The sequence below is a fragment of the Carex rostrata genome, chromosome 1 (genome assembly GCF_964058835.1).
Source record: "Carex rostrata chromosome 1, lpCarRost1.2, whole genome shotgun sequence".
In the NCBI taxonomy this organism is placed as follows: domain Eukaryota; kingdom Viridiplantae; phylum Streptophyta; class Magnoliopsida; order Poales; family Cyperaceae; genus Carex; species Carex rostrata.
The window spans coordinates 8,363,363-8,435,451 of NC_135918.1; the positions used below are offsets into that span (position 1 = coordinate 8,363,363).

Here is a 72,089-nt window from a genome sequence, read left to right on the forward strand (position 1 = left end):
TAGCAAAGCAAGGGAAAGTAAAACCGGTACAGTCCCAACTGTAAATATTACCTAATTTTGCTAGCCTATCAGTTAGATCATTCAATTGCCTTTTGATATGCACACACTGTATCCCCTCATTTACTATGAATTCTTCCCATAGCTTGAGAATTACAGTAAACGCCCTTCAATCAACATCAGCTGGTGAATTTTTGTGTGAAACTGCATCCACTAGAGTCTGACAATCTGAAAATAATGTACACTCAGTAATGCCTAGACCCCTTATTGCATCTAGTGCTGCTCTCAGTGCTAAAGCCTCTACAGCAAGGGGACTGTTAACCATTGCCTTTGATGATTTATAAAGCACCAGCTCCTCTTTATGAAAGATTGCGAAGCCGATGCCTCTGTGCCAGTTATGAATCCAGGATCCGTCAAGGTAACATGTGAAATCTGTCAGGCGCACTTAAGGCAAATGGTTTTTTGAGAGCACCCTGGATTGCTTATTGATGCTCACCGTCCCCATTGCTGATTTCCATTGGATAGTAGAGAAGTAATCTTTGAATTTTTGAAGGCCTGGAATGATCCCACCATAAGTTGCATCGTTATGACATCGCCAAATCGCCCAAATGGAATTTGTCAGAAGTGACCATTGGTCATCATCCACCTGTGAGCCCAACTGCATAAAAGAACCTGTTAGAGCTTCCGATCTGAGTGCCAGAGGCCCCATATAATGGCACAGCTTTGCGAATTGATAGTGGAATACATGATGAATAACCATATCTTCCCCTTCATCACATAACTGACAATCCGAATTTGCCCTTGTGATTCTTCTATGAATAATCGCTCTAGTCCTAGTGGTACTGCTCCATTGAGCAATTTCCACATGTGTAATATGACTCTTAGAGTGATATTCCCCCTCTTCCAGATCATTTCCAATAGACCTTTGAATTACGGGTCTAATTGTTGTTCCCAGTTCTCAAGCAAGCCATATGTTTTTTTAACAGTAAACTGTCCATTGGTAGCATGTAAAAATTAGCCTATCCTGGCCCTCATCTGGATTTGGCTGCCTGATATTTTGAACAATCAACATAGTTTGAGAATAACCAAAACAGTTCCACCAGTGCCTCTACATCCCATACCCCAGATTGCTGAACTACCAAGTCCCGCACTTTTAACTTTCTTTGAACTTCCCCCTGCAGCCTATATCCCAACGCCCCTTCAAACCACGGCTGTGTCAATGTCCCACATAATTCTTTATTTCCCAGATGCCATGTCAGCCAAGGTATCATTTGTTCCCTACTCATTAACATTGCACGCCAAAAAGAGGTACAATTATAAATCCTTGCTGAGTGCCAGAGATCGCTTCTCAGCAAGTACTTAGCTTTGACCATCTCTGCCCAGGGAGCCTTCGAACCCGATGCCAGTCTCCATAGAAATTTCATGAGAAAAGCTTGAGTATTCCATGTAGCTAGGCATCCCACAATACAATCTCCTTTGATAATATTATCTATTGTTTATATTCATATCGTTGTCGTTATTATATTATGTGGAGGTTTAATGCCTTGTGTTTTTCATACCTCATTATATCTAATATTTTATATCTTCATTTTCAAAGTCCAAATTTTTTATTTGAAGTTTCGAACAGCTCAACATGTTATTTATACTAAAATATGCTTGGGGATGAAATTTTATACATTTTGAAAAATTTTTACTATTTTTTAAGATAGGTACAAAATCATTGTTTTTGGACCGTTCAAAAAACAGTGATTTTCTACCTATCTTAAAAAATAGTAAAAAAATTTGTCCATATTTTACATGCTTGGAGACCAAATATGAAGGTATTGGAACCCTCCTCTTATATTATATTATGATAATAATATATTATTACAATTTATGTTTATTATAATATACATCACGAATTAAAGCTCATGTTTTAATTCATATTAATAGTTTGAAATAATAGTTTAGATTTCAAACAGTTGATCTGAATGTTCAACATTATCTTTGTATTAAAATGTACTGGGAGACTAAATTTTACATTTGTGTGGAACCTTTTACTATCATTTTAGATATATGGAAAATCTTTGTTTTCAGAAAAATTTGTACTATAAAATACAACGATTTTGTACCTATCTAAAAGAATATTAATTTTTTTTTCAAAAAATATAAAATTTAGTCTTTAAGTACAATTTAATATGAATATTATGTTGAACGGTTCAAATATGTTGTTGCTACGGTGAGTTGCGAAGTAAAACGCGTCTCTACTTCACGCAATATCTTCATTTTCAAAGTTCAAAACGTCGATTTGAACCGTTAGATGTGATTTCCATATTGAAATGTGCTTGGAAACCAAATTTTACATTTTTTGGAATTTTTTTACTATTTATTAAGCCACTTTGAAAATCTGAAAATCCGGATGAACAGTAAAACAGTAAAAATTTATGGGCCACCGGATCGGCGATTTTCAAAGTGACTTAATAAATAGTAAAAAAATTCCAAAAAATGTAAAATTTGGTCTCCAAGCACATTTCAATATAGGTGTGAAGTAAAATAGTCGCTTTACTTCGCAACTCACCGTAGCTCATCTCCCTTAAAATTGTAAAATATGGGCACACATTGAGGGCCTGTTCGGCAGGACTTGTTCCTATAGGGTTTAACAGGGTTTTGGGCAATTCTCATTTTATTTCCCAAAGACCGTTCGGAATGCCAAAATAATTTCAATGGGTTCCCATATTCTCTTTCCAAAAACGTCCCCAACAGGTCAAAAGCAAGGGAAAACTAAAATGAGATCGAAGTGAATTAATTTCTTCCCACCACTCTCTCTCTTCTCTCTATTCCTCCACGTGGATGGATTTTTATTTTTTATGTTTTCTCTTCTCTCTCCACATATGCTTCATACACATGCATGAAATGTTATATATAAACACAACTCCCTCTTTGTTTAATTTCTGTTGTGGGACTAATCAAAATTGGGATCCGGAATTTTCTTTTAATTTTTGTTTTAGTTTAGTAGGACTTTCAGTTTTTTCACTATAATAATTAATAAATTATTTGATTATAAAATACAGTAAGTAATCATGATGCGAGGTTTATATTAAGCTAACTTTAACTTAATTGGTTAAAATCAATACAGAACATAACACTATACTATTCAAAAAAGATAATTAAATAAAATATCATTTATAACTAAACTAAATTAAAACAATTAAATAAATATACATATTTCAAAATAAATAAAGATTTTTCACAATTAATCCCATGATACAAACGAACACTTATTTTCTCATATTCCCATAATTAATCTCATGCATTCTGCACCCGTGGGTTCCCACTTTTTCAAAAGTGAATTCCCATTCCCATTCCTATTCCCATTCCGTAATCCCGTGACATCCGAACACGCCCTGAAATAGAAGCATTAACTCGCAAATCACAATGTACATAAAGGCATTTCTTTATACAGTAATAATAAACAATGTTTAGATTATTATTACAATCATCACCGTAGTCATTGGCGGATCCACATAGGCCCAGGGGTAGGCACTTGCCTACCCCTGGATTTGAATTTTTTTTTAGGCCCAGTACGTTTTTACTCTTGTGCCTAACCCTGGTTCAGATACAGTGCCTAACCCTGGCCCAGATAAAATTATAACAAGGCCCGCTCCACTTGATTGAATTAAAATTATAACAAGGCCCAGATAAAATTATAACTGCTTCGCTGGAGCCAGAGAGCAAAACCAAAAGATAAATAACAGGCTTTAAATAACAAGGCCCGCTCCAGATAAATTTAGATATTCTGATGAGCAAAACCAAAAGAAAAAAACAAAGACCTATGCGTGATGCATCTCTGGAGCCAGAGAGCAAACGAAAAAAAAAGACCATTGAGAAAAAAAAGACCTCCGCTAGGTCATCGCTAAGTCACGCCAGGCAGCATCACCACTAGTCAGCGCCTCCGCGGCTCCGTCCTTTGCCTTACGTTGTCACGCGCCAGCCCACTAGAGAGAAGAATCGTGCCTCTTCCTTCTCCACCCGCTCTCTTCACGCATCAGCACACCCTTCTCCTTCTCTTTCATTTTTTTTGTAAGATCTCAATTGCTAGTTTGAATTGACTAATTGAATTAATATCTTGCATAATTCATGTAGAAAATTCATAACCTTCTCAATTTCAAACCTTTCTTGCACAATTGCACATCCTTTCTCAATTTCACACATTTCTCAAATGAATTGTTGAAGACCTTGAATTGTGAAATTAAAGTGTGCTTGAATTAAGAATTGAAATGTTGAAAATCGTGAATTGTGAATTGTATATAGTTTGGTGAAAGGGTATAGTTTGCTTGATCTAATTAATGACATTGAATTCTACATTTTAGGGTATTAAAAATGAACAAGTTCTATAAGCCTGTGCCTAAGTCTCCAATTGGTTCAACTTCACAAGAACCAAGACAAATTGAGCCTAATAGTGCCGAACAAGAACCTCCTCCTGATCCTGGTTTAAGGCCACCTATATCTCAATACAACCCCAATGAGCAAGACAGTGTACGTCGTTCTTATCTAATAAAAAAACCATTTCAACCTTACAACCATAATTTTCCCCAAAGAGATATAGGTGGTAAGATGAGAAGATTTAACAAAGATTGGTTTAATCAATACAACACTTGGTTGGAATATAGTGTTGAAAAAGATGCGGCATTTTGCCTTTGTTGTTATCTATTTAGACCGAATTATGTTGGTTCAGGTGGAAGGACCGTTTTTGTTGGAGAGGGTTATAGAAATTGGAAATCAAAGAAAGGGTTTGACGAACATGTCGGTGATTCAAATAGTTTGCACAACCAAGCATATAGGATGTGTATGAATTTGATGAATCAAAATCAAAGCATTCAAACTATGTTAGATAGACATAGTGTTAAAGAAGATATGGATTATCGAATACAACTAAATGCTACTGTAGATACAATTCAACTTCTTTTGAGGCAAGGTTTGGCATTTCGCGGGCATGACGAGTCCGAAAGCTCTAATAATCAAGGAAATTTTCTTGAGTTTATGAGATTTTTAGGAGATCATAATAAAGAAATAGATAAGGTGATTTTGGACAAGTGTCCTCAAAACCTAAAGTTGATCGCACCATCAATCCAAAAGGAGATTGTGAATGCTTGTGCAGAGGAGACAATTAAGGAGGTAATTGCAGAATTGGGAGATGAATAGTTCTCTGTTTTGGTTGACGAGTCAAGGGATGTCTCAGTGAAAGAGCAAATGGCAGTTGTGATTCGATTTGTGAATAAAGGAGGTTATGTTGTCGAACGGTTTCTAGGTATTGTTCATGTTCCCAACACTACATCTCTCCAATTGAAAACGGCACTTGAGAGTTTATTTGGTAAGTACGGTCTAACATTTTCTAGATTACGTGGCCAAGGGTATGATGGAGCTAGTAATATGCGAGGGGAGTTCAATGGGCTCAAAACATTAATCATGCGGGAAAACGGGTCCGCATACTATGTGCATTGCTTTGCACATCAACTTCAACTAACTCTTGTTGCGATGGCCAAGAAACATAATAAGGTTTGGTGTTTATTTCAAATTGTTTCTACTATTCTTAATGTTGTTTGTGCATCTTGTAAAAGACGTGATCAATTACGTGAGAAACAATTAGAGAAAATTGTGGAAGCTCTTTCAAATGATGAGATTGTAACTGGAAAAGGTTTGAATCAAGAAATGAGTCTTGCACGTCCATGTGACACTCGATGGAGTTCTCATTACAAAACTTTAAATAGTTTGATTATATTATTTTCAGCCACAATAGATGCAATTGAGGAAGTAGAATTGGAGGGGGTAAAAGATGAACATCGAGGAGAGGCAATTGGACTATTGGAAACGATGCGCTCTTTTGATTTTGTGTTTAATTGTCATCTCATGAGAAATTTATTAGGCATCACCAATGATTTATCCCAAGCCTTGCAACGTAAAAATCAAGATGTGGTTAATGCTATGTGTTTGGTGAGAACCGCTAAATTTCGGTTGCAACAAATGAGGGATAGGGAATGGGGATTGTTATTCCAAGAAGTGTGTGCATTTTGTGAGAAACACGGTATTGAAATTCCAGACATGGAGGGTATCCGTCCCGGTATATCACAGCGTCAGCCAACAGGATTTAATAATTTGCATTACTATCGTGTTGAAATGTTTAACACGGTTATTGATATGCAATTACTAGAGCTTAATGATAGATTCAAGGAAACAACTACCGAACTTCTTATGTGTATGTCATGTTTAGACCCAAATGATTCTTTTTCTTCATTTAAAAAAGACAAGTTGCTTAAACTTGCTCAATTCTATCCCTCAGATTTCAACCAATGGGAGCTTGGTACTCTAGAAAATCAATTGGAGAATTATCATTTGGATTTGAAAAACAATAGTGATTTTTTGGAGTTAAGGGGATTAGTTGAACTTTCTCTAAAACTTGTGGAAAAAAAAAACATATTGTTTATCCCTTGGTTTATAAATTATTGAAATTGACATTGATATTGCCGGTGGCTACCGCTAGTGTCGAAAGGGTATTTTCGGCAATGAATGTGGTGAAAAACGACTCAAGAAATAGCATGGGAGATCAATGGTTGAATGATTGTTTTATTACTTATATTGAGAGGGATTTGTTCAAGGGTGTTAATAATGAAAGAATTATGCAAAGATTTCAACATATGAAGAACCGCAGAGGCAACCTTGGTTCATCGTCATCGACTTTATTTGACTAGATAGGTATTATTATATATATATTTTTTTTATATGTAAAACAATACCATTTTTTTATTTTATAGTCTTGTTAGCATTTTGTACTTTAGCTCATGAGATTATATGATAAAAAAAATTTTGAGCTCTTATTAGTGTTTTGTGCCTACCCCTGACTAAAATCCTGGATCCGCCCCTGACCGTAGTTATCATCTTCATTATCTTCAATTCTTCATTATAGTAATATATAATATATATTGCTATTATATTATTATTATTATTATTATTATTATTATTATTATTATTATTATTATTATTATTATTATTATTATTATTATTATTATTATTATTATTATTATTATTATTATTATTATTATTATTATTATTATTATTATTATTATTATTATTATTATTATTATTATTATTATTATTATTATTATTATTATTATTATTATTATTATTATTATTATTATTATTATTATTATTATTATTATTATTATTATTATTATTATTATTATTATTATTATTATTATTATTATTATTATTATTATTATTATTATTATTATTATTATTATTATTATTATTATTATTATTATTATTATTATTATTATTATTATTATTATTATTATTATTATTATTATTATTATTATTATTATTATTATTATTATTATTATTATTATTATTATTATTATTATTATTATTATTATTATTATTATTATTATTATTATTATTATTATTATTATTATTATTATTATTATTATTATTATTATTATTATTATTATTATTATTATTATTATTATTATTATTATTATTATTATTATTATTATTATTATTATTATTATTATTATTATTATTATTATTATTATTATTATTATTATTATTATTATTATTATTATTATTATTATTATTATTATTATTATTATTATTATTATTATTATTATTATTATTATTATTATTATTATTATTATTATTATTATTATTATTATTATTATTATTATTATTATTATTATTATTATTATTATTATTATTATTATTATTATTATTATTATTATTATTATTATTATTATTATTATTATTATTATTATTATTATTATTATTATTATTATTATTATTATTATTATTATTATTATTATTATTATTATTATTATTATTATTATTATTATTATAGTAACACTATAGGAAAAAGTTAGCTCCTTAATTGTTGCCTTCTTTGATTGTAGTCCAGTAGTCCATCGCTTTTCTTTTCTCTTTCATTATCTTGTCCGATTGTTTACAAGTAGGGTTGCAAAAAAAAATTTGTAGTTTGTGATTCGAGTTTGATTCGAAATAGTTTAAAATTAATTCAAAACAAATTCAAACTGAACATGGTTCGTTCGAAATAGGTTTGCGAACTATTCTAGTTCGAATCTCAAAGTAACGTGAACCGTTGATTTCCGTTTATGACTTATGTTCACTGATGACTTAAAAGTTAAAACATAAGGCCTTTCAGCCATAAGTCATAACTCGTAAGTCGTAATCCTCGCTCTCAGTTCTAAAACCCTAGACGACTTTCACCTCTCGCTTTCAGCGACTACGATCACTCTTCTTTATCGTAAAAAAATTCGTAAAAGATTCGAAATTGAGTTCGTAAAAAATTCGATTTGAAATTATTTCAATTCAAATTTAGTTCGAAATTAATTCAAATCAAAATCAAACTGAAATAAGTTCGGTTGAATTCGTTTGCAGCCTTATAAGTATTAAGTTATTTCTTATTAAAAAGAAAAGGAATTAGATAAGGGGCTTTCCGCTTCCAAGTCTGTTTGCCCGAGGAATCTAAGTGGATACAGAGTATGGCTAATATAACATCAGTGTCATTTCAGTCTATATAACACCAACTCCAAAATCTATCAAATCGAGTTCAAATGGTGAATCCAAACCGTTCAACTCCAAAATCTATAAAATTTATAAGTTTTTGAGTTTATTTGATATCAAGTCAAGCGGTCAAACGTTTGAGTTTTTAAGTTAATTTTAATACATTCATTTTTCAATTTTTTTGCTGCTTGATTTGATACTAAAATAACTTGAAAATATAAAAAGTTTGCATGTAAACGCATCACTTATAAAGTAAATTAGTTTGAACGGTTTGGATTCACCATTTGAACTTGATTTAATAGGTTTTGGAGTTGATGTTATATAGACTGAAATGACACTAATATTATATTAGCTATACTCGTGGATATATTGTATGAATTGGTTCCCAATTCATTAATGCTCTAAGCCTTATTTTTGTACTGTCAGTTAAATAATTACTTGGGCACTTTCTCAGTGCAATTCTCTTGGGTCAGAAGGCCCAGAACCAAAAAGAAAGGAGTCCGTATCCTCTGATATATCTCATATTTTGCGTGACCGACGTGTCCGGTTTCTATTCGGGGATTGCGCAGGAGGGCGAGTATCATTTGAGTTTTGAGATTCGTGCAGAACGTATTTGAACAGTTGAGATTTTTCAATGAGTCACGCAAAATAACGCAAAATATGAGATATATCAGAGGATGAGAATTCAAAAAGGAAGGCTCTCCGCCTTTCCGTCGTTTCTCTCTCCGCATTGCCTCGGCCTCCCTCCGCTCCGTCGTTTCTCGATAGTTGTTTTCGGGTAAGACATTTCACACGAACCTCGTTTTTCTTTGACTGAATCTCTTTAGATCTCGTTTTTCTGAAAGGAAAATACGATTGATGCTTGTAGGGTTTGAGGTTTACATTTCTTATTGGATATTGAGGGTACTGGTACAAGGAGGTTTAGGCTTTTAGGAGAAATAACCAAACAAATTAGATTTTGTGATCTTTTGAAGAAGTATGTGAAAACTTGCTGTGTTGGATAATTCATGAATTACTTTGGTTTTCTGATTTGATCATATTAACAGAAGCTCATATTCTCAATACTTTACATATGGCCTGGTTATACAATTGAGGTCTAATTGTGGCAATAAAAATTCTAAGATAAATGCATGAAAGCTTAAAATCATACAATTTAAATAGAGCTGGGCTTGTTATTAATTACTAGAATTAGACAAGAACAGCAAATAGAGACTGTTATACAGTCAAGCTTGATAAACCATCAGATATGAGATACAAAACCCAAATTTGACAGGAACCATCTAATGAAATTTGTGCAATTATCTCACTGGTGGCTTGTACTCTGATACTTTATATATGTACACTGTATTAGTACTGGTTTTGACAATAATTTCTGGTTTATAGTCTGATTCTTCATACATGTGTTATAATGTAATACTGGTATCTATCTGATATGATGCCACAACAACAATTTTAGTTTAATCTCCTAAATAGATAGACCAAGAAGAAAATATTTTTTAAGTAGCGGACTTTCTGATAGCTTATTCCATTTAAAAAAGAAACAAACTGTCACCAAGATTTGGGACAGGATATTTTTGAGGATATCTTCCACAACCAGCTAATTGTTGGATATCTTCCACAATTAGTTCTGATAGCTTATCCCATTAAAAAGTTCTCCTTTGATTCAGCAGGTTAATTTAAGACGGTTTTATGTAGTTTTTAATAAAATAATGATCTCCCATCTGTTTCTAATTGTGGAAGATATCTGACAACCCACTAGGAAGCTGTGACATAATACAGGACAGGTAACCTAATTAAGAAATGGATTTAGGGACTGATTGAGAGGATTTAATTTGTAGTCCATTTACTCAATTTCTTGTGTTCTCTGTGTTTTTTGCCTAGGCTTTATTTGTCACAGCACAAAATTTTAACGCGATAACAAAAATGGAAGAAGGGAACAAAAATCCTGCCACCGGTGCAGCTGGAGCGGCGGCTCAGCAGCAGCAGCATCTACTCTTACAGCAACAGCTGTTTCTGATGCAACAACAGCAACAACAGCAGCAACAGCAGCAACAGCGCCCGAGACCGCACATACAGCAGCCCAATTTACAGCAATCGCATTTGCAGCAAGCCATGGCCCGCTTCCCTTCCAACATCGATGCTCACCTTCGCGCCCCAGGGTTCCGATCCCTCCAGTTCGCACAAGCGCAATTGCAGCAAGGACAGCTGTCACAAGCGCAATTACAGCAAGGACAGCTGTCACAAGCGCAATTACAGCAAGGACAGCTGTCGCAAGCACAGTTGCAACAGCAAATGGCGAGATCTTCTGCACCTCAGGTTAGGAATCCCGAAATAGAGATGGCACTTCAGGATGCAACCAAGGTGTGCAACCCTGATGTCAAAACCCCATTCGCTTCAATTGAGGATGCCGTTAACAGGTTAGTTCTTTTTCTTTCCTAATTTGTTGCATTTTTATGGTTATTGGTTATGTGTTGCTGGGAGATAGGCTAATAGCAAAGAGGAGATCATTTGGAAGGCGTTTGCTTGACTAATTGTAGAATTCAAGCAGAGTTTAATTCAATTCAGGAAATCCCTTTTTATAATTAAAGAGTACAATTTCAGAGTTTAGATTGAATTATCATCTGTTGATCCTATGTAATGGCTTGGGCTGTTACTGTCAATTTAAAGAATTCAAGAAATTAGGGGATAATGTTCGATTTGAGCTGTCATATATGCCTGCTGTTATCTGCCAACTTTTCAATTAATCTGTTGCAGTTCTCTGACTTGGTCCATATCGAGTGGCCCTTACTCAGGGTCTTCTCTGACAATTGGAAGTTTGCCATAATTGAAGCCAGTGCTAAGCTTCTCAGTGCAAAATATGAAATGTGTTTGCCTGAGACCCACTATTCGAACAATGATCTGACCAAATGCTTGTCAATTTGCGGTACCAAATCTGTATCATCCAAGCTGAACTGGTTCCTTAAGGCCGTTGTTCTAAAGAATGAGTTATGTAAGCAGGTTGTTGCCATATCATGTGGTGTCGGATTATGAGGCTGAGGAGGATGACAAGATGGTAGAAAGCGACAAGACGGGGCAGTCCCCATCCAGGTTGCAGCAGTGGGACCACAACATCCTGGTGAAGATATCCGAGTTCACGTCGACCTTTGAGAAGCAGGTGTTAGCGTTCAACATTATGACGCGCAAGCGCTCCCTCGGGGAGTTCCGCTCTGAGGAGCGCCTCCACCTCGAGCAGTCGCTGGTCCAAAATGAGAAGCGCCTTGCTTTGGAGACTCGTGCAGATATTGAGGCTCGACAGAAGGCAGCTGCCCAGATGGCTGCTTCAGCAGCACAGGCTGACATGATGGTCCCCCCTCATATGTCTGTACCCATGCATGGCCGTGCAGCCACTATACGGGGGGAGGATGCACAGGATCAGGAGTTGATGCGTCAGGGTAGCTGGGCAGGGAATGCTAGTCACAGTGGGATAAATGCTGCTAATGCTAATGAGAATGAGAATGGGGAGGAGGAAGAGGAGGGGGAGGAGGATTTCTTGAACAATGATGAAAATGAGGAGGATGATGACGGGGATGATTCGGGAGGAGAGCTGGATTTGAATGTTAGGTGAGTGCATAATTTGTCTTTTCCTTTTTAAGCAAAATTATGTAGATTTCAATAACTTTAATTGTGATCATAGTATTGCTGCTGCTGCTGTTAGATTAATTTTATAAGTTTAACTTTGTGGTTGCCATAGATCTTTTAGGTGTCTTGTACCTGTAACACGGTTAAGAGTATTTTTATGCTATTCTGCATCTATGTTGTATACTATTTAGTATTTACACACTCTCTCTCTCTTTGGATGAGTTTTGGATAACCAGACAGTTCCAGCAGTTAACTAAAAGAAGTCTTTTTTTAGTAAATCCCATTAATGTACAACTTAGAATTGTGATAAGCTGAAGTCTGACAAATATCAGAATAGTATAGGTGGACGAAATCTGACAAGTGAGCTTGACGCAATGGTGAAGCTCGACCAGTGCTTCCTCAATAATAAATTTAGGTTTAACCTAATCCTTCACCTTTAGAAACTGAAGTTAATGCGTACACAAATAGCAAGTTATAGAGATATTAGAGTCATGTTAGGTCTGTTTTTTCTTGTCATGTTTATGCATTTGGAAAAAAAATAAAATAAAATACGACTTAGTTCTTTCCTCTTGGTAGTAAAGGCCCATTGAGAAAAGATTTAGCTTAAGTCCTTTATTAATAGCCAGATCCAAAACCCACAGAATATACACTGGGGCCGGCAGAAGGGAGAAAAAATGGATCCTAATTGGATCTAGAATCAAGAGTCAGATAAAACATCAAGCTGCTTCTGAGTCAGGCCCACCAGGCAACCTCATTTGACAAGCTTAGCAAAGTTTTATTTTTATTTTTATATATCCTACCTAAGCTGAACTCTTTTGAATCCAGTCCTAGCTAGAGAAATGAGTTCGCATCCGCTGCCATAGGCGATATGATAGCTGGTTACATTTGGGCTGTAACCAGTTGGTCCCACTGAAATAGCCCCCCTCCCACCTAAGCATAATCTGGGTCATTTAAACTTGATCAGGCTGCTCAAACCGGCTATGGAAGCCAGTTGCCGTCACTTGAATGGCAGCGATGTGGACCCTAGGGATTTGTGTTCCCAGGACTGCCATTATAAAGCAGACACTTATCTTTGCAATTAATGATCTCCAATTCATTAGATTATTTGTGTAAGGATGTTCTTATTCAAATAAAGTAAAAGGAAAACTGAATTTTTAGGGATGTTTATATAGACCTGGTTGAGAATTGTCAGGTGTCAGTGGGAGAGAAGGGCAATAGGTTTCTGTAGCTAAAATGTATGGCTTCTTGCAAAGATGGAGTGGTGAAGGCCTCGTAAAACTATCAGAACTGTATGTAGTGAATGGTTTATGAATTTACATTCAAATGATACAAATGTTGGAAATTCATTTAGAGATAGTCCGGTATAATAATATATTATGTTTGTGCCTCTGTGGCTTACTGGTTTGTACATTCTCAGCATTTCATCTGGTATTGTAAGCTGATATCTTTATCTAAATGAATCGCGAGTGGTGTTGTCTGCAACATATATATGCTTTATTGAATAGTGTAGTTGCTATACCAAATGATACCATTCAAATCGGCATTTGACATCCTGTGGAGTATTATATTGGACTTTACAAATTGGTACCAGTACGAGAAACGGGTTGGTACTCGGAGCATTTGCTTCTCTTTTCTGATACCAGAAATACTTCCTGTGTTTTGCCTATTTATCTCTTCATGTGGAACCTACATAGATGTGACGCTAAATGGCGAAATTAATAATAAAGGTAATGGCATAAAAATCAAGAAAGCAACAAGTGTTATGTTCTATCTATTGTTTATTTTAAACCACGAGTTGTAAGTGATTGTGGGGGGTTAAATAATAGTTCCAAAAAGACCCTGAAGTCCAGCTTTGGTTGTTAACTTAGCAACAAAGAAATGGAAGTTCAGAATTGATTGCTTCCCTTTTTCCAGGATAGATCTGCTTCTTTTTGTTGTTAGCACATTGGTTAGGGATTCGTAGGAGTCTGGGACTCTGGGGAGTGGTGGCGACTGGCCAGTATAATATTATTATTTATATTGCTAAAGCGGGGCGATATTTTGGCTCTAAAATTGTATATCGGTTTTAGTTTTAAACGGGCAGAGCACTGGTTATTTGAAGCAATATATCACATAATTATATCCAAAATTCACATGACTACATGCCTTAAAATCTAAAATTAAAAATTAGTTAAAACTTTAAAGTCTTACACAGGCGTGCCAAAAATTACTAGACTTGAAACTCAAATAATATCAAACCTTAGTCCAGAATGCGCTACAACATTATCTGAAGCAATTAATCAACAAAAAAATGTTATCATATAATTAAAAATGCAGGACATAAATGCAATTTTGAAAGGCAGCACACAGAAATTTATTATGGTTGCATGCATGTTTAGATACCTAAAAAGATTTAAAGGTCGCCACTCACGCGCAAGTACCTTTCTCTCTTTTCAGAAATATGAAAGCTATCATGTGAACCATATGCTATATATAGACATGTTGAATTGTTGACTAAAAATATCATACAAAGTGATGGCCTGATGGGTGAAGAACCTCAACAATTTCAAATAGTATTTTGCTTCATACACAGGAAAGCATAGAAAAGCTCTAACTTTTTTTTTTTGGTACCATTAATTTCTATAGATTTTCAAATTAAAAAAAAACTTTTGAAAAAGGGATGTATTGATTTTTTAAAATAGATGAAATCACACCAATAGTGCAGTTCTACCGGGTGGAGGGTTATGTACAGAGGCCAACTGGGGGTCAATTAACACATGCATTTTTAAAGATTAATTATTATATATGCTCTAGTTTATAGTAAAATGTTATGGGTACCTTAAAAATTACCCCCATTCATTTTGTGAAAATAATGTATGGTTGACCTCTATTTATTTTCAGAGAAAAAAAACAAACTATTACACAATGTGTACATGTTTTTGAGCAACTAACCACTCTCTATATTTTTGACCCCCATTACTTCAAATTCTGTCTCTGCCCCTGCTACCAGGTACATGTTTCTGGTATTGCATCAATGATACAACTCAATTTTTTTTCCAGACCTTAAACCCTATTATGGTCACATATTTGTTCGGAAAATGGTGCGACCGCACCAACCTATCAATGCGGTTTTATTGTCTATTCCATCTATTTTTTGAATTAAAAAAAAATCAATCCATTTCCTGAAGATTTTAATTTTAATTTATAAATTAAAAAGAAAATCATTTCTATGCCCCTGTAATTGTGCAGTAATAAATTTACAAAATGGTTCCAGCTGGCCTTTTCTTCCGGCACAGGAGCCTTTATTTGTGTAACTTGGCACTCAAGGCTTTCCATCCAAATTAGGAATAGTACATTTACTTTGTCCATATTCTCAGAATTCGAACTATACATTTGTCATTTTTAGTTGTAAAATATATATATTACCATACTGATGAACATTGAGTGCTCTCTACTCTCTAGCTAGTTCTTTTCTGGCTTTCAGTGCTTACAAGCTAGATGCTACTTCATTCGAACTCCTTTACATATCCAATTACTAATTACAACTGTATAATATCATCCAATTCAAAAAAAGAAAAAGAAAAATAAAAGAAATATAAGAAGGCTAGACATGCCTCAAAAAGGAAAGCATGCAATCATCGTCCGATCATGAAAGTTCTTTAAATTTAGTGTATATAGTGTAATTTTTAAATTTTATATTACCCTATATTAATTTCTACTTATTGATATATAGTACAGGTATAGAGAAATGTTTTTTTTTTTCGAATTAGTAGAAGAAATCGTAGATTGTCAATTAATTATACCTTAGTAATTAATTTTACTATATTTGTACTTCTAGGTAAATATTTCGTAAGGTCATTAATTGAAACTTAAATTAAGGAACTAAAAATTCATTCACTTGGCAAATTAAATTCAAACAAGAAAGGCACAATTTATGCAGTAGATGTCTGGATGAACCTAGCTAGATAGGTATGAGATTAGGAGATTATGAGAAGTACAAAATGCTCAAATCGAATTAGTTCGTTTCTTAGTGTGTGGGGTTATCTTGCAACAGCTTTTTTAGCTTTCCTTAGTCATAAAATTCACAATTTTCAATCTTACCTTTCTATATATATAAAAGATTATTAAAGTGTTTTGTTAACATAGACTACACGCTCTCGTTGACCCAATTTATCCACAAAACAGGAATTAAACCAACTAAAGCACCACAAAATGCTCAACTTCTCCACAAACTTAATCATCAATTTGTTCCTTTTTTTTTCAAAATAAAAAAAGATTAAACATTCAGGTCTATACATGTAATTTTAACATTCAGGCTGAATACTGGCAGGGGACATTCTGAAGTAGTGGTCCCACGAGTACCGGAACTTGACAGCGGAATGGCATGGGATTGCCTGACCGTCATTTACCAGATAACTATTGCTTTGTTGTCTGAATACTTTCGGGTCGACCATGACTGAGGAAGCGAAACCTCGCGTGTTAACAAACACACTTTTCAGATTGCAGCTGCATAGGTTCCTCACCTCGACCTCAAAAACCGTGTCAACACCGTTTATCGGATCTTTGCCCAGGTTGGTCTGCTGGATTTGTATGCTCGACAGATCGCATTTTTCACAATTTCCTGTGATTTGAGGAATTATATATTATATATATGATGTTTATCAGTGCAAATTATTATAACTAATCAAGATAGACTGATTATATATATTGTTATGGTACAATGTTAACAATAAGCATTATTATAAACATTATACGAAACAAAACAAATTCAAGAAAATTATATATCACATGGCAATTTAAATAAAAAAAATTGACACTAAACCTCGAAACAGCTCTTGTCAAATCCTTGGTGGTACAAAATTTGGATGATTTAATTAATTTGACAATACCAGATTAATTTGTCGGTGTGTGTTTGGCGCAGGAAGAAGAGAAGAGGGATGGGGGATATTTCAATAGCAATAGAAATAGTAAACTAAAATTGAGATGGATATTGATTGCAGATATAATAAATTGTACCTGGTATAAGGATGAAGAAGAGGACAGAGAGAAGAAGCTTTAGAAAGGTTTGTGCCTCCATAGTTTCTTTCCAAGAGGGTTTTGCTTTTGTGTTCTCTATCCTGGGTTTTAGGTCTATTTATATGAGAGGAAGCACAAGGGATCTCATCGGTGGAAATTTGCTGGAGGAAGCACAAGCTGTCCAGTACTCCAGTACATGGTTTTGGTCATAGTGTAGATAATAGAGACTAGCTAGAGTATATACAGTATATTATTATTTGGTTGTTGGTGGGCAGGATGTTGACTATTTGACTGCAATGTTGTATCTAAATAATAGGGGTGCAAAGGCATCTTATAATTATCGGTTTATCTCATCTGTTGCTTATTTGATTAGAAAAGTATATATGGATAATATTTTTTTTTGTTAGTTTATTAAATACAATAAGAGTAAAGTTTTTTTAGTAAGAATATAAATAAAGATTATTTCATATCAACGGATAATTATTAAAAAATAAAATTATATGCATATAAAAAAAAAACATATAAACATGAGACGAATAATATAATTTTATGTGCAGTCCAAATATATATATATATATATATATATATATATATATATATGATATAACTGTATATTTATTTATTGTTCATTAATATTTTAACAGTTGATACAAATTTCTATGAGATAGCTTAAAGTTTTTATTTTGATGATTTTGTACGTTATTAAATTTTTATAGACATATAGTTGTACTTATTATTTTTTTTCTTCGTTACTGTTGTTTTGAAAAATAATTTATGGAAAGAATTATTTTTTCTTCGTCACTCTTTTATCCGTTTATTTGATTTATACTGTATTTGATAAAACGTGTATGGATAAGTTTTTTTTTTTTTTTTTAACTTATTAGGATGGGTAAGGATAATTTTTTTTTCCTTTTTTTAACTTAACAGATGTGGATATGAAATATACTTCGCATACGGTATCTGTTGACACCTCTAATCTAAAGAATCCGTATTACCTCAGGTACTTAAGATGCAACTGTTAAATTCAGATCGTTTTTTTAACTTAACATGAATCTCAAATTAAGTAGCCCCTTACAATTTCAACATATTCCGAATTGAATTTGATACAGCTAGAATTAATCTGAACCATTCATTATTTTATAAGTTGTCTTGTTATCTCTTTCCGATGGACCGACTCAATTATATATCGGATTCTGTTGTCAGGATTTTTATTACCAGTTTATATGACTAAAATGTTTTTATACTTCATACGCAAGCACTGTTGTTAACTTGTTATTAGTTAAGCCCACGGGCTTTAAACAAAAAAAAATGTTAAGCCCACGGGCCTTTCATCAAAAAGAAAAAGAAAAAAGAGAGAGAGACTTGTTATTAGTTCTGAGACGACTTTAAATTATATTTTATCTAGCGAGCATCATGGTTGTACGAAGATGTCGCTTTCACATAAAAGTTCAAGAGTGAGTCTATGGTACTATGCATATTACGATTTGTTACCGTGCTACGGCTCTATATTCTAGTTTTCAAATCCTAACGGTCGATCCGAACCGTTCATCTTGTTCTTCATATTAATATGTGTTTGGAGACCAAATTTTACATTTTTTGAAATTTTTTTACTATTTTTTTAGATTTATTGAAAATCACTGTTTTTGGATGGTCCAGAATTTTCAGATCAAGTGATTTTCTAAATATCTAAAAAAATAGTAAAAATTTTTCAAAAAATGTAAAATTTGGTCTCCAAACACATATTAATATGGAGAACAAGATGAACGGTTCGGATCGACCGTTAGGATTTGAAAACTCGAATATAGAGCCGTAGCACGGTAACAATCCGTGATATGCATAGTACCATAGACTCACTCAAAGTTCAATCTTGTTAAGTGTGATATTGTTTGCAGGCCTAAGCAAATTGGAGGATTAGGTGTTACTCATTTCAAAATAATTAATGAGTTAAACTTTTCAAAGGTACCACTTTAGTTAGAAGAGATGGGTTCTAATACCTCAATTCTTTCATACCTTATCGTACTTCATATTTTATATTTTCGTTTTCAAAATTTAAAACGTCGATATGAACCGTCCAACATAACATCCATACTAAAATATGTTTACACATAGAATTTTATAATTTTTGAAATTTTTTTACTATTTTTTAAGATGGATAGAAAATAAGTGTTTTTTAACGGTCATTAACAGTGATTTTCTACACATCTAAAAACATAGTAAAAAAGTTTCAAAAATTATAAAATTTCGTCCTCAAGTATATTTTAGTATAGATATCATGTTGAGCGATTCGGATCGACAATTTTAATTTTAAAAACAAAAATATAAAGTATAAAGTATGATGAAGTATGAAAAGAATGAGATATTGGAACCCTCATCTAGTTAGAAACACAATTTATCTAAACTTTTCTAGTAGATGTTCATTGCACTTTCAAATTACATTAAATTTCTATGTTGTTTTTTCTCGATAATGTGACACTTGTTAATTAGTCATCAGAGCTGTCAACATAGATGGGGCCCGTAGTTAGGGGAAGCAAATCTGCTCCTTTTCTTGAGAAAAGGAGGACCCTCCTATTCTCCAATCCGAGCTGTTCAAAATCGATCAAACGGCTTCAATTACATTTTTCTTTTATATCAATATAATCTATTAAAACGAATCAGATTTAATTGAAGCCGTTTGATCAATTTTGAACGGCTCGGATTGGAGAATAGGAGGTCCTCCTTTTCTCAAGAAAAGAAGCAGAATTCATTCCGTAGTTAGGGAAGACACATGCTTTTCATTTATTCTCAAGCTTATCTAATTCTACAAACCTATTTTTATTTAAATAACAAGTACTTATAGCTTCTATCAGGATTTCAAAAAAAAAAAAAAGTACTTCTTTTTTCAAACACAAGACACAAACTAAATACTAGTTCAAATTTAACAATTAGCCTGAAGACTAGCTGGGGTAATCTTGAAGTAATGGTCCCATGCATATCGAAATTTTATCGACGATTGACTCGCAATAGACTGGCCGTTATTCACCAAATAGCCGTTGCTCTCTCGCCTGAACAATTTCGGATCTACCATGGTAGAGCTCGCAAAGCCATTCGAGTTGACGAAAACATTTTTGATGGTGCAGCTGCAGAGGTTCTTCACCTCCACCTCAAACACAAAATCTAACTTGTCAGTACTTCTTCCAGTGTTAGTTTGTTGGATTTGTACGCCTGATAGGTTGCACTTTTTACTGTTTCCTGAGATTTTATTAAAGAAAAGATAAGTTTGGAAGGCAGACGAAAGCAATTATGAAGTTCTAAAGTTTTAAGCAATATAGTATAGATAAAGAAAATAGGACATTGGGTATATATATAAATGTTTACCTTGAACTAGAATGAAGAACAAAATAGAGAGGAGAAGCGAAAGAGAGTACTGGTGCTTCATCACTTATTTTTGTTTTTTTTGGGTTAATTTTGTTTTTGGAGTGATTTCGTTTGGTAAGGTATGAAAGAATTTGGTTCAATTTATAGGAGGAGAAAAGGCATTACAATGATATCATAGAGATATCATTAACGGCCCTCTTATTTGTCATAGATGTTCCATACAAAGTTCACAGGAAATTTCTTAAATTTGGCTTTTCTGGTCAACCGTTGATCATGACTTGGGACTATTGAAATACTGCATGCATCTTCTGGACTTTTCTGTGAATAATTTGCCGAAATTTTTATATATACCATACTAAAAAAAATAAACTAAAACATCATAGTTCGGTGAGAATTTTTAAGGTCACCAATAAATAGCAATTTTATTTTCTTTTTCTTTTTCTTTTTAAGTGGTACAGAGGAGATTTCATATTTAAAAATAACTGTTTTAATAAATCTGTTCCACCTCGATTGAAGTGAAGTTCTTAGAAGAATATGAATTACTTTGAAATATGTGAACTAGTCCTTGAATTTTGAAGGCACTGGGGCCATTATTTCAACAGGGCCAATTGAGGTCAGGTGTTTGGATTTAATTTTTTTGTGAATATGGTGGAAATAAAAATTTCAGAATAATTTGTATTGAATTTACAGGCAGTTAATTGCTACAGACTGTATAACATATATACATGTGGTTGCAGAATCATTGGAGATATATGAGGTAATATAAGTGTCTTCATGACTAGCATATTTTGTATAAAGATAATATGACCTGCTGAAATTTATGAAAAATGAACTGAGACCATTCTTCACTAAAAAGGTTAAAAAATGAAAAATACAGTGGAAGTGTGGAACCGCCTAATATATTCCTTGAAAGCTCCAAGCAATACCCAGAAAAGCGACTGTTGCGCTTGCGCGTCCGCAATCAATTGTTTTGGAAGCATATATGTAATAGTGTAGACTAGATGCGTCAAGTCAACATGGTCAATATAAATGCGATGGGGACCATGAGTCCATGACATAGCAAGTATGAAACAGAATTCGCTTTAGCTAGACTTGGGTCTGCCTCTGGTCTGGTCTTCTGGAAGAAGTTGCCTGGGCAATTATTACCGTTGGAATTAAATAATATATTGTATTAGCGTGTTACCATCACCACACCACCACCTCCATTTTAAAATGTCATGTTCCAACTTCCAACTAAACCATAATAATTGAAATTAGTACATATTTATAGTGCTCGTACCAGTATACTGTAGTTTAAAGAAAAGATAAGATAAGAATAAGAATAAGATACGATTCGGCTAGTGACAAGTTAATTAAGTTCAACCATGAACCCTTTTAAGTCATTCTCAAAACAAATTCCTGCGAATGTGCTACCTAATTGCTTTGTTTGTATTAAAGAATAATGACTGTCGCTTAAATATGTAACTGACACAAGTAAATTCGAAATTCAACAATTCTTGGCCTTTACAATAAAAACAAACATGTCAACTATCCCACAAATTAATACCCAATACAGTCTTCCATGCACTATAGAATGCACACCCAAAATTGTATATAAATATTGCAAGATGCATTTTCAGTAAAACAAACATGATAAACCTTTTCTTATGTCTATCAGTTCTGACAGTTATATTGCTTTCCACTTGCATTTACTATTAAAAAAAATGCATTACAGGGCTTCCACACAGAAGAATAACATACCAAGAAAGTATATATACAGCTATTTCAGATCCCACACTTTGCACAGAAGACCGAATCAAATGTCATAATCTTGTAATAAACTCATATATGGGCTATCATCACTTAATAGTCCCTTTGAATTAAGTTCTTGTATCAACTTAATAACATTTTCTAGCTTTGGGGCTGTGGAAAGAGAAGATATAAGGTCATTTAGTACTCTTTGTAGAATAAAGTTAGTGTTTGCATTTAGCCAATGTATATGCTGCATAGCCATGTCTACTTCTCCTTGGGTCGTCAGGCCCATTAAGAAAATTATATGCGAATTCAAAGTGTCTATATTTGAAGGCACGCCGGATAAAATTGTAAGAACCTCTTTGAAATTACCTATGAAAGAAGGAATTAAGAAAAGGTACAAATGTTACACGCTATATGAGTGAAGAGGTATAGCTACTCTAATAATATTGGGCTTGTTGGGTGTGATGCAGATACTGTCAGTGTTATAATTTATATATTGTTGGTACAGTAACATACACAATACTGGTTAGGTTTTGAGTAATGGAAACCATCACTGGTATGAGCACCATAAGTACCAGCATATTTCATCAATAGCCATGCATATAATCATGCTTCATCAGGTGCTAAATTAAAAATATTTATTTCTTGATATATTGTTCAATATAGAGTAAACATATAGATAACATTATGCATATATAAGGGTACCTTGTGTACACAGAGAGAGAACCAACTCTTTTAAAGCCACACTACCAAGTTTCAGATCATGTTTAATCGCCTTGTTTAATACCCAAATAGCTTGATCTACTTTATTTTCATTGCAAAACAACCCAATCAAGAATCCATATGTATAATTATCTGGTGAAACGCCTTTCACCAACATTTTTTCATACAGTCCCTTGGCCTGTTGAACTTCACCAATCTCAGAAAATTTCTTTATCAATATGTTATATGTCTGTAAATTAGGCTCGCACTCTTTTGTAAACATCTCATCCCACAATTTTTTTGCTGGCCTCAAAAGGTCATTTTTGCACAAAGCCCTCATTAGTGAATTGTAATAAAAAATTTCAGGTTCCATTCCTCTCCTTCTCATATCCTTTATCACATCATAAACCTCTCTAACCTTCCCAGCCTTGCACAAGAAAGAAACAGATACCTGATAGTAATCTGGACCGACTAACATGCCCTTTTGTAGTATAATACCTAAGATTTCCCATAACTCATCCGCCTTTTCAACCTTGCAGAGATTTCTGCAAAGAGTGCTAAGACTCTTTATACTAGGGAGGCTCTCCTTTTGAACCATATATTTGCAAAACATTATACCAGATTCAGTATCAATATCTGAAACGGACCCGATAACTCTATTAAGCAAACTTTCATCAATTGAGAAATTACCCTCCACAATTGCGTCAGCAACTTCTTTGGCCTCCTTAATTCTCTTTTCATGTATCAATATATGAATAAACTCTCTATAGTCTCTCTCCCTCGGTGCCACACTAAGTTTTCTCTTTTGTTTGAGAATTCTACATTCTTCTTCGTACTGCTTTGCCAGTCGAAATTCTTCTGAAACAGTTCGGTATGCTATAAAATCAGGTTTGCAATCTATGTTCCTTAGTTCTTCCAGGGCCTTCCAAGCATCATCTTTCCTCCCAGATTTGCACAGTGCATTTACAATCAGAAATGCCACGATAGAGCCATTAATTGACTCATGTCTCTTCTTAATTTGTTGCACCATATGCAAGATATTATCAATTTCTTTCTCAGTTTTACATAATTTGGCTATAAATAGACCAAAACCAAGAGTATTGAAGGGGATATTTTTCTGAAGCATTTCATCGAACACCTTGTGAGCAGGCGAAATTGAGGGATTTGATGACAAGGAAGCCAGGAGGGAGTTGGAAGGGTGGATAGTAAACACGTTGGAAGGGCATTCTTGGGGCCACCGGGACTGAATGGTTCTATTGTTGGGATTTGAGCAATGGTAAGGTGTAGAATTGGGCTCTGGCAGTTGGGAGGAGGAAGAGGAGAAAAAGGCGGTGGTACTGGGGCCCATAGTGCGGAGATGGGCAGGGTTAGAAGCGGCGGAGGAGAGGCGGCGCAAGATGGCGGCGATCGACCGTGCTGGTGGCGCCATCTCCAATAAGAGGAGAAAGCCTAGAGGATTTATATATATATATAGTCGTTAATTCATGCTGTTTGAATTTTTTTTGAGATGAACGTTATTCCATTGTCAAATACTCAAATGGTAACTGAGTATCTTCCTCAAAAAAAAAAAAACTGAGTATCGACAAAGGCATATATGAATTGGACTGGGCCGTCATATTTTAATTTGCGTTAATATTTTCGTTTTCAGAATTTAAATTTTACATCCGAACTGTTGAATATAACCTTCATATTCAAATCAAATTTCAGAGTATGAACTGTGGTGTTTTTTTTTTTTTTTTTTTTTTTCCGAAGTGGAAGGTAGAGGTCTAATTTATCCGTCTTTTTTAAATTTATGTTTATCTTTTTTAAATTTATGTTTATATTATGGAGGATTTTCTCACTTTGTGGGTTTTGAATTCATGATATTTCATATGAAAACTATATGTTTTTGTCACTAGATCAAAGACTGGTTCTCGAAGTGAAATGTTCTTAAGTTTATTAAATTTATTTAAATCTGTTTGGCAACATATGAAATAATACTGAAATAATAGAAATATTGTGGAATTGAAACCAACCATTTTTCTAGTCTACTCCAACCATACTAAGCAGACTCAACAATTGAAATAGTAAACATTAACATTCATTAAAAAAAAAACATTATAGTAAAAAATGACTCATATATCTTGTTAAGTTTTAATCAAAGATTTAAATAACATTCATCGCGTTATAACTAAACGGCTAAAAAACAGCACTATGTCCATATAGTGCGGAATAACACACCATAACGTCATAGTTTTTATAGTCAGAAAACGCGACACCATAGCACGCTATTTAGAACCTTGTTTTAATTAATGCATCATGTTATATACTAACTAATACATAATTAAAATACATATTTATGAAATAAAAAATATAAATAGTTAAGATCTGATACTATAGGTAACTGGTAATCGTCCTATCATTCTTCATTTTCGACTGTTGCACTTCTCTTGAAAACTCTAGTAAGGAAATGCTCAAATTTCAAAGTATATCACCACATAAAAACAAGTTCGTTTTTTAGCATAAAAAATTCGTTTCAAAAATATTATTACCCAAAACAACTTGCCAAATAAGATCGGTGCTAACAGATAGTAAGATAAAATGCATGCATAAAACTAGTTATAAAACTAATTTTTAGTCATTTATTTAGTAATAAAGACAACACTCTTTGTAAACAATTATAAATGAAAGTTAAGTAAACTAAACCTTCGTTTTTATCTAAAAAAATAAAATGCATACATAACAAGATAATTATGATTTATATCCCTATTCTGTACATAGATGGTACACAAATTACATAAATAAGGAGATGTGAAATCAAACTAGAATTAGTTAGTTGAAAATTGATGGGTGGAACCCAACCTATCATGTGACCGCCTTTTTAAGTATCAACTTTCAAATTTCAATTTGAAGAAATGAAAAGAGCACATGTGTTGTTCCTCCCAACAATGGCACATGCCATTTTGTCTCTACTTGTTTTCCTGTTTGTTGTGTCAATTACCCATGTGACAACTTATGGTAAAGATATTTTAAACATATTCTCGTTGCATAAATCTTCAATTAAATCTATCTTTGATACATAAATAATAAGCTTGTAAATTTATACAATTGCATTACTCATACAATCCATGCATGTTTAGAAAATAAATACATATCCCCTCCTTCAGAAATAATTGGTCTAAATTACCAATGTACCCTTAGAATCAACGCTTGGATTACAAAATCATCATCTTTAAGGCCAACACACATCATAACCTAATCATTATTTTTTTTTTTTTTAGTTTAATTCTAACAATGGATTTGAGAGCTAACCACAGGGAAATCCTGTGGGGTCATCCATGCGTACTTGAATTTCAGAGGGGTGCCCTTCGATATGGGCCGGCCACCACCTAGCACGCACCGTTCATCATCCACCGGTCTAATTGCTCTGGCATCGACCGATTCAACGCTGCTCAGGCCGTAGCACTGCACGACTACTTTAGATTGAGGGCATCCACATGCATTGCTGACAGACACGACATACTCCGGTTTACCCTCGACAACTTTGTTTGTTCTTGACTGAGTTATTACAATAGCCGTCGGCCCGCATCGCTCAGCACCTAACACTCAAAATGATAGAAATATATAGATAGTTGCATAATTTGTATATAAAATTGCTGTTTATAGGAAGGAAAATTTGATTTCTTACCTTGATTTAAGTTAGGAAGAATAACGGAAACAAGGAAAAAGAGAATGAGAGTAGCTCCGTTTGCCATCGCTTGGTTGAGGGAGAGAGCGAGAGAGGCAGGGACCTGAGAAAAAGAACTATACTTGAATAGGAACAAACATTAGATGGGTATATTTATAAAAGGAAATGGATAAGGGATAGCACCAAATTCAAGGAATTAATTTGTTAAATCACACTGTGTGTCTGGTTATCGGGAGGTGCGGGAATAAAAAATAAGGTCAGATACAAGGTAACAAAATGAAACGATATATATATGAGAAGGATTCAAATGCCTCTATTTTTTTGTCTCCGTCGTACTTTTATTTTTTTAAAACTTTAATAACTCAAAATTTAAAATTTAAAAATTAAAATAAAACCGTTAAATGTGATCTATATTATTTTCTCTATGTGCTCATAAAAAATTATTACATTTCAATTTTGTTTTTATATAAATTAATAAGTTCAAAAATCAACGTCTAGAAATCATTCACATTAGTGCATTTTTTACAAGCTCTTAATGACAATCAAAATAAAATTGAAATGCCATAATTTTTTCCACGTGCATAAATAAAATGATGTAGATCATATCCAACGGTTTTATTTTAACTTTTAAATTTTGAATTTTGAATTATTGAAGTTTTAAAAAATAGAGGCATGGTGGAGGCACAAAAAATGGAGGTATTTGAACCCTCCTCTCTATATATATACGACAGGAAACTAATTTGGTTCTTTGCTAATTTATTATGCAAATCTTTAAATTGAGAGCATTGAAGCTACTTGAACTCAGAAGAAAATTAAAGCAGAATCTAATTAACTGTGATAATTAACTTAATAAAATATCATTTTTTTTATCTTTACTTAGTATAAATAAGTTCAGACAATTATAAAATTTTATATAAACATATCTCTTGTGGAAATAAACAAGGTCTGTTATTTTGGATTTGAGGTTTTAATTAAATTTCAGATTTTGAAAGACAATTATAAAAGAGAGCATGTGTGAAACTATCTTATTTACTAAATATTACCATTCTTTTGTTTCAATACTTTTCTTGGGAAATATTAATTTCTTAATACTTCCCCCATTTCAAATGTAACAAAAAATGCGCTTCTCATAGTTAAAGTGTTTGATAAAATATATTTCACTCCTACCAAAATATGCATCCTAAATTAATGAGACAAATCTGTTCACTTTTCTTTTCCATCCTCTCCGTACGAATTGTCACACTAAAATCCATTCAAACATAGTATATATCAAAAGGCACAAAACTCAATTAGTCCGCTAATCACGGGTTAAGTTCATGATTTATGTTTTTTTTTTAAAAATAGTAATTGGTCAATGCTACTCGACCTCATATTGTACCCAATAAGAATTGAACGCATATCCTCTGATTTAACTCAAAAAAGAATCTTTTGAGTTCAATGCATGTCGACCGTCTGATCATGATCAAAACTAATTTGGCTCCCGCCTATGACGCACGGGACCCTTTAATATTAGTGTGGATCTCAATTAGACAGTTCAAATTTGTTAACGCACGATGAGTTAATACAAAAGATACAAAGTTACTATTAACTTTACGTAATAAATCTACCAACTTGTATGTATTTGAGCAGGGATTGTTTAGGCTCTTAGTTTAGAGGGAGACCACAAGAGAATGTTTTATGTTGAAAAATTTGATATTAAAAAAAAATTAATATTTAAAAAACATGTTTACAAAATGAGATAATGTCTAATGTATGTTTTACTATATGTCAAATGACTTAAAATTTCAACGGTCAAGAATAAACGATTTTTGATGCATCATTAAACAACACTTAAATTATTTGAAATTTGATTGTCAAATAATAACAGACATGTAATTTTTTTTAATTTTTAGTTTTGTTTGAAAATTTGCAATTTTTATTGTCAAGAGTCAAAATAAGTTTTGTTAAGTGATATTTCTTCTTTAGTTTTTAATTTATACAACGCATAAATAATAAAATTAAAATGTACTATGAACGGGTGAAGATTTTGACATAACAATTTTCAATTTATGCAGCTCACAAATAATAAAATTAAAATACTATTGCATATAATTTGTGCGCTGCATGAAAAAAAAAAAACTGCTCTGTCAAATTGTTTAACCCCTATAAACTTATAATGTCAATAGTGTACTATAGAAATAGGAAATCAGTGTTCTATTTTCCTAATTTGATTAATGGATTAGTTAATAATAAGTTGATATCTCTGAGCTCCATATGTCACATGTGATGATGGTTTGGGGTAGGGCTGTCAAAAAAGCTCGCGGCTCGTGGCTCGTTTCTAGCTTGCTCACTAACAGCTCGCTCGGTAGTGGACCGAGCTGTTAACGAGCCAGCTCGGCTCAGGCTCGGGCCAAAATAAACGAGCTGAGCCAGGGGTCAGCTCGGACCGGGCCAGCTCGGCTCGTTAAGCTACAGTTAATTTAGGGTTTAGTCCCGTATAATTTTAAGTTCAGTCTCATTTTCAAAGGCGCAATTATGCAAAATTGATGTATTTTCGGTTTGAGAAGAAAGGATATGGCTTTAGTTGCTTGAAGATGTGCCTGCTGAACAATTTCTTAAATTTTTTGAATGTGATTTTTTATTTTTGAATTTGTATAATAGTAGCCCAATAAAGCCTAGCGAGCCAGCTCGTCAGCTCGCGAGCTAGCTCGAACTGGCTTGTCACAAGCTGAGCCAGGGGTTTTGGCTCGGGTGACCTAGATCCAGCTCGTTCGGTCCAGGCTCGGGCCAAAATAAATGAGCTGAGCTAAGGCCCAGCTCGGCCCGAGCCAGCTCATTTACAGCCCTAATTTGGGAAGAGACATAACCCTTTTTAATGGAGAAATGTACAATTTACCTCTCATTTTCAAACCAACAAATAAAAAATCCCTCCTCATAAATTATTAACAAAATATCCTTACGGGTCCCATTTTCCCCTCCCTTTTTCATCCCCTCACTTCTCTTTGATTACTCCTACAACTTTTTATTTGAAATAGAGGATTAATACTATTTGAAAATTTTGTGAACTACTTGACTTTTTAATCCAAATAAGAAATAACAAACAATTTATGTATTTACAAACTCTGATCAATCTTTTAGATTTTTTTTTAATCCCTCGCCTTCACTTGCTATTATCTAATAATATACTTGAAAAGAAAAGGGAAATTTATTTTTTATTTAAAAGGAATATGCCACACTTATCTTACAGGAGTATACTAATGGATGCCATTCTTTTTTTAATATAAACCAAGTTACCAAATGTTATAAATAATGAGCTTAAAATAGTAATTTATTATTATTTAATGAAAAAGGCAAAAGTCACTGTGCATTATTCAAACAACACAAGTAAGAACATAATTGTCTAATTAAAACTCTCATTCAACCATCCTTAGTTGAATCCTTATAGTTATATATCCTTACCTATTTTGAGTTGTAAAATATATGCACTCCTAAGTTTACAAAATTTCTATATAGTATTAATCTTCCATTTTAAATAAAAAGTTGTAGGAGTAAACAAGAAGAAGTGCAAGGGAGGAAAAATGGAGGGGAAAATGGAACTCATAAGAGCATTTTATTAATAATTTATGAGGAGGGATATTTTATTTGTTGGTTTGAAAAAAGAGAGTAAATTGTACATTTTTTTCCCAACAGTTCACTAAATAAACAATACAAACAATACTAGGAGGGTTCTCACAATTATTTATTTATTTATTAATGTTTCAAATATAAAAATTCGAATGTTAAATCTAAATTGTTGCTATTGTTTTATTTTATATGACAAATGAGTCACATGTTATTTGTATCGAGGATTGCTCAATTTGATGGCGAGGACTAACATTAAATCAAACATGAGGAAGGTTCAAATGCACTCAAATTTTTGTGCACCCAAATGCATCCTATCCTTTTTCTCTGTTTTCAAAGTCCGAATAGTCAATCCGAACCGTTAGATGCGATTTATATATTAAGATGTGCTTGGAGACCAAATTTTATATTTTTTGAAATTTTTTTACTATTTATTAAGCCACTTTGAAAATCGCTGATCCAATGGTTCAGAAAATGTAAAATCAGCGATTTTCAAAGTGGCTTAATAAATAGTAAAAAAATCCAAAAAATGTAAAATTTGGTCTCCAAGCACATCTTAATATATATATCACATCTAACGGTTTGGATTGACTATTAGGACTTTGAAAACGGAGAAAAAGAATTTGAAAAATATGGTATATTTGGATGCACAAAAATTTGGGTGCATTTGAACCCTCCTCATCAAACATATCCCTTCAATTCAATAGTTTTATGAATTGTGCATGTGCAATGAGTTCGTATTTGTTGGGAAAAAAAGTTCAGTTACCGACTTAATGGGGCTACTTTCTGGAGGAAACAAATATGACAGGTCATAAAAGTAATGGTGTAGTATCCAAATCAGCATAGCAGCGTGGGCTTGGGCCTGATGTGCGCCTCAATGAATTAATTTTCTGGTCGCTTTGCTGATCCATATTTGGTTTGTATATTATTTAATCCGTATCTCATCAAAAAAAAAAAAAAAAATGATGACAAAATTATATGCATTAAAATTAACTTATAAATTTTGTTTATCATTTGACTTTATGTTAATTAATTCAAAAAATTATAAATATTATATGAAAACACATAATTTATGATGTAAATCGGTTTCAACGAATTAAATTAGTAGCTTAAAGTAAACTCGATGTCTTTGAGTTGAACTCACCAAGATATTTGATAAGCTTAAGAATATTGACAAAGCTAGATTGAATAAGAGGTAGACAGTTACTTACCTCTTAATTTTGAAAATCTAGTATAAATTTATGTATAATCAGATTGTTGTCTATTCCTAAACAGCCAACTCATAAATTAAATTCACAGCAGTCCATCACCCGCTTGTTGTATCAGTATTTTTTTTTAAAACTCTAATAAAAATTCTGACTACATCTCTTCTTAAGAACACCTCCTAGTTCTACTCCAATTAACTTAGTACTCGATAGAGAAACGGAAGGTAGCACAACTGGCTAAGAAAAAGTCCTAAGGTTATTGTACCCAAAGGTCGAGAGTTCGTTCCCCCTCACAATTTTGCAGCTTCTGTGAAAATTTTCAAAAAAAAAAAGAACTTAGTACTCGATAGTGCTAATTTTAAGTCTTCAACAAAGCCAACTACCTCAATAAAAAAAAAAAAAAAAAACTAGTAGGAAATTAAAGGGAAAAGAAATATACCATTAATTATTCCTAATGAAAAGTAATCAATATTGTTATGGACGAAAATAATTGTAGCTTGTATTTTATATCTTCTTGTCATTTGTCATCTATGCAAATTGATGATTGATAACTTAATATAAAAGGCAACGAAATGTTCCGTCACAAAAATAGTTTTTTCTATTTGGAACGATCCACGAAATTCGGAGCACCTCAGGACCAAAAAAAAGAAAAGAATTGGAAATAGCTCCTAATTAGAAATGATTTGTTCACCAAGTGGGCATTCCCCAAATTAATTAAAATTATTCTGGTAGGACTAAGCACCAGTTCCTCTCCTTCAGTCCTCCTCTAGAGTAACAATAGAAAAACGAAAAGTAAATAAAGAAAGAAAGAAAGAAAAATATATTGCCTCTTCTCTTTTCACTCTTTCTTTGTTAAGGATGGAGTAGGTCCAATGCCTATCGGGTTTATTTTTGGATCCAATAAATTCTAAAATTGTCTGATTATCTTTCAAATTTGTTTGCACAAAAATTGAAGTAGACACATGATTTTAAAGTAGAAGAACATATCTTAAAGTAAATCAGATGATGAATGAGCCCATCGAACGAAAGTAGATCTGATAAGCATCAGATCTACTCTCAATTCTTAAAAGAGTGGCAACACCTACTGTAGAGATGAATATATAATCTAAATTCTGAGGCTTACGCTCAGTGGCGGAGTTATGTTTGTTCAATAATGGGGTCAATTGACTCTCCTTATTTTTCAAAATTTCTGAATTTAAGCATTTTTGTTATATATAATTTAGAGCAAAATGCTATGGATAGTGCAAATTGACTCCATTCGTAGTTTAAATTTTTTTATATGATTGATTCTCATTCACGCTTTACTCCCATAGTTTGAAAGCTTGACTTTGCCCCTGTTTACGCTAGCCGTCAAAATTTTATAAAAGATATTTATGTTTAGATGATAAAAAAATTTAGACCGTCGGCAACAATAGACAATTAATTTGGTCATCAGTAATCTGTTTTCATGGAGTGTTACCATGGTCATCAATAGGGGTGTTAACGGATACGATACGAGTCGGATAGAGACATTTTCATATCCGTATCCATTATGATAACATTTTTTTTTTACTTTTATCCGTCTTTTCAAATAGAGTATAAGTCCGATAGCAAATAAAAAAATGTCATTGACATTTCAATTTGTATTTTTAATAAAATATTTTCAAAACAAGAAAAAGAAAAGAAAAGAAATAAAAATAAATACAACTAATTTGTATTATGAAAATTTAATAAAATACAAAACTTTATTGTATCATGTATAATCTTCATACAAATATATATATTTATATATAATTCTATTTTTAAAAATTATTTTATACAAAAAGAGTAAGATAACAGAAAAATAAATTTACCCGTACCCGATAAGCTAATGAAATAAAATCTAACTCGTTCCTGTATTTTCGGATATGATACGGATCAGATAAACGGGTAAAATTAAGGGTGCCATTGACACCCCTAGGGAAGCGTCTAATTGTCCACAACTTTTTGTCCACCATTTGTCCACAGCTTTGACTTGCGCGAATACTGTAAAATTACTTCTATATGATATATAATTATACAATATATCACATAAAATATATCAGTTAATCACAAAACATCCAGCAACTATTTGAAGTGGTCCCATGATAGTTAGAAAAAGATTGCAACTTGCACAACAGGACAAAATAAATGTACTTTCAAACTGTACTTTCGGAAATTACAGTTATAGGAAGTTAGAGTTAGTTATTAGCGGTTATTGGCAGTTAGAGTTAATTATTAGCGTCCGCACTGGGTTGAATCTTGTATACTGTAAAATTGAATCTTGTATACAGTAAAATTTTCAATTGAATATTGTATACTGTAAAATTGAATCTTCTACACAGTAAAATTTACAATTGAATCTTGTATACTGTAAAATTGAATCAGCAGAACTGTAAAATTGAATCTTGTATATAGTAGAATTTTCAATTGAATCTTGTATACTGTAAAAATTAAATCTTGTATACAGTAGAGCTTTCAATTGAATCTTGCATATTGTAAAATATATACTGTAAAATTGAATCTTGTATACTGTAAAATTTTCAAATAATATTGTAATTTTTCAATTGAATCGTGTATACTGTAAAAAGACAGTTAGACGAGAGTGAATAAAGTTGTGGACAAATGGTGGACAAAATCCAGTGGACAAAAACATTTTCTCAAAAAATAAAATCCTGTGAGAAAAAAGTTATGTTATGTCTGAAAATTATTTATTCCGTCTGATGGAAGAAAATGAAAGAACAAAACAGTGCGGAAAGGCGGGGTAAACATTTTGACAGAGCATTTTTTATTTATCCAGTCGCACAAGTCAAATACTCAGTGTTGACTTCAGTATGCTGCATTAATTAAATCTGCTCCGTCAAAATCTTCACCCATGGGGACCGTCAGCAAGGAAAGAATTAATTAATTGCTACTTGACTTGTGATTATTGATATTAATTGGTATGACTTCTTAAATAAATAAATAAAAAATGAACTGACATGGTGGGGCACTGTTTCTTCCCATCTCCTTAGTTCAAAAAAAGGAGAGATAACTTCTTCATTTTCATTATGACTTTGTGGAAAAAAAACAAAATATGAAATTATGTTTCACCTAGAAATTAAAATATATTTTTCTTAATCAGGCTCTGTCAATAAAGACACTGAACTGTACATTTATGTCAAATTCCTGTAGACTTGCTTGTGTGAAAACACGATCTTAATTGGGTCAAGTCTCTAAATCAATAGATCCCTCAATTCAATTTGACCCATTCAACTGACAGTAACACTTGATTGTACAAACTTAATAATCGTCAACAATAAAAGGAAGAAATTAGAATACCAAACGCACTATCTGACAAATATCTTGGTTCATTTCACTATCAGATTTCAAAGCATCTTGCTAGGGGTGAAAACGGAGCGGATACGGAGGAGTGGATAATGCTGATACCATATCAACATCCGTTTTTTAATGAACGGATACGAATACAGATACGGATAGTAAACAAATATCAAAATTCAAAATTAAATCCGCCTTAAACGGATACGAATACGGAACAGATAGTCCACGGATACGAATTCAAATACGGATATCAAATGAATAATAATCAGATAATTAAGATATATAAACTTTTAGATACAAATACAAATTAACAAAAATTTAAAGATTTAAAAATCATTAAAATATATGTTGTAGTTTAGTAAAAAAAAATGTCTTATGCGAATAAAATTTATTGAACTTTTAGAAAGCTATATGAAATATTGAGTGAGTCTATGGTACTATGAATATCACGATTTGGCACCGTGTTATGACTTTATATTCGAGTTTTCAAATCTTAATGGTCGATCCGAACCGTTCATCTTGTTCTCCATATTAATATGTGTTTGGAGACCAAATTTTATATTTTTTGAAATTTTTTTACTATTTTTTTAGATATTTAGAAAATCTGTAAGAATGAAAGATTAGAGAAGATAGAAGACAGAGAGGAAATGTAATTTCATTCTATTCATTCTGTTTTTTAACGATACAAGATACTGGGCTTTATATAGAGGCCCAAGTCTAATACACTTCTGTTGTGAATAAACTAACTAACTGACAGCTGCAATCCTATTGTCTAACAAAATCACTTGATCTGAAAATTATGGACCATCCAGAAACAGTGATTTTCAATAAATCTAAAAAAATAGTAAAAAAAATTTCAAAAAATGTAAAATTTGGTCTCCAAACACATATTAATATGGAGAACAAGATGAACGGTTTAGATCAACCGTTAAGATTTGAAAACTCGAATATAAAGTCATAACACGGTGCCAAATCATAATATTCATAGTACCATAGACTCACTCTGAAATATTTGTAAAAAATAGAAGTATTAAGATTTGAGATATGAAAATAGAAACAGCTCAAGCCTGCTTCGGCCCAATTCATATAATATTTAAATATTATAAAGCGAAAAGAAAGTTTGGCTGTGGAATTAGGTGGCCACGTGAGCATTTGTCTCTCCGGATATATAAATTTATTTAGTCCCACAAGAGTTATCAAATCGGAACAAAGAGTATATAACATACACTTCGAACTCTCCAAGTGAAAGCTTCAGAGAGGAGGAGAATTAGAATACCGCTTCCGGATTTAAGCAGATATCAGCTTTGTTTTTGCGGATCCAAATTATCCGGATCATATCCGAGAAGTATCTGCTCCGATTTAATACGGATTCAGATTATTTCTGATTCGGAGCGGATATCCGTCGCCGTTTACACCCCTACATCTTGCCCTTTCGAAACTTCTTTTTTTATTGCGCCACTTTGAACTCTTCAAACTTAACCAATAATGAAATACACAATCAGATTTCAACGCATCTTGCCCTTTTGAAACTTCATCTTTTTTTATTGCGCCACTTTGAACTCTTCAAACTTAACCAATAATGAAATATCTCCTTTTTTTTGAAAACTTTCGCAGAAGCTACGAAGTCATGAGGGGAATTGAACTCTCGATCTTTTGGTACAACAATCCTAGGACTTTTTCCTAGCCAATTGTGCGAAATACACAAAAGTATCGTATTCGTCAAGACTGGTATGGATAACATCTTTTTTTCGTTAACTTATTGGGTATGAGTATGGATAAAGATTTTTTTCGTTAGATAAACGGATATGAGTACGGGTAAATGTTATTTCGTATTCGTTGAATAACGGGTAATTATATAATAAATTATATCATAAGAAGAATATTATGCTAAACATTTTACTTTTTTATTTGAATGTTAATTTATTATTTAGTTAAGGAATTGAATTTGTTAGTAAAGATGTTTGTGATTTTATTTATTTTTAATTAATAAAAAACTATTATTTAGAATTAATTGCATATTTCTGTTTTAATTTTATATTAGTAATTGTGATTGCATATGTATGATATGATAAGTTTTGATGGTTTTTTTTTTTTTGTAAAAATAATAAAACTATTATATTTGTATTATTCGTTATTCGTCCACTACCGTTTCGTTACCTGCTAATCTTAACGGGTATGGGTAGGGTAAGAAAAATTCTTAACGGCTATGGGTAGGATATGAGTAAGGTCAATTCTTAGTGGGTATGGGTATGAAAATAGTTTCACCCTACCCGTATCGTACCTATTGACACCCCTATGATTCACACACAACCTCAACACATTTTCTCTTGTCATGTATACTCAGGGCCGGATCTACTGTAGCACGGCGGGGGAGGGGGGGGGGGGAGGACTGGATTTCGAGTTTTAGTAGTGATCTATTGGTACCGATCAAATTTACCCCTCCTTGAAAATTTTTTTGCCCCCCTCTGGATGTTTGATTTGTAATTCGGGTTAACTTTAGTGTTAAAATCAAAATAAATTTCTTGAATTATGATTGGTAATATTAATTATAAGTTATAGGATCAGAAATTATAAGTCAGTGTATTAGAAAATATAAGTTAAAACATTATTTTTTTTATCGAGTACCTAATTAGTTAATGGGTTTAAATCCGATTCGATATTTTTTTGCACCCCCCGATAAAAATCTTGGGTCCGCCCTTGTGTATACTTGCCCATCATATATATATGATTGATCAACTGGTGCAATAATTATGTTTTACATAAAATAAATTAATTAACAAAATCATTTAAAGCACGAGCAAACTTATTAATAAGTGAAAAATATTTCTCAAAAGAAGTTATTTCAGACATACATTCATTATCAAATAGTAATTTATTTGACACGTTCAATCAGGGGCGAAACTAGAAAACAATAATAGTAGTGGCTGAAATTTAAAATAATACAATATGTGGTAGGTGGGACTTGAACTCTAGTCCTCACACTTACAAAATATAGCTCTAATCATTAGATTGTAAGTAAACATTCAATATTTTATAAGAGGAGATAGAATATATAAAAAAATTTAAAAATAAAATTCAATTAAATTTCGATATACATATTAAAATTTTGAAATCATAGAGGTGGCTAAGCTACCCCTAGCTATGCGTTAGATCTTCCCATGTGTCCAATCAAATATATTCGTAGGAAATATTGCTAACATATATAGTTATTCTCATTTGTTTCTGTTGTTGCTAGCTTAAAGCATCGATATCCTAGCAACTCAAATGAGTTTCTAAATAACAGTTAACCTCTTTTTAAAAATTAAGGTCTCTAAAGTTTCTAACTCTTATATCTCTTAAATTAATTTTAGAGTTTCTATTAAGCCACGTCAGCAACAAATTGTTGGGTTTCGGAGGTGCCAAAACCGGATTAGCTTAAGCTGCGAAAAGATCGTAAAATAAAAATTTTACTTCTAACTTAAGCCAAGTATTAAACGGGGTATGTTAGGAAACATTTCAAGGCGGTCCACCTTCCGTATTCCTTTGGCATCAAAATCCAATTTAATCATTTTACAGATCTACTCCATAATTGATTTTTAAAACTTTAATCTACTTATCAATTAAATAGATTAATATAACATATTTATACATTGATTCTAAATTCTAATTGGAATGCAGCCGAGCGAGAAGAACGATCAGAATGGTTCGTCTCGGAATATCAGACGTCTGATACCTCTATCGGTTATCCACCAGGACTAACCGGGGAGCAGTTTATTTCTTTTGCCAGAAATACCATAAACCGTGGAATTCTGCAAAAATACTATTCACAGGAAAAGACAAAAACCCGTAAAAATGAATTTTCGGTTACTCAGTTTCAACAATAAGCAAAACTGAAATATTGCAAAATTCAGGAAAACACTATTCACCAATCCCATAAATCTACTAATCAACAACCCACAAGATTATACATCAACTACGTATAACTTTCTTTTCTCAACCGAAAATACTATTTGGGAGAGAAAACAAGAAAGCGAGAAAATAGATTACCGAACTGATCAGACAGATTCGATATCTCAAAAATTAGTAAGTTTCTCTCTCCATGTACCCCTATTTATAGGCTTTTGAGGAGGCTCGCAAAAGACCGAAATACCCCTCAACATATGCCTATTTACAAGGTATGCCATTGAATGGATAAGGATGATGACATGTCATATGGATAAGATCGATGACGTGTCATGTGGATAAGATCGATGACATGTGAAAATACCAAAAATACCCTCGGTCCAAATTCAGATAATATTCATATAATTATTCTGAACAATTATATTTCTTGCTGTTGTTGTTTCGGTAACTTTTATACAACGTAACGTGTACGTTTATAAATTAACCTTTGTTTTTGCTTGTCATCTTATATGACATTTATAATTTAATTATAACACGTATAATTAATTATAACCATCTAATTATTAATCATAATCAATTTATAATTAATCAACAAGATTATCCGATTAGCTCTTATATGGTGTGACCCAATAGGATTTGTGCTATGTTGATAAATAGAATTAAAAATGTTTTAACTTCTATAATCATATGAGGCATCTAACATCTGCACTATGACCATCCAATTACAGAGATGATGCTGTACTGTACAATACCACGATCCAGTAAACTATTTACTTGTGTCAGTTCTTCAGTCTTATAGCTATCAGATCAGTTTCAAGGTAGGTGTGTGTCATCCTTGCAAACTTAATCTTTTCTTAATCTTGAGCAGATTATCAAATATAATTACTCTTGTAATTATACCGCTAGCAGATAATCTTACTCTATCAAGGGGCCCAGTGATGCTATAGCTCGTATAGAGATACGAGGGACAATAATACTTTTGGTAAATCATCACTTCCTCAGCTAAGTCATGTATACCGAAGAGCTACCGTTATAACTGCGTTTTACCAACAGCGTTAGGTAACAATCATACATACACATTTCTTAGTAGGAATGATGAATACTTCATGCTGTAGAACTTAACACTGAATGAAAACATTAATGACACGAACACAATTCCATTTAATGTTTCATTCGGGGTCTATCAAATACCATGTTCCTGAAACATGTATCTATGTGATTAAAATGACATCTTTTGTCAATGGTCTGTAAAACTTGACCATCTTTTAATCCACATACTAATCTTATAGCGGTCAATTAGTGTTCCTGCTAATTACCTCGATCAGCGACTTTTTAAGAGTATGTATCATCTATATTATAAAGTTTCACAATTTCAGTCATGAACTCGAAATGATTCATAAATGCAATAATACTCAATGCAACAAAATGATGAATCATTCAATTCATGAGCAAAGCTTTATATGATAAATTATCGTAATTTTAACTTTTAGATTATTACAAACTAATACAAATTAAAAAGGAGAAATAATCAGAGCCAATTATTTAGCTAGAATAAAGTTTATCAACAGTTTCTTAATAAGAAGAAACTTTACTGCATAGTTTTTAAATAAAAAAACCCTTCCATATTTCTGAAACTGAATTAGAAACTACCACATTAAATTAGAAACTCTAATAATACCATAGATGTAAATGCTCTTACAGTCTTACTGCTACTAATGTTACCGTTGCCACTGCAGCTGCCATTCCTATTCTTAATATAGTTACCGTTGCCACTGCAGCTGCCATTCCTATTCTTAATACAGTTGGTGGTAATATACCTCTTTTATAATTATTCTTTCAAGCAACAATTTTTTAATATTTCATATTTGGTAACTTTCACGACTAAGAGTCAGAGAACTAGCTTGCTATAAGGTTTATTAATTTTTAATTATCTTCTGTGGAAGATATATAAGTGTAATGAGGAGGGTTCAAATGCCTCTATTTTTTGTGTCTCTGTTATGCCTTTATTTTTAAAAACTTTAATAATCTAAAATTTAAAACTTAAAAGTCAAAATAAAATCATTGGATATGATCTACATCATTTTATCTATGCACATATAAAAAATTATGACATTTCAATTTTATTTTAATTGTCATCAATAGCTTGTAAAAAACGCACTAATGTGGATAATTTATAGACGCTGATTTTTGAACTTATTGATTTACATAAAAATAAAATTGAAATGTGATAATTTTTTATGAGCACATTGAGAAAATAACATAGATCATATCTAACGGTTTTCTTTTGAGTTTTAAGTTTTTAAATTTTGAGTTATTAAAATTTTAAAAAATGAAAGCATGATTTTTTTTTTTTTTGATTCAAGCCCGTAGGCAACCTCGTTACTTAAAAAAAGTCAAAAAAATGAAGAAATTTGAACCTTCTTAAGTGTAATATATATTCTTTATTTCTGATTGTTGACCGTCAAAACTTTTTTATTATCAACTTGATATTAGTCGTACGATTTCTGATTGCTTTGCGTGAGAAGATAAATGACAGATCAATTTTTTTTATTGGTTATATAAATGTTCCTGGAAAATATTGATTGAGATGGATGGTTGTGCATCCGTCAACCGTCAAAATTGTTAAAAAAATATTAGTTTGATGTTACTATCTCTAATCTTTAATAATGGAGATGGCAGGTCATGTTGGTGAATGGTCATTACACAATTTCCTTGCAGGATTCTTCTCATTTCCTTGCATGAATCTCCTCATTTCCTTGCAGGATTCTAGCTCCTCATTTCGCATCTTCTTTTCTATTCACAACAATTGCCAGAATCCATTTGTCAAAAAAAAAAATAATAATAATAATAACAGAGAGAGGAAATGTCAGAACTCAGAACCCTACAAAAGCACTAGTGCTCCTTCAATTATATATACCTTGGTTATAATTTCCAACTTTATTGGCAGAAGCAGAAAGAATAGTTTGCCTATTTCTTCCATCACACCCCACACTTCTTTTACACACAAAACCAATATATATATATATCATGGTTCAGGCTGTTGTTTCTGGGGTGGTCGATAAGCTCAGCGACCTCTTGATCACAGAAGCTGTATTCTTATATGGCTTAAATGACCAAATCGAACTGATTAAGTTGCGTCTTCACCAGATGCAGTGCTTCTTAAAAGATGCTGATTCAAAGCAGCAGAAGGATGAAAGAGTAAAGGGTTGGGTGAAGGATATAAGAAATGTAGCTTACGAGACGGAGGATGCAATCGACACTTTCCTTGTTGAGACTGCCCCAAGCCAGTGGAAGGGTGTTGGTGTATTTATGAAGTATGCCCAAAAGCCTGCTGAATTGTTTGCACAACACAAACTCGGTGAAAAGATATCTAAAATACAAGCTAAACTCAAAATTATCTTAGAGGGAAGAATCATTTTTGGGATTGACAATTTGGGGGAAGAGAGAAGAGAAGTGGTATCAGTTGTTAGAGGGGCAGTGAATCCAGACGATGATGATTATGAAATCATTGGATTCAAAAATGAGAAAAGAAAGTTGATTGACCAGTTGGTTGCCAGTGGGAACGAACAAAGACGACGGGTTGTTTCCATTGTTGGCCAGGGTGGTCTTGGCAAGACGACACTTGCCCAAAAAGTCTACAATGACAATGAGATCAAGAGGCACTTTGATGTTAGCATTTGGTTAACTATTTCCCGTGATTTCAAACTAGTTGATATTTTGAAAAAGGGACTCCGGAAACTCGGGATTGTCATAAGCAAAGAGAAGGAAAATGATGAGGAATTTTTATTGAAAGAGATGAAAAGGGTCTTGAGTGAGGGACGATATCTTATTGTCTTGGATGATGTTTGGGCAAAAAATCTCTTTGCTCTTTTTGGACGAGCACTGCCAGATGTTGGTAATGGAAGCCGAGTGCTCATGACAAGCCGCTTTCTTGCTGTTGCAAAACAAGCCGATCCGGGTAGCATGCCACATGAACTCCGCTTCCTTAATGAAGAGGAGAGCCTAAAACTTCTCCTTGTAAAGGCATTCCCCGACCAATACCCCCCTTCAATTTGCTTGGCAAACAATGATCTAGTCGAAGTGGCGAAACAGTTAGCAAAAAGGTGTGATGGTTTACCACTAGCATTGGTGGTAATTGGAGGTCTACTATCGATGAAGGTCCCGAACTATAACGATTGGAACCGTGTACTACAAACTATGGATTGGCAATCGGATGGCAGTGAATGCATGCAAGTTCTGGCCACAAGTTATCAGGATTTACCTTATTATCTCAAGCAGTGTTTTCTGTACATGGCATGTTTCCCTGAGGATTATGTGATTCACGCTGGACCTCTTATGAGAATGTGGATTGCTGAAGGATTTATCAAGCCTGAGGGTAGATGGACTATGGAGGATACGGCAGAGCGCTACTTAGAAGAACTCACTCAAAGGTAAAACTCGGTTCTTTTCTTTTACTTCATCTACTTTTAACACTAGACACATTACAAATATGGGAAAGAGGGAGGTCCATGGCCAATATCAGACTATATTCGATCCAATATTTGGTTGGATCAGCCGTTTGATTCGCACCAAAATTTGCATGCTTAGTTTTGATTTGCAGGGCGCGCGGATTATAAAATACATTGTTTGCATGAATCTTAAAGCGAATTGATCTGCTACGACCGGGTATCAGATGCCACCCGGTTCCTACAAATATTGTTGTAGTGAATTTTATACTCATCTTCTAGATATTTGTCATCGAGAAATAACTTATATTGATTATCTATGTCTGTTAATCTTTATTTCGTAGATGCATGGTTCAAATATCCGAGAGATCTTTAAAATATGGCACTATTGAGCGTTGCCGTATTCATGATCTTCTGCGTGAACTAGCCATCAAGGAATCCAAAGAGGAAAATTTTCTACAATTGAATAACCATCGAATGAAAGGACAGCATCCTAACACACGCCGAGCATCTCACTTCCAAACCGATGTTGTCAAATTTTGCGAGAACACCAACCTCCGTTCCTTGCTAATTTTTGATGTTCACATAGCAAGCCTAATCAAGTTTAGATTGCTGTGTGTACTAGAATTGAAAGGCGTTTTGTGCATCAAAAATCTCGCTAATGAGGTAACAAATATGGTTCATCTCAGTTATCTTGGTTTGAGGAGAACTTGGATATCTTCTCTATCAGAAAAAATAGGCAGTCTTAAAAAACTTCAAACCCTTGATATCAGAGAAACATATGTAACCACTGTACCTTTTTCTCTATGGGAAATAACAACACTGAGGCATGTACATGCTTCCTGGAATAGACCAATAAATGGACCCCACAATGGATCTAAACTAGAGCATTTATTGACCCTGAAGTATGTGAAAGTGATGGCATGGAAAAAAGATTTTCCACACATGAAAAATATCAGAAAGTTGGGAATAAGAAATAGAGATAATCATGATTCAAAAGCAACTGCCCAACTGCTAAAAAATTTGGAACATCTCTGCAGTTTAAGTGTAGAATGGCAAATTCTTCCAGAAGAGATTGTCGACATGAGGTCCTTCCCTAGCTATAAAAATATACGAAATTTAGGGCTCCTAGGAGAATGGCCCCAAAGCATGATGTTCAATGCGGCAATGATACCCAAGCATGTCACACAGCTCGTTCTTTATCGTACAAGGTTGGAGCAAGATCCAATGCCAGAACTAAAGAAGCTACCGAGTATTAAATTCCTTGATCTGGGTCGACATGCGATAACCTGTAAGAAGATGGTGTGCTCGTCAGGAGGATTCCTACAACTTCAGAGATTATACGTTACCGAAAACGACTCATTGGAGGAGTTGAATGTGGAGCAAGGTTCCTTTCCATTTCTCAAGTATCTGTGGATAGTAGCATGCTGGAAGCTAAGGATGCTGCCTGAGTTGCATTATGTAACCAGTCTTCAAAAATTGGAGATTAGTGTAATGCTACATGAATTTAAATTAAGGATGGTTCATCCTGATGGAGAGGATTGGCACAAAATCAAGCATATCCCTGAAGTTGCATATATTTTTTAAATGTTTGTAACTACCGCACTTTATATGTAGATAGATTTTAATTTTAATGATTTTTTTTTTTCATTTGCTGAATAGTTTGATGCTGTTGGAGATGCATAACTGCCCCAATACAGTTGGACATGTCTTAATTGGGGCCTCTTAGCATAACTAAGGGTAGATTTGCAGATTATAACCCTCCCTTTCTTTTTCTCCATCCGATTCTTTCCTTCATTGGCTACAAAAGTCACAACACTTTGCCTAATATATATTTATTTCCTAATATTTGTTTGGTAAAAGGTTCAAATTCCTACTTCAGTACTTAATTAGCATCTTTTTATACTATGCTATGTCAGTCTATTAATCAAAGTACATTTTCTTTACATTTCTAGACCAATCCACATTTCTCAAATTATTATATGTAAAGTCTTAAGTTACTTGAAAATAATATTCATTTATTTCGCTAACTTCAACAAAGCCCAATAATTTATGCTAACTTCAGCAAAGCCAACTACCTCAATAATAATAAAACCTTGTAGGGAAATGGAAAAGAAATGTATTATTAATTTCCTAATGAGAAGTTAATATAATTGGTATGGACGAAAATAATTGTAGCCAGTATAATATTCCTTTCATTTGTCATCTGTGCAAATTTGGAGCACCTCAGGACAAGAACAAAACGGGAAATTTTACATAATGTTCCTCTTTTTTAAAACTTAGGACAAAATATCATTCTTCTAAAATTCTTAACAAAATATCCTTGTAAGCTCCACTTTTCTCCTCTGTTCCCCTTCCACTCATTCTAATTTACTCCTCTTCATTTTTTGTGAAAATCAAAATGATAAAATTATAGATATATTTTCTATACTTTAGATTGATAGATATAATATTTTGGCGTAACTTATATTATGACAAACATTTTTTCAATCAATTACTTATAAAACTAGATTGTTAATTCTTTGAATTGTTTGTTGCATAAATAATTGATTTTTACACCAGATATACAAACATCTAAAACCATATTATGACATATAGATATTTTATTTTTATTTTGATAAATACTTTGTTAATTGTTGTGATGTTAAATAAAATTGTTGTCAATTAGTATAATTTATCCATAACAAAATTTGCTACAAAGTTCAACAATTATGAATTGATCATTAGAATATGTGTGGATAGTTAACTCAGCCTTGTTGTTTATATCAAATTTATGATGAAAGGCCTCCTCTCTAATTATCAAGGTTCTAAATAGCCTTTATCGCGCCATAGCGGGAAGGCTACAAAAAAAACTATCGCGAAAGCTATGCAACATAGCGTTTTTTTTTTATAAAAATTACATTATATATTTGTGCTAAATATCAACATTATCTAACTTTCATAGAACAATAAATAACACCAAATTAATTAAGAAATTATAATATTCATATTAAACATACAAAATCCAAATTGCGTCTCAAAATATCCAATGTCATAAACTATCGATCTTTTTCTATTCAAAATATCTTAAACATCATGACATAATCTATATTTTTTTCTATTTAAATTACAAAATAAACTAGACATCATGCATAATTAACTATCTTAATCTATTCAAAATATTTCAACTATCATATCATATAATAAGTGTCATTTTGTTACTTCATATTCAAATAAAATAAGTCATTCTATAGATTCGTCAGACGCATCATTATCTGAATCATTATCTGAGTCAACGTCAATGAGCAAGAAGGGTTCCTTCTCCTTCTCAGCAACAGTTCTGTAGCAAAAAGCTTGAAAATTTCAATTGATATATGGTTTGGGACTTGGGCTTTTATTTACTTCAATTGATATACACGGTTGGGACTTTGGACTTTTATGTACCTTCTCATTTGCATAGCTAGCGCAGCCCACTTTATAAAGTCATATAAATTGAAAAGGAAAAAAAAATGTTGCATAGCGCGCGCTATTTGTGCTACACGCTATGCGCTATAGCGGACCGCTATTACCGCTATAGCGTCTATAGCTCAAATAGCGTGTTTTAATACCATAGCATAGCGTTTAGTCTCCAAAAATGCTATAGCGCCGCTATAGCACGCTATTTAGAACACTGCTAATTATACAAATTCTATTAATTAAAAAATGGATCATTCATTTCAACCAAATAATTTAGATCGAGTCTAACTGTATAACGACTTTTGTTCATTCTATAATCATAATAATGAACTATCTAATTTTAATAATAAACTATCTATTTTTAATATTCCGATCTAGGGTTTAATTTGAATTCAGATCTAGATTTGATTTGATTTTTTCTTCAAAAAAAATATGAATGATACACTATTTTTAATAAAATAATTGTTTAGGATAAGGGTTTTGGCGAAAAAAACGGTGAACTAAGTACGAATTATATACGGTTTTTAAAGTTTTACTTTATAAACCATTCATAATGTGTTTTCGAAAAGAAAAAAATAGGCGAAATTTTTCAAAAAAATATAAACGGTTCTAGAACCGTGTACAATTTACTGACTCTATTTCTAATGGTGCAACTATTAAACTAGATAGTTTATTATTAAATTAGATAGAATGAACAAAAATCGTTATGCAGTTGACTTGATCTATATTATTTGATTGAACTGAATGATCCAATTTTTAAATTAATAGAATTTGTATAATTAGAGAGGAGACCTTTTACAATAAATTTTTAACTGACCACACATTCTAATGACCTCATTCATAATTGTTGAACTTTGTAACAAATTTTATTATGGAATAAATTATATTTATTGAGAATAACTTTATTTAATATCGCAACAATTAACAAATTATTTATTAAAATAAAAAATGAAATTATCTATATGTCATAATATGATTTTAGATGTTTGCGCATTAAATCTGGTATAATTAAACAATCAATTATTTATACAACAAGTAATTGCAATTATAAAAAATTAGCAATATAGTTTTATAAGTAATTGCAATTATAAAAAATTAGAAGTTACGCCAAATTTTATATCTACCAATCTAAATTATAGAAAATATATCTATAATTTTATCATTTTGATTTTCACAAAAAATGAAGAGAAGTGGGAGGAAGGAGAGAGAGGGGACAAGTGGATTCTACAAGGACATTTTATTAAAAAAATTGAAAGGAGAGTATTTTATTCTAAGTTTTAAAAAAAAATGACATTATGTAAAATTTTCCCTTTTTTATCATAGTGCATTGTCATGCAGCATGTGAAGATGGCGTGAAGAGAAATTTGGGGAATGAAGCAATTTAGTATTGGTTTGACCTCCAAGTGGAGATAGTGACTCAAGTTACAGTTATAACATGCAATTAGTTTCCAGTTGTAAACAGATATGACTTGCCAATTTAATGTGTCAAATACACTAAATTGGTTGGATATGCAAAGAAAAGTTAGATTATCTGTTTTAGATTGCCAATTTAATGTGTCAAATACACTAAATTGGTTGGATATGCAAAGAAAAGTTAGATTATCTGTTTTAGATTGGAAAGTCTAGATGGAGACAATCTTACTGTTTTTTTTTCTTTTATTAAATGTGTAGATGTTGTGATCTGCAAACATATGCGATTAAAAGATAAAATTTTAAATTGAATATCAACTCTCTTATTAAATAGTCGGTCTCTTTTTTTTATGTGTATTTTTTATAATGTTTTTACGTGTAGAAGTTTTCTAAATTTATTTAGACACGAACACATAATGTCTCTTTCTCTTATTTTTTTTTTCAAAAACTTTCTTAAACCTCTCATTTGATTTTTCAGATACTCAATTTTCTAATTAGTCCTAATTTTTTTATTTTTTAAATATTATTTAAGGAACTTTTAGATTGATTGATAATTAATTAGTCATGTATCTTCATTTCTTTTCAATCTGTTTTAATATCATTAATAGATATTGTTGAATAATTATTTCTTTTATTGTTCTATTTTTTATTAAAATATTTCTTTTATAATATGTTCTTTGCAATGGGCACAATATATGTTGCAATTAGGGGTGAGTAAATTGCTCATAACTCGTGAGCCGCTCATAACTCGCTCACTAAATGCTCACTTCAACTCGCTCATTTATCAGCTCACTTAAACTCGCTCATTTATTAAATGAGCGAGCATGAGCATGCCCCAACTCGCTCATAACTCGCTCATTTAAAATTTGTCACATCTAATTCCGCCGCCACATTCAATTCCAAATATTCATAGTTTATACATTTATTTATTTTTTTTAAACAGACACCTCAAAACAGTGTGCTGTTGTTAGTTTATGTTTTTAGATTTATGTTGGATTTTTATTAGTGCTGCTTTAGTTTTTGTTGATTGTTGTTTGTTGATGCTATTGTTAGTTTATGTTGTTATTATTTTATTTTTGTAATACCGTTGATTTTTTTGTTATTATTTTATTTAATTGAATTATGACAATTTATTAAATTTTAGTACTCATAACTCGTGAGACGCTCATAACTCGCTCATTTATTCGCTCGCTTGAACTCGCTCATTTATTAAATGAGCGAGCACGAGCATACCCTAACTCGCTCATGCTCTCTCATTACTCACCCCTAGTTGCAACTAAAACATATTTTAATTGCAACATCTAAATATGTGATGCATTGTTCAATCCTTTTATTAAAATGAAGAGGATCCAAATCCAATTAGAATAGGGGAAGTATTTCGCTCAGCACCAAATCTGGCTCGTCGGTTCGCTTACAAGAAATAAGAAAAAGAAATGGATAGAACAAAAATATTATAACAATTCTTAGTTATTTAATCATTAAATTTAATTTATTTAAGTGTAAATTCTGAACCGATTAAGTATAAATATAGACGAATCATTTTTATAGTATTAAGTCAAATAGGTGCTAAACTAATAAAAGAATATTTCATTGGAATAAAACCTTTGTATAAACCTGATATAAGGCCTTGATTAGATCCATTTACTAGTACAGTTCAGCCCATAACTTGATGCAACACATCAATGGGCCTAACTGGATCTAGATTTGGGCCCAAATACATCAATGGGTCTAACTTGATCTTATATCAATAATCAGGCTCAGATGTAATACATCAATGGGCTTAACTTGATCTAGATTTAGGCCCACTTCTGACAGAAAAGAAAAACAGTACTTAAAACGAAAAAGAGATCTCTTCTCTGAGTTGATGACAGAAAAAGAGATTTGCGTTGGTTATTGGGCTCATAAACACAGAAAAAAAAGGGGCATGTTCTTCTGGATCGGTCTGATGGTGCCCACTTCTGACAAGTGGTCCAGCCAATGATTTTGATGGTCCAAACAGTATCATGTGTGGGCCCTTAACAGATGCGTGGAGCCCATTTAGATCGGGCAGCAGTTAGTGCCACACTGATGAGGCCTCAGCAGCTGGTCCAACAACTCCTAGTTGTGTCCGTACACACACTATCTGGACCATTTGATTTTCTGTGGCCGTCAAAGTTCAGTACTTTCGTGTTTCTTTTTCTCATGCAGCATGCAAATTAATTTGTAAAGTATTATAGCGTGCTATTCATGATATATCATTATATACTGAGAAATATTTTTTTGAAAAGCTATCTTCTTGATGTTTTTTTTTCTTTACTATAAATGTTCGATATATGTACAAATTGTTTTGAACTTTGGGAATCAGTTCGAAGGTATATTAATTTATATAGCTTTCAAATTTGAAGATGGATTTTAAATGTCTTTAATTATAAATAATTAAATACAATTTTACAATTATAAATTATTAAACATAACTTAAATAATTTTTAATAAAATACAAGATCAATGTCAGTGTTATACTCAACTTCAAATATGTTGTTTGCCTTAGAACCATAGAAAAATCAAAATTCCTATTATTTTCTTAGTCCAAATGTCATAAAACATGAATTCTGAAATTTGTAGAAAACATCTCTCACGAGAGGTACTAATATTTAAGCAGTGGTACGAGTATTATTATAATATATTTTTCTTTTTAAGTTCTGAACAAATCCATTGGTAATAAATAAGTACCTTTTGAACAGTATACAACTGAGTTGGGGACTCAAAAGATCATCTTCATGTATATCTGTTTGTGATATTTGGAAATATTTTAATTTTATTTAAAAGCTTTATAGAGCCCAAAATATCCATACAAAGCCCGTTAAATAATGGACCAATATTTAAGCCCAATTCTTATAAGATTCCAGTGGGGACTAGTTTGGATGCAAGGGGACCCCAAGTAGGGGTGTTCATTGGTTCGGTTTGATTAAAATTAAATTGAATTAGACAAATTAAAGTTATAAGTTTTAAAAATAGAACCGATTTAAAGTTTTATTTCGATTTATTCGGTTCAAATCAAAATATATTAATTTTCTTATTTAAAACAATTGATTTATAATAAACCAAAGTATATTAAAAAATAGGGAGAATTTCTAGTGTGCCCATCTAAACTTCTAAAATTGCCAATTTACCATGAAAGTGTCATAATATCCAATATCCCTACAACAAATTAAAAGTATATCTAATATTCTCATTGATTTATTTAACCTTTAAATTAATTATTTTAAAAATTAAAATGACAAACATATCCTTTTTTTCAAACTCTCTTCCTTTGCACCTTCTCCTACGACTCCAAACTCTTTATCTCCCCTTCGCACTACTGGATGCATATGATCCAATTATTAATGGATGAAAACTTCTAGGAGCATTTGATTGAAGTTTAGAAAGCGGAGAAATTTTGGAAGTATTTGATTCAATTTTTTATTAAGAGGAACTTTTAGAAACATTTAATGAATCAAAAATTGATTGCACGCATTGTGGGACTCGTTGATTTACCTACTAAATTCTTGTTTAAATCACTTTTTATCACAGGAGATGAAATAGTATTTATTCGCAGATAACTTGGGCAGAAATATTTGAACTAGCAAGAGATCCAAAGTTTGCACGTTAATGGAGTTTTGGCGTAAGAGAAGGTGCAAGGAGATTGGGAGGAGGTGATTTTGAAATGAAGGGGCATATTTGTCATTTTATTTTTTAAAATAATTAAATTAAAGATTAAATAAATCAATGGGGATATTGGATATAATTTTAAGTTGTTATGGGGATATTGGATATTATGACATTTTCATGAGTAAATTGGCTATTTTGAAATTTTGAATGGACATAAATTGGGGTATTAAGAAATAAACCGATATAGTTAAAGCAATTGATTATGAAATAAACTGGAGTATTAAGAAATAAATCGGAGTGATCCGGATCAAATTCATAATATATAAAAGTTAGGTCAGTTCAATTATTTCAATTTTAAAAATTTCCAAACCGAATCATTAAATCAAAAAAACTCAAACTAATTGTTCAAAACCAACTAAACTGGACCCAATGAACACCCCTAACCCAACTAAGCGGATCCAAATTAATTTGCTGCTATCCTCGAAGAATATATAGCAGGCCCTTTTTTTTTCTCAATCTCTCTCCTTTTCTTTTTCTCTCTCCTTCTCTCTTTCTCTCTCTAACAGAGGATTGCAGCGAATTTGAATCCCAACTAAGCAGTTATTTATCGAATTCATATTCAGTCAGTGATTCGGACCGTTTATTTTATTCTGATATGAAATTCACAAAGTATCTAAAACAGGTTCTAAAAAATTTTGTTCGGCTATGATTTACTCAGATACTGTAACCTTTTAGCATCTTTAGGTGTAGAATGGTATTTTATACAATGATTTCTAACACAAATACTAAAAATATTATGGGACGACTAATTATTTGTTTAGATTATATATCTATTTTCAGTGCATTATAGAGATTCTATACATTGAAAACAAGAGAACATAAAAAGAGTTTCTACCCTCGTGAAAAGCAAAAATTTCTTTGCAAGACCCTGAACTGATATATATAAATTTTGAGTAAGATGTGAAATTGATTTGTCATTTGAAGTTATTTTCTCAAAATACTTGTTACTAAGAGAATTAAAAAATCTAAACAAAAAGGTCAACCTAAACAAATGATGTCATGGTTAACAAGGAGAAAGAGAATTAAAAAGAAACAGAAAGTCTTTGCATGGTTAGTCTTTTATGATAGAATTCTGACAATGGAGAACTTAACAAGGAGAGGTTGGAACATGCCGAGCAGATGCGTGTTGTGCAAAGGAGCTTCTGAAAATATATTTCACTTATTTTCAGAATGTCAGTTTTCATTAGAGGTCTATCAGAATTTGAGCAATATTCTCTCTTTACCACAAAGAAACTGGAAAGAAGTGCTTAAAGAGACACAAGCACAGCATTGGATAGTGCATAAGAGGGGAGACATCAAATCTAAAGAAATGTTGCTAATTGCAATGTTCGTTTGTTGGCGAGAAAGATGTTCAAGGACGTTCAAGGAGGAGACAAAAGGAACGTTACAGATAATTGAAGAGGTGCGAGAGCAATGGAATCTCATACATTGAGTGTTTGGATGGATATTGCAATTTTTAATACAAAGCTGATGCCAACACAGAGAGGATTTTATCTACTGGTGTGAGCGACCGAAAACAGTGAAAATTTGAATACTGGTATGCCAATGGACAATCAAGGTGAAGAATTAGTTACTGGTACAAGAACCGGTACCAATAATGGAGATGCTGAATACAAACTGAATATGGAACTTGCATGAAGAAGATACGCAGCAAGGTATGGCACTCGAATTTTCAGAACAGAAGACGCAGCAGTACATCAAAAGACAGAAGGCGGAAGTTCAAAAACAGTGGATCTCTTCACTGACAAGAAGATATTTAGAATTTTTACATTTTAAACCCTGTTTTTTACAGTTTTCTATTTTGCTTTTTTCTGATGTGATTTTCTGTTTCTTTTTCATTTTGTTTTCTTCATATTCAACTAGGTTGAATAACATTAAGTTTTTGTAATTGGTTTCATGTTGAAGCCTTTTTATGATCAATAAAACAAATAAGGACTAGATCCTTATTTTTCCTCAAAAAAAAAACAAATGATGTCATGCCCCACCAATGAAATGCCTCATCTTTTTCATACCTCATCACACCTCATATTTTATATTTTTATTTTCAAAGTCTAAATTGTGGATCCAAACTACTCAACATAATATTTATACTAAAATATGCATGGAGATGAAATATTATATTTTTTAGAATTTTCTTAAGATAAGTACAAAATCATTGTTTTTGAATCGTTAAAAAAAAAGTGATTTTCTACCCATCTTAAAAAATAGTAAATAATTTCCAAAAATTATAAAATTTCATCCCTAACCATATTTTAGTATATATATCATGTTAATGGTTCGGATCGACAATTTAGACTTTGAAAACAAAGATATAAAATATGAGATAGATGAGGTATGAAAGACACGAGGCATTTGGAACCCTCTATATATGAGTAGAACTAGGGTGTACTTAAGTTCATCAAGTTTGTTGGTGAACTCAAGTCTAAAATCTGTCAAATCGGCTGAAAACGACTAATTCAAACTGTTGAAACCCGCCTACCTTACGAGTGATGCATATACATATGAAAATTTTAAATATTTGAATTAATTTAGTGTAATGTCAAGTGGTCAAAATTAGAAGTTTAATACATTAATTTTAATGCATTTATTTTTTTAACTTTTTTTACCACTTTACTCTATACAAAATTATTATTTTTTTCATGTAGGCGCATCACTAGTAAGGTGGGCAGATTTCAACGGTTCGGATTCGTCATTTGAAGCTGATCTGAAGCACTCAACATGTTCTCTATACTAGAATGCTTGAAGATCAAATTTTATATTTTTTGGAATTTTTTTACTATTTTTATAATTTTTCAAAATAGTTAAAAAAATATTTAAAATAATAATAATAAATTATGAAAAACTCTGTTTTAAAAAATTCTGAACAAATAGTAAAAAAGTTCCAAAAAATATAAATTTTTGTCTCCAAACACATATTAATATGGAGAACATGTTGAGTGCTTTAGATCAACCGTTTAGATACTGAAAATGCAAATATGACTTATAAGCATATGCTCTCATATGCTTATGTAAGTAGCCGATTTTTTTATTTATATCCAAAAAATAAATAAAATTAAAAAAATATCTAAATCCTAACTGAAATTCGAAAATTACCCAAACCGGTGCTCCAATAACCGGAATAAGCCCTTTTTTCTGGTCAACCAATTCCCGGATTTAAAGAAATGGTCCGGTTAACGGTTAACCGGAAATGACTAACAGGTTATTGGTATACCGAAATTTTAATATATGTCCGGTTAATGGTGCACCAGTTTTGGTTTTTTTTTGTATTAAAATATTAGAAATGTTGAATATATTTCTTTGAAAATAGATGGAATACAATATAATTTGATTTATTAGAAAGACTGCAACAAATAACCCGGATCAATATTTTTCAGGCTGGATTTTTCACGGCTATAAGAAAAATTAATATATTTATTTATGTGTTATTGGAAAAAAATAAAAATGCTTGGATTGTGAGTTATTGATCCCGATTCAAAAGTCACTTCTAGGTAATTCAGAAAATATTGTAATCCTTCTAGTATATTTAATTTATAAAAAGTTGTATCTATTTTTGAAAAAAAAAACTTTAATTTATTTAATGATTGTTTTTCAAAAAGAATTCTCAAAATAGATACAACTTTTAATAAATTAAATGCACTAGAAAGATCACAATATTTTCTAGATTACCTGGAAGTGACTTTTGAACTGGGATCAATAACTCACAATCCAAGCATTTTTATTTTTTTCCAATAACACATAAATAAATATATTAATTTTTCTTACAGCCGCGAAAAATTCGGCCTGAAAAATATTGATCCGGGTTATTTGTTGCAGTCTTTCTAATAAATCAAATTATATTGTATTCCATCTATTTTCAAAGAAATATATTCAACATTTCTAATATTTTAATACAAAAAATAAAAAATAAAAAAATTTCTGTTTAAAATAAAAATAAAAAAAACCGGTGCACCATTAAGCGGACATATATTAAAATTTTGATATACCAATAACCGGTTAGTCATTTCCAGTTAACCGTTAACCGGACCATTTCTTTAAATCCGGAAATTGGTTGACCGGAAAAAAGGGCCTATTCCGGTTATTGGAGCACCGGTTTGGGTAGTTTTCGAATTTCAGTTAGGATTTAGATATTTTTTAAAATTTTATTTATTTTTTGGATATAAATAAAAAAATCGGTGTAAGTAGAGTAGCCGTGATTCAGACATAATTTGATGATTGTTTGTTTACATATAATGCATATAAATTATATCAAAATTCTGAAGTTTCAATAAAAAAAAAACAAATTATACAAATAGTTCTTAAAATTTACAAATAATTCGAAAAAGGCTCAGGGTTTAGTTCAATTATACAATTAGAAGTTTAGAACCGAGCTCAAAACTTATAATTTGTATATTTATCACAAATCTTGTTACTGTGATTAGAAATGAGAACCTCAAAAAACAAACAATGGTTCATTTTATGAGTCTGCATCGTCTGCATTAGGGTTGTAAATAAGCTGAGTTTGAGCAAGTTATCTCTAACTCGTACTCAGCTCATTTAGTAAATGAGTGAGTCAACTCAAGTTGAGATATCAATAACGAGCTGTAAAGCCAACTCGAGTTGGTTCAAAACTCGTTTATAACTCATTTCATCAGTCAATTTTCTTAGTTATAGTTATATCAGGCTTCTAAATAGCTAGCTATAGCGGCGCTATAGCTACGCTATAGCTTTTCCGGACCATAAACGCTAAGCTATGAGATAAAATTGCGCTAACTCAGCTACGACCGCTATAGCTATAATAGTTGACCGCTATTACCGCTATATGAGACCCGCTATAGCTACCGCTATGCTACATGATTTTTTTTTTGCAATTTATATGGACTTCTGTACTTCTATTCTTATTTCTAATGCTACATGGTCTTCTACGATAAGTATACTAAACCAAATTATATGCTTCTATTTTTATTTGTGATTTATTCTATCATTCTATATCGAGAAATATTCAAATACTAATTATTCATTTTGATTACTCTTTTAATAGTATTCATTTGTAAAATTATTATCGTTCGTTTCAATTGAAAGCTGATTTTGATTATTATTATAATTATAAAATGTTTAAATATGTATATTGACTTCATTTACCTTATAAAATTAATTGCTCTTTGTTTATTATAATATGTAATACTATGAAGTATAAACTATTAAATAATGTTACTTTTTAGATTTTTTTTCATTCTTATTTGCGTAATTGATAAAAAGTATAGACTTAGATTAGTTGTCATTTAGTTGTTACATCAATTCTCTAATATTGATTATGTTGATAATTAGTAGAAATATAGAATATAAAGTTTGAAAAGGAAAAATCGCTATTTGTGATAGCTTCCGCTATAGCTACGCTATTCGCAATAGCTTTTTTTTTTGGTCTCCCCGCTATGCCGCTATAATCGCTATTTAGAACCTTGAGTTATATACTAGTAAGAATTTATGTAAACAAAAACAATTCAAATGATTCAGCAAGAGTTTATCTAAACAAAAATAATTCGAACATAATTAACAAGACAACTAACAAAACAAAAAATTCAAACAGCAGCTTAGGATCATTTAAAAGGAGATGGAATTAATTGTGACGAATTTTGTGTAACTCGAGTTATTAATAAGCGAGTTGGTTGGAGTATGCTCAAACTCAGCTCATTTATTAAATAAGTCAGTCAACTCGAGTTGTAAATGAGCAAGTTAAAGCGAGCAGTTGTGAGTGAGTTACGAATTTGAGTGACTTTATATAGTCCTAGTCTGCATTAACTCAAAAGAGTATCTTTTGAGTAAACACATCTCAGTAATCTGATTTTAAATGCAACTAATCCGACCACAGTCTATAATTTTAGAGGACCATTTAATATTAATGTAGTCCGTACGTACCTTAAAATAGATCGGAAATTAACTCAAAAGATATTTTTTTAGATAATGCCGAGGATACGAATTCTCATTTGGTGGGGCCTTTTTGAAACTTACAAATTTATTAAGAGAAAGAAATTTGTTTTCTTGAGAAATGTGTAGATATTGCTGGATACGCTGGATTGGCTAGACAATAAAAGAAAATAAAAAGGTGGACCCTAGAACAGGAGTACAAGTTGACCCTTCCAAATTTTGAGGGAGCACAAACCAAAGATGGGATAAAGAGGCACTAATCAGAAGTGCCCAAAAAGAATTAAATTTGGTGGAGGCCAATTGGCCCCCCATGATTGGTAGCATTCTATCAACATATGCCTCATGCATTCAGTGGTCCTTTTTAGAGAGGATCAACAACTACCTCCTAAGGCTCCTATGACCCCTTATTGGATTCCAGACTTGTTTTTACTTGCAATTAATAAAACCTAAAAATTAAGATAAAACCAAAAAGAGTGAGGCTATACATGGTATCTTGTTTTGAAGTTAAACAACTAATTTCAACCATTTAATGTAATTCTCATATGAAAATGTATTTATTGACAAAATTTTATATTTTTTTAGATAGATAGAAAATCACTTGATTTGAAAATTCTTGATTATCCAAAAGTGGTGATTTTCTACCTATCTAAGAAATAACAAAGAAATTATAAAAAGTAAAATTTGGTAAACAAGTACATTTTCAACTAAAAATCGTGTTTAACAGTTTCGATCGATTATTTGAAATTTAAAAATAGATATTTTGAATTCATATATAGTATGGATCAATCTTTAATATGCATATATTATCATATATAGCCTCAATAAAACAAAATAATCTCTGCTCTCAACAAGAAATGCAAAAGTTTCTATATTTTAATTATCTCTATTTCTGTTGGCATGATGACTGATGAGCTAAAGGACTATCTCAATCTGCCTCTTAATTTAAACCCCAATTTTCTATTTTTTATTCTGTAAAATTATGTGAAATTGACAAATAGTAGGTCTTCTAAGTCTGTTTGGCAAAAATGTGAAAACGAAAAAAGTGAAGTTCTTCATTTAAAAAATATATATATAGAGGAAGGCTACCACTAGTGAAAAAACTGGAATGAGGATCGGTCTATCTGGATCGGCTATATGAAACAACCGATACTAATACCTATCTGGATCGGTTTTTTTAAAACCACCGATCCTAAAAACTATTTAGATCAGTACTTTTGGTCAACCGATTCTAATTTATGAACTATTAGGATCGGGTTTCTGTTAGAACTGATCCTGATAGTATCAGGATCGGTTTTTTGAAACAACCGATCATAATAGTTCATAAATTAGGATCAGTTGTTTGTCAAAACCGATAATGATACTATCAGGATCAGTTTTTTAAACAACCGATCATAATAGTTCATAAATCAGGATCAGTTGTTTGTCAAAACCGATCCTGATACTATCAGGATCGGTTCTAACAATAAACCGATCCTAATAGTGCATATTAAAAATGAAAAATTGGAGACCGGTAGATCAGCAAGTCTGGACTGATACAACGACCAAACTGCAAAAGTGATTACACTAGCATGTAGAGCATTCAAAAATACACAGAATTGATACAAATTTCAATTTATTTGGATTTTTCTACAGTTAGTTGTGAATTTTCAAAGTTGCAGCTTTCGAAAAAACTTTAAATATTCATAACTTTGGCTAGGAAAGTCGGATTTGGGCGTATAACCACTTTTCGGAAATGGGAGAACGAGACGGATCAAATTTTGCCTGGGTGGCACATCGGGCATCGTCCCATCGGAAGCATCAGAATTTCAAAAAAATATCGTTTAGTGCCTCAAAAATTCAGTTTAAGTTTTCGTTCAACGGTAGGCATACAATGATCGGTATTTTGTTTATAAATGTCGTTTGATTTTTTTTTATAAACTCATTTTTTTATAATATATGTATATGTATATGTATATATAATATAATATAATACATGTATATATAATATATGTATATGTATATATAAAATGATATTGATAATTATTAAAATGACAATAATTTAAAATGATATTGATAAAATTTATACCAAAATATAATGCTAGAACATTTTTATTGTATTATTAAATAATTTTGACAAATTAAATTGTATAGTTGAACATGTATGTTGCATCAATGACTTATGTCAAACATGCATGACCATAGAACATCAACTCTTGTTGGGTGAGTTAATGAAGGAACAAACACAAACGTCGTCCATTAGTCGATCGAAACCGTTTAAATTAAATAGCACTGCATTTATTGTCTTGCATCCAATTTTGATCAAAATTTGTTTTTAGTAACCCATCCATCTAATTGACCGAAAATTGAAGCATCGTATGGCCATAAACACTTCGTGTTAGATCAAAGATCATACATAATAAAATTTCCGAACTTTTAGGTTGGTTACGTTCAATGTTCTCTCTTGATCATTTTAAAACAGATTTAGAATGATTTCACTGCAGATCGACTGTTAATTTTTGGCGTGAAAATGAACGGTCTGAAATGTTTTCTAAATTTGAAGGGGCATATAATGATGGAAGTTTATAAAAAATGACATGTAAAGTATTATTTGGCTATATAAGATGTTAAAAAAAAAATTTGAATTTTTTTCATATGTATTGCTGTACATGCATTGTGTGATTAGTAAATACCAAACTTTCATATCGTCCGATAAGTGAAAAACGGTTCTGATTAGATAATATCTCTATTTAGATAATTACCATTAGGATCGGTTGTATAAAGAACTGATCCTAATGTATGCACTATTAGGATCGGTTCTTTATAATAACCGATCCTAATACTATTAGGATAAGTTTTTTCGAATTAACCGATCGTAATTCTGAAAAAAAAATGCTTCTGCAAAAAAAAAAAACAATTATGATCGATTGTTTCAGACAACCGATTCTAATTCTTTTTTTTTTTTGCAGAACCAACATTAAAAAAAAGGAATTAGGATCGGTTGTTTAAAATAATCGATCCTAAAAACAATCAGGATCGATTATTTTGAAATAACCAATCCTGATAATTCCCAATATACCCTGCTTAGGGTTCTTATTTTCATTTCGCGTCTCTCTCTCTGTGTCTCCGTCTCTCCCTCTCAAATCCTCAGACCCCCGTGTCTCTCTCTCTGTCTCTCCCTCTCCTCCGTGTCTATCTCTCTCTCTTTGTCTCCGTCTCTCCCTCTCAAAGCCGAGCCTCTCGCACCTCCGGCTCAATTGTGTTAGTTTTTAATTTTTTATTGTTTCAAAAATTAATTAATGGTGTTTGTATATTGTTTTACAGTCTTGAGGACATCTCGCTCAAGTTACTTAATCATCCGGCCGATCAACTATCACGGTATTAGCTTTATCTAATTTTCTCATTATTATACTTTTAAAACATTTTTTTTTGTATTTTTCATTGGAAAATATTTTTCCATCTAATTTTTTCCTTTGTTTTTGTTTTTCGGGTCTTTTCTAATCTCAAGTGATGTGATTGCAAAAGAGGTAATTATTTTTTTATTGTTGTGCTTTACATTAATTGCATAAATATGTGTTAATTGAACAAATATCTCAATCAGTCACTTGTATGTTTGTTAATAAATTTTTTTAGATAAAATATGCATTATATCTGGATTCACAAAATGTTGGTTCTGGAAAAAAAAAGTAGGATCGGTTGTTTCAAAAAACCGATCCTAATTCTTAAAAAAAAATTTGGTCTGCAAAAAAAAAAATTACGATCGGTTGTTTCAAAAAACTGATCCTAATAGTACTATTAGGATCGGTTGTTTCAAATAACCGATCCTACTATATATTAATCTGGATCGATTTTTTAATATAACCGATCCAGATTAAGAACTATTAGGATCGGTTGTATTAAACAACCGATCCTAATAGTTAATATTTGGATCGATTGTTTAAACAACCAATCCTGATAGTTTCTATTTGGATCGGTTATTGAACCGATCCAGATTATTGTAGTATCAGTATCGCCTTCATCAGGATCGGTTGTATTCCGATACTAATATCCGTATATAATCGATCCTGATTCTATATTTTTCACTAGTGTACGGTGCTATGGGTTGCATAGAGGACTACGGTGCTACGGCTCAATATTCGAGTTTTTTAAAATCCTAACTGTCGATTCGAACCGTTCATCTTGTTCTCCATATTAATATGTGTTTAGAAACTAAATTTTACATTTTTTGGAAATTTTTTACTATTTTTTCAGATAGGTAGAAAATCAAATATCTGAATGGTGCATAATTTTTTAAATCAAGTGATTTTCTACCTGTCTAAAAAAATAGTAAACAATTTTCAAAAAATATAAAATTTGGTCTCCAAACACATATTAATATGGAGAACAAGATGAACGTTTCGGATCGACCGTTAGGATTTTAAAAACTTAAATATTGAGCCGTAGCACCGTAGCCCTCTATGCAACCGATAGCACCATAGCCTTACTCATATATATATATATATATATATATATAGAGAGAGAGAGAGAGAGAGAGAGAGATGGGCTATGGTGCATTGCAATACATGAACCCTTTTATGCATTGCACTCTAAATCATGGATTTAAAGTCCAAACGACTGATCCAAACCGTTCATCTTGTTCTTCATATTAATATGTGCTTGGGCACCAAATTTTACATTTTTTGGAATTTTTTTACTATTTATTAAGCAATTTTGAAAGTCGCTGATCTAATGGTCCAGAAAATTTTAACTGTTTTTTACTGTTCACAACAAAACAGCAATTTTAAAAAATGCTTAATAAATAGTAAAAAAAAATTCCAAAAAATGTAAAATTTGGTCTCCAAGCACATTTCTATATGGATTAAAAATTTAACGGTTCGAATCGGTCGTTTGGACTTTAAATCCGTGATTATAGTGCAATGCATAAGGGGGTTCATGCATTGCAATGCACCATAGCCCATCTCTCTCTCTCTCTCTCTCTCTCTATATATATATATATATATAGAGGAGGGTTCAAATGCACCCAAATGCACCCTATCCTTTTTCTTCGTTTTCAAAGTCCGAATAGTCAATCCGAACCGTTAGATGCGATATATATATTAAGATGTGCTTGGAGACCAAATTTTACATTTTTTGGAATTTTTTTACTATTTATTAAGCCACTTTGAAAATCACTGATCCAATGGTCCAGAAAATGTAAAATCAGCGATTTTCAAAGTGGCTTAATAAATAGTAAAAAAAATTCCAAAAAATATAAAATTTGGTCTCCAAGCACATATTAATACATAGATTGCATGTAACGGCTCGGATTGACTATTCGGACTTTGAAAACGGAGAAAAAAGATTTGAAAGATAGGGTGCATTTGAACCCTCCTCATATATATATATATATATGAGTAAAGCTAGCGTGTGACATGCTCACCAAGAAAGTTTGGTGAGCATAACTCCAAAAGTATATCGGATCGACGTCAAATGTCAAATCCAAACTGTTGAAATCCATGTACTTCATGAGTGATGCATATATATGCAAAATTTTGAAAGTTTCGAGTTTATTTGCTACACGGTCAAGTGGTCAAAGAAATGAACATTTTATTATAAGTTATTTTATATATTCAATTTTTATTATTTCTTTGACCACTTGACCGTGTAGCAAATAAACTCGAAACTTTCAAAATTTTGCATGTATATTCATCACTCATGAAGTACATGGATTTCAATGGTTTGGATGACATTTGACGTCGATCCGATATACTTTTGGAGTTATGCTCACCAAACTTTCTTGGTGAGCATGTCACACGCTAGCTTTACTATATATATATATATATATATATACACACACACACACATAGAGCAAAGCTAGGGTGTGATATGCTCACTAAGAGAGTTTGGTGAGCACAACTTCAAAAGTATATCGGATCGACGTCAAACATCAAATCCAAACTGTTGAAATCCATGTACTTCATGAGTGATACATATACAAGTAAAATTTTGAAAGTTTCGAGTTTATTTGCTACAAAGTCAAGCGGTCAAAGAAATAATAAAAATTGAATATATAAAATAACTTATAAATTAACTTATAAAATATTCATTTATTTGACTGCTTTATCATGTAGATCGGAGAAGTATATATACGTGGAGAAGTATGAATTAAGTTTTAATGAAACACCTGCTTCTGCTACTCTTTTGTCTCTTTCTCAAAAATAATTAACAATTTAATCCAATATAAATTATAATAAAGAAGCAGGCAAATAAAATAAATACCAAAAGTTTTTCGATGCATATATTGCTCTTAATTTTTAAATTTTTTTCATGCATGTCAGAGAGGTTTGCTTGCTTATTTTGACCAGCTCAAGGCATGATCAATCAGGCTATATATATAGGAGTTCTTGCTTAAAACCTACTCTTGTTTTTTTACAGGTTGTAAAGTCTGCACCAAATGCTACAATTTCTGACCTACACTATCAGCTGTCACACTTTTTTAATAAATGAAAACTTAATAAAGTCCAACTATTAAAGGTAGACATGAACCTGCAGAGAGATCTTGTTTCTGCAAGTGGTTGCAATTGCATGGGGCCCCAGCCCCTAGTAACTAGAGTAGTATACTTTTGGTTAGATACTTATGTTTCAGAATTTTTTTTTTTGCCTTAATTACTTAATTCCTCTTTTGGAATTCAAACTGTAAACCAAAAGTAGCTAAGTTTTTGTACACATTTATCAACAATTGAGATCACAACTATATATATTAAAAAAATAATATAAATACTTATAATTGAAACAAACGAGCATTACATAATTAAACAATGATTATTAATTTGATTACCTTGAGAGGGGGAGACCAAAGCTCAAGATCAACAACAGATTGATCAGGTCTCCTCAAACTAATACCAGTTACAACACTGAAAGAAAAAAGAACTAAGATGATCTAATAAGCCCCAAATTGTAAAAAAACTTCTCCGATCTAGACCGAAACAAATTCCCCAAAGAAAACCGTGCCTGTGACGAATTATTAGATTCGACAGTATTGTCATCCTTGACAAGTAATATAGTCTGTCCGATCGTGTTCCTCACCACTTCTATGGTTTCTGTACGGACCTGATCTCCCGATGCATCCACTACATAGAAAGTATTCAAGGCTTTTGAATCCCTTGTAGTTACCTCAGCCTGTGTAACCGATAACCCGTTTTCTCTAAAGATACGGGTCACTTCTGCCAAAAGGCCAACTCTATCCTCACAACATAGCTCGAATCTTATACCCTAAAAATCATGAAAAAAAAATTGTTATAGAAGTTTATATCATGGTAAAATATTAGTGCTTAACATTTAATTAGCAAACTAACCTCGGGATTTCTTCTTCTTATAGCGGCCTCAAGACAAAGCACTATTCTTTGTCTTTCGCCATCGGAACTAACGGGACTTCCGTCAATATGTCGAACGTAAAGCTCCTGATATGTTCAACAATAATTGAAAACAATTAAACCCAAAACAGTGCACAATGACCAGATCGACATGTCAAAGTTACTCTATATTTGAAAACCAACCAGATATGCTTCGGGACCCTCGGCAATCACAGTTGCATGAAATATCACATACTGCATGTCCGTAAGCGTGCAAACCGTATCCAAAAGTATTTTTTGCCTGTCATTGCACCTCACATTCACTATTGTATACCCTCTATCATTACAGTTTTCAACCGTCACTTGTACATGTCCCCGCAAAGCTCCCGTCTCAGCGCCACCTCTATCATAATCACGGTTTGCGTACATTATCTGATGCAACCTCCTATCAACATGAGTCAAGTCAAATGAGATGTCTGTACTACCTTTAAGCACATAACTAAGGAGCTGCTTGATTTTTTCTAGTCGGCCCGTGTCATAAATTGGAAGACCAGTTGCTACATCAGTTACTAACACTATTGATGCCATCCGTAGGTTATGGGTCCACATTTCAGATGCAACAATGTTGCATTGTTGATCAGCAAGAACAGCAAATATTTCAGATAGTAGGCCAGGCCGATCAGTACCGATTAGCTCAATTGTAGTGTGGTTGGTCGAGGCTTCAACTCCTACTGACCTTCTTAGGGACCGGTACTTAAATGTGCTTGAGTCCAAGGACTGCAAACAAAAAGACAATAAATTTATTAATGCCAACAATAAATTTTTCTCTACACTGTAGGGATTGGTTTAACAGGACAATTGTCAGCTAATTATGCAATGATTTGATTATGAAATTGTCAATATTGATTTATGAAAATAAAAAATACATGTCAGCATAAATAATATGGAAAAAAAAACATAAGGGAAACAACAGAGGAAAAAAAAACAGAATGTAGTTTAGCATTTAATAGTTGTGCTTGCTTCTGGCACAACATGCATGAGCCATATGAAATACATGCTTTGCGCACATGCCATTAATTACAGATGTGGGGCAGCAAAACATGTATTTAATTCTGGTTACTGTTAGTACATTGTACATCCTTAAAACAGTAATATCTCCAAACACTCGGAACTATTTAAGTAGCTAGGTAAACCGCAGACACAGCCTAAATGTTTTTGCTGCTTCCCTCTTTGCCCCCCTTCACCCACCCCTATTATCCAACCCTATCCAAATCCGTATCTGAAAATTAGATATGGATATCTGATATCCGAATATCCTTGCAGATACGGATACGGATATGATTTTAAATTTTAATTATCCATATCCGAATAGTATATATATTATAAAAAGCAGATATCCGTATATATATCCGATCCGTTTGCACCCCTACACCCCTATGACCAATACGGTACCAAGTACCAACCCAAAAGAAAAAAAGAAAAAAAATACCCCAAAATATATAGAAAAAGGGAAGACTATATATATGTATGGCATGATTATTAACAAGGTGGAATTAGTTATACCTGTTGAATTCGTTCAATCACATCGGTATTGAAAATCTTGTTTCCATTTTGGTCAACGACATGGAACACTGAAAGTCAAAGCGACAGCATGGTATTAATAACAAAAATACATAATGGAGACGAAAACTAATACAAGTAATAGAAAAAATATTAAAAAGGGACTTAATTATATATCATGTATTGCCCATAATTTCATTCATATCTATATATAAATTTTAAATTTGAACCAACAATTAATACAAGAAAATATGATTGTTATGAGAAAATATCCACATGAATAGTATACGGTTAAACTTATTAATTAGTATGGTAAAAGAATTCTAAAAAAGTTGTTCATTGTATGAAATTTTAGCTAGGGGCATTACCATCCATGAACCACTCTCCATCAGAGGTAATATAAGCTCTTCTCACTACAAGATTTAGATCACTTAACACTTGCACTACCTTTAACAAGCTCCCTTGCTTATTTACACTATCCACCTACAGCAAACACATAATTACAAATCAAAGTTCAAATGAAGTGTTTAAAAACATATTACAATTACTTCATTGATTCCTTGTGCAAATTCCATAGCAATCCCTTCTGCTCTTGTTGGTATCGAAAAGTACAGTAACATATTTTAAATTAAGATCACGCAAAAGAGAAGTTATAACTAACCTTTACTAAAGTAGCTCTCCTGCTAGAGGTGTTATCCACGGTGACCCTGATAATTGATAAACAATCCAAACAAAATAAAACTTGAGATAGAATAGAAATAATGAATATTTCATTTCAAGTTTCAACAAGAAAAAAGGGTTGTCACCTTGGTGGATTCATTCCATTAACCAATTTCTCATACTCATCCTCTGGTTCAGTCATGGACCAAGAATCCATCTCTAGAGAAAAGAGATAGGAAGAAGAGATAGAGAGAGAGAGGTTGGTCGCTTGTCGCTTGTAGAATTAACGAACGGGTAAAAAATTGCTTTTTTCCTGTAGGAACTGTTTTCTGTAGGAACTGTTTTCTCTTGAGAGAGAGAGAGAGAGAGAGAGCGCGCTTTATATAAGGTTTATTTGTGGCATTTCGTATGGGAATACTATATTAGTATATTACTATAGGAGGGAAAGAAAGAGATTGTTTTGCTTTGTTTTCTTGTATATATGCTTAATTTCCAAAAAAGGGAGGCGTGACATTGCTTCACCATGCCTTACCATATCTTCTCCTCATTAATGTTTTTATCTACAGCTAAAGCTACCCGCCTCGTGTACCCAAAAGTTTTCTAGATGCTTTAGTTAGTTAGATTCTAGAATGAAAGCAAACAATTTAACAAAACTATTATTTCAATTTATTCTTCTTAAAAGCTTTTATTTGATAAAAAGACAATTTGTTTAAGTGCATTATCGCTAATAATTCCAGACTGTAGATATTGATAAATATGCTATTATAAGTTATTTATATATTTGATTCTTTGAAATATTTATTTCATATCAAAATATGATAATATTTATTTGTACAAAATTACCATTTCCAGTGTCAAGTGATTCATTTTCTCATGTAATTAGCAGCAAAGCATAAAGTTCTTCTCTGTTGCTTTTTTTTCATTCATATGATCCACACGTGAATACTCTTTTTATTAGCGTCTAGTATTTTCCAGTTCAATAATATGAAATTAACTCTGTATAATTGAATTTCAAAGTATAATGTGGAGAAAAAGTGATGATAGATTGAGACTCATATATAAAACTAATTAGCTAGGCACCATGACCATAAATCTATTTATGTTAACAAGCAATAAATTGGATTTTTTTTTTTTTTTTTTTAATATCCACTGAAATTTATGCCTTAAAAACTAGATTTTGTTGCTCCGTGACGTTTGCCTTGAACCTTTTTAAAAAAGGAAGGCAACCCCAAAAAAGGCCCAAATAGAGGAATCTGGTACTTTCCCGAATGAGGTGTGTGTATATATACACACACTTTCCATTTAGGATCGCATCTTGAAAGAATTTTATTAATTTTAGTAAGATATTATTTGATTCATTGATTGAATATTCTCCTAGCTAGCGCATATATAATATTTGATGACCCATGGATTCTCTTACAATAAATGTATAAGATTCCATTGTTGATCATGGTTCAACACAGCTCAAACATTAAAAACAAAAATGGGGAAACATTAGACCCTTTTATCCATTAGAGAAATTTAGATTCTTTATTATTAATGACTATTTAGATTTGTTTGGATATCTTAATTATGAGGATCTTAGATTGATCTTTTTTTTTTGGATAAATCCAGGCATACTTTCAAGTTATTGATCAAACACACATTGAGGATTAATTATATAAATATGTTTTTGTTAAAAGTGAATAAATTACACAATTGGTTATCAATGTATTATTCTTTCTCTCTTGGTAGGGGCAATTTGATAGTTCTTCTTTTCTTGTCCTTGGAACTTTGAACACCATGCATTAAATTTGACATAATTGGAATGCCTTTAGACATTTAACAAAGAATTAATTTTTTTCTTTTTTCTTTTCAGAATCGTTTGACTTTCAAATCATATATATGTCCCAGGTCTGACCCGTAAAAATTGTTTTTGCAACGTGATAGGCGCAAAATATATTAACAGGCTCTCGAATTAAAACTGTATAACAGGTTCGGTTCGGCCCGTAAACCTTGTTCTTCAGGTCAAGGGCCTGAAGTATACATATACGATAACAATAAGAGAAGGGAAAATTACATAGCAAACCAAAAATAAAAGCTGCGTCTGCCGGGAGTCGAACCCGGGTCTATTGCTTGGAAGGCAATTATCCTAACCGTTGGACTACAGACGCTTTCTTGTTAATAAATTTGTTTTTTTGTTATATAAATAATTGTGTTAGGGTTTGTTTAACTGTTAATTCTTTCTTCTAAGATCAACACTTGGGCAGCTGCTGCCAGACTTAAAAAAAAAAAAGTATATCAATAATTGTTCATTATTTATTATTTTTGTTATTCCAAGGTGTTCAAAAATGATTTTATCGACAGCTTGCTTCTGCCAGGATTTAAATTTTATGTACACAAATCTTAATTAAAGTATATCAGACAACTTTAATGTCCACTGATGAGTGATGACCATTGGACCTACACTTTTCTGGTCGCAAACTTGCAATCCACAATATATTAAAATAAGTATTGACCCAAACAATTTCTCTCATTTGATAAGAATGATCATATGCGATTAATAATTTTCGTAGTATTTGTATATCACAATGGAACATCATGATATGAATGATATGCAACAACACCTAATCAACTAATGAAACTACAAGAGTCATTAAATGCTTCAAGTCGAAACTACTCACATTATCATAAGACTATCATCTAATTAATGAAAATAATTGAGCTTAACCATACACTTTGGACCACATATGATTCATGCATGCATCCATTTCTTCTAACTTTTATTTAATGTTTATAAATAATTTTTCATTTAGATTATGAATTCACAATCTTTCACACACAGAGAATATTACTGTTTGTCATTACTCATTAGACCAAAAATTAGTTATTTGACTCGTCTAATATAATACTGCTTTAATTGATCGAGCAATAGCCTTAATTATCTTGAATTAGTACGTGTGATCTCTTTTTTTTTTTAATTTCTTTTCTCTAATTTTCTTTTCAAATGTACATTTCTTCTGCTAGCATCCATTTTATTTGATTAATGAAATATCATTCATTTTTTGTATACTACTTCAAGAATAAATGCACTGTGCATTGGTAAAATATATCATTTCATTATGAGTAATATTCCAAGCAATATAGGATATAATTAAGTTGTGGACTTTACAAAGAAGTAAAAGAAACTAAAATTATTTATTACATCAACATTTCAAACTTAAAAATTGAATTAAACAAATGTATGAATCATCACTCTTTTCTTTGTGATTAGAATAGATTGAATCTGAATATAGAAAGCGCTTAGCTCCAGTAGTCTCTAAGATTCTCGATTAGAACAGATTGAATCGGGATATAGAAAGCGCTTAGCTCCAGTAGCCTCTAAGATTCTTTTGTTAAGAGTGCTATTTTTTTCGCCTGATTTTGTCATGTAAAATGAGCTTGAGTACCAGTTTATGATTTCAGGTGCAAGACTCATTAACAAGTGAAACGGCTTGTACCAATCAGGCCAGGTTACGTATTCTTCGCCTCTGCATGCGCTATCAATAGCAATTTGAGCTAGCTTCTTTGTTTGACCTACTGGAAATATTCCTACTTGTGTCTAAAAAAAAAAAAATCATAAGAAAAACCAGTTAACTTATCGATAAAAAAATAAACAAATATACAAAACATATATTTTTTCCAACATATTTTGAAAATATATAAATTATGTTTTTCGACTTACATCTCGAGCATCTTCGTTTATCTCCACTTGGCCGCCTTTTTGTAGTGCTTTTCCTTTGGTAAGCTCGGAGACGACATAGCCGGGGATGAGTATGGTGATCTTTATCTGAGAACCCATCTCGGATCTCAGTGTTTCGTAGAACCGTATCATAGCTGCTTTGCTTGCCTAAAGAAATAAAAATAAAAATAAAAAAAATATATTGTATTAGGCATTAATGGGCTGGACTAAATTAGGCCCAATAATAAATTTTGAGTTATTTGGTTTGCATACATTGTAAATGCTCATTCTTGCTGTAGGTACCCTTCCTGCAACTGAGGTTGTCACAATTATGTTTCCTTTGCTGGCTTTCAGATGTGGTAACGCATAATATGTTGGGTACACAGAACCCCAAAAATTAACATCCTGACAGTTATAAAAAGTTATAAAAAAATTATGATGTGATTAATATTGATTTGATTTTATAAATAAAGAGGAGGGTTCAAATGCACTCAAATTTTTGTGCACCCAAATGTACTCTATTTTTCAAATCCTTTTTCTCCGTTTTCAAAGTCTGAATAGTCAATCCGAAACGTTAGATGCAATCTATATATTAAGATGTGCTTGGAGACCAAATTTTACATTTTTTGGAATTTTTTTACTATTTATTAAGCCAGTTTAAAAATCGCTGATTTTACATTTTCTGTACCATTGGATCAGCGATTTTCAAAGTGGCTTAATAAATAGTAAAAAAAAATTCAAAAAATGTAAAATTTGGTCTCCAAGCACATCTTAATATGTAGATCGCATCTAACATTTCGGATTGACTATTCGGACTTTGAAAACGGAGAAAAAAAATAGAATGCATTTGAATGCACACAAATTTGAGTGCATTTGAACCCTCCTCATAAATAAATTACCATCATTTTGGTGAAAGCAGTTATATTGGTTATCTCTTCAAAGAGGCACGTTCCCCAAATTCCAGCATTTGCAAAAAGATGATCCACTAAAAATAAAAATAAAAATAACAAATAACAAATATCAGGAAAATTAAAAAATATTTAAATATTTTATTATTTTTGGTATATGTCAATTAAAACTTACATTGACCAAAGTGCTTTACGGTTTGGTCAACGACCCGTTTCGACTCGTCATGATTTGATACATCGGCTGTCAGTGTGATCACATCTGGTGCTCCAAGGCAAAGTGCTGCTTCTGCTACCGCTTTCAATGCATCTTCTCTCCTTGCCACAAGAGCCATGCATGCACCTTTTCTCGCATATTGATATGCAAGTTGCTAAACATAATTACAGACAATACCATGAAAATTACAGTTAGTTATTCCCTTAAAAAAATAATATAATAATTATTTAAGACTGTCAG

The 72,089-nt window shown here is 32.1% G+C and overlaps 7 protein-coding genes, 1 non-coding gene and 1 pseudogene across 15 annotated transcripts in view; 3 read left to right on the forward strand and 6 right to left on the reverse strand.

Annotated features, from left to right (window-relative positions):
• Positions 1 to 4,356: 4,356 nt before the first annotated feature.
• Positions 4,357 to 6,791, forward strand: LOC144554662 (uncharacterized; annotated as a pseudogene).
• Positions 6,792 to 9,201: 2,410 nt separating this feature from the next.
• On the forward strand, positions 9,202 to 13,472 carry LOC144556014 (uncharacterized). Of its 8 annotated transcripts, XM_078304487.1 has the most exons (5): positions 9,202 to 9,325; positions 10,429 to 10,964; positions 11,545 to 12,147; positions 12,503 to 12,580; positions 13,130 to 13,472. In XM_078304487.1, exons 2-5 carry the CDS (start codon positions 10,471 to 10,473, stop codon positions 13,245 to 13,247), a joined length of 1,293 nt encoding a protein of 430 aa, XP_078160613.1. In that variant the 5' UTR covers positions 9,202 to 9,325; positions 10,429 to 10,470; the 3' UTR covers positions 13,248 to 13,472. The 8 variants fall into 8 exon arrangements, with proteins under 8 accessions (XP_078160613.1, XP_078160621.1, XP_078160630.1 ...); XM_078304513.1 differs by lacking the exons at positions 9,202 to 9,325; positions 13,130 to 13,472 and adding an exon at positions 12,991 to 13,015 and having other exon boundaries at positions 10,385 to 10,964; XM_078304495.1 differs by lacking the exons at positions 9,202 to 9,325; positions 12,503 to 12,580 and having other exon boundaries at positions 10,384 to 10,964.
• A 2,976-nt stretch (positions 13,473 to 16,448) lies between these two features.
• On the reverse strand, positions 16,449 to 17,221 carry LOC144554753 (TPD1 protein homolog 1-like). The gene is made up of 2 exons (XM_078303116.1): positions 17,161 to 17,221; positions 16,449 to 16,765 (listed from the first exon to the last, which is right to left on the reverse strand). The coding sequence occupies exons 1-2, from the start codon at positions 17,219 to 17,221 to the stop codon at positions 16,449 to 16,451; spliced, it is 378 nt and encodes a 125-aa protein (XP_078159242.1).
• Positions 17,222 to 22,220: 4,999 nt separating this feature from the next.
• On the reverse strand, positions 22,221 to 24,478 carry LOC144556061 (Tetratricopeptide repeat (TPR)-like superfamily protein). The gene is made up of 2 exons (XM_078304554.1): positions 22,954 to 24,478; positions 22,221 to 22,617 (listed from the first exon to the last, which is right to left on the reverse strand). The coding sequence occupies exons 1-2, from the start codon at positions 24,377 to 24,379 to the stop codon at positions 22,310 to 22,312; spliced, it is 1,734 nt and encodes a 577-aa protein (XP_078160680.1). The 5' UTR covers positions 24,380 to 24,478; the 3' UTR covers positions 22,221 to 22,309.
• A 1,661-nt stretch (positions 24,479 to 26,139) lies between these two features.
• On the reverse strand, positions 26,140 to 26,735 carry LOC144565747 (protein TAPETUM DETERMINANT 1-like). The gene is made up of 2 exons (XM_078315575.1): positions 26,618 to 26,735; positions 26,140 to 26,534 (listed from the first exon to the last, which is right to left on the reverse strand). Exons 1-2 carry the CDS (start codon positions 26,682 to 26,684, stop codon positions 26,218 to 26,220), a joined length of 384 nt encoding a protein of 127 aa, XP_078171701.1. The 5' UTR covers positions 26,685 to 26,735; the 3' UTR covers positions 26,140 to 26,217.
• Positions 26,736 to 41,437: 14,702 nt separating this feature from the next.
• LOC144565755 (putative disease resistance protein At1g50180) lies at positions 41,438 to 44,663 on the forward strand. Its single transcript, XM_078315584.1, has 2 exons — positions 41,438 to 43,052; positions 43,412 to 44,663. Exons 1-2 carry the CDS (start codon positions 41,650 to 41,652, stop codon positions 44,652 to 44,654), a joined length of 2,646 nt encoding a protein of 881 aa, XP_078171710.1. The 5' UTR covers positions 41,438 to 41,649; the 3' UTR covers positions 44,655 to 44,663.
• Positions 44,664 to 64,266: 19,603 nt separating this feature from the next.
• Positions 64,267 to 67,373, reverse strand: LOC144565767 (ACT domain-containing protein ACR4-like). Its single transcript, XM_078315594.1, has 7 exons — positions 67,174 to 67,373; positions 67,029 to 67,074; positions 66,736 to 66,850; positions 66,371 to 66,438; positions 65,012 to 65,584; positions 64,811 to 64,915; positions 64,267 to 64,727 (listed from the first exon to the last, which is right to left on the reverse strand). Exons 1-7 carry the CDS (start codon positions 67,242 to 67,244, stop codon positions 64,386 to 64,388), a joined length of 1,320 nt encoding a protein of 439 aa, XP_078171720.1. The 5' UTR covers positions 67,245 to 67,373; the 3' UTR covers positions 64,267 to 64,385.
• Positions 67,374 to 69,108: 1,735 nt separating this feature from the next.
• On the reverse strand, positions 69,109 to 69,180 carry TRNAG-UCC (transfer RNA glycine (anticodon UCC)). Its single transcript has one exon. It is a non-coding gene; the product is annotated as a tRNA-Gly (tRNA).
• Positions 69,181 to 70,270: 1,090 nt separating this feature from the next.
• LOC144565775 (11-beta-hydroxysteroid dehydrogenase 1A-like) overlaps positions 70,271 to 72,089 on the reverse strand; it is a 6,489-nt gene continuing 4,670 nt past the window's right edge. The window contains exons 2-6 of the mRNA XM_078315602.1: positions 71,811 to 72,003; positions 71,627 to 71,712; positions 71,001 to 71,132; positions 70,731 to 70,895; positions 70,271 to 70,607 (exon numbers count right to left, since the gene is read on the reverse strand). Coding sequence (XP_078171728.1) covers positions 70,326 to 70,607; positions 70,731 to 70,895; positions 71,001 to 71,132; positions 71,627 to 71,712; positions 71,811 to 72,003 — 858 coding nt within the window. The 3' untranslated portion in view covers positions 70,271 to 70,325. The remainder of the gene's footprint in view (positions 70,608 to 70,730; positions 70,896 to 71,000; positions 71,133 to 71,626; positions 71,713 to 71,810; positions 72,004 to 72,089) is intronic.

Bases quoted from the DNA above. Each gene is read 5' to 3' on its own strand.
- LOC144554753 (XM_078303116.1), bottom strand. From the start codon at position 17,221: ATGGAGGCACAAACCTTTCTAAAGCTTCTTCTCTCTGTCCTCTTCTTC. The intron at 16,766-17,160 runs GTACAATTTATT...CTCAAATCACAG, and splicing joins CTTCTTCATCCTTATACCAG to GAAATTGTGAAAAATGCGAT.
- LOC144556061 (XM_078304554.1), bottom strand. From the start codon at position 24,379: ATGGCGCCACCAGCACGGTCGATCGCCGCCATCTTGCGCCGCCTCTCC. The intron at 22,618-22,953 runs GTACCCTTATAT...CTTCTTTCATAG, and splicing joins TCTCTCTCTGTGTACACAAG to GTAATTTCAAAGAGGTTCTT.
- LOC144565755 (XM_078315584.1), top strand. From the start codon at position 41,650: ATGGTTCAGGCTGTTGTTTCTGGGGTGGTCGATAAGCTCAGCGACCTC. The intron at 43,053-43,411 runs GTAAAACTCGGT...TTTATTTCGTAG, and splicing joins TTAGAAGAACTCACTCAAAG to ATGCATGGTTCAAATATCCG.
- LOC144556014 (XM_078304487.1), top strand. From the start codon at position 10,471: ATGGAAGAAGGGAACAAAAATCCTGCCACCGGTGCAGCTGGAGCGGCG. The intron at 10,965-11,544 runs GTTAGTTCTTTT...TTATGTAAGCAG, and splicing joins ATTGAGGATGCCGTTAACAG to GTTGTTGCCATATCATGTGG. The intron at 12,581-13,129 runs GTTTAACCTAAT...AAACTTGATCAG, and splicing joins TTCCTCAATAATAAATTTAG to GCTGCTCAAACCGGCTATGG.
- LOC144565747 (XM_078315575.1), bottom strand. From the start codon at position 26,684: ATGGCAAACGGAGCTACTCTCATTCTCTTTTTCCTTGTTTCCGTTATT. The intron at 26,535-26,617 runs GTAAGAAATCAA...TATCATTTTGAG, and splicing joins TCTTCCTAACTTAAATCAAG to TGTTAGGTGCTGAGCGATGC.
- LOC144565767 (XM_078315594.1), bottom strand. From the start codon at position 67,244: ATGGATTCTTGGTCCATGACTGAACCAGAGGATGAGTATGAGAAATTG. The intron at 66,851-67,028 runs GTTAGTTATAAC...TGTTTGCTGTAG, and splicing joins GGAGAGCTACTTTAGTAAAG to GTGGATAGTGTAAATAAGCA. The intron at 64,728-64,810 runs GTTAGTTTGCTA...CATGATTTTTAG, and splicing joins TAAGAAGAAGAAATCCCGAG to GGTATAAGATTCGAGCTATG.